General features: G+C 36.4%; 6 protein-coding genes and 1 long non-coding RNA gene across 12 annotated transcripts; 2 read left to right on the top strand and 5 right to left on the bottom strand.

Moving 5' to 3' along the window:
- Nucleotides 1-5,511: 5,511 nt before the first annotated feature.
- Nucleotides 5,512-7,011, bottom strand: LOC103949001. The gene is made up of 4 exons (XM_048568938.1): nucleotides 6,620-7,011; nucleotides 6,365-6,473; nucleotides 5,875-5,955; nucleotides 5,512-5,786 (listed from the first exon to the last, which is right to left on the bottom strand). The coding sequence occupies exons 1-4, from the start codon at nucleotides 7,000-7,002 to the stop codon at nucleotides 5,706-5,708; spliced, it is 654 nt and encodes a 217-aa protein (XP_048424895.1). The 5' UTR covers nucleotides 7,003-7,011; the 3' UTR covers nucleotides 5,512-5,705.
- A 676-nt stretch (nucleotides 7,012-7,687) lies between these two features.
- LOC125470209 lies at nucleotides 7,688-10,398 on the bottom strand. 2 transcript variants are annotated; one of them, XM_048568936.1, is made up of 4 exons: nucleotides 10,238-10,398; nucleotides 9,914-10,020; nucleotides 9,348-9,760; nucleotides 7,688-9,244 (listed from the first exon to the last, which is right to left on the bottom strand). In XM_048568936.1, exons 3-4 carry the CDS (start codon nucleotides 9,603-9,605, stop codon nucleotides 7,688-7,690), a joined length of 1,815 nt encoding a protein of 604 aa, XP_048424893.1. In that variant the 5' UTR covers nucleotides 9,606-9,760; nucleotides 9,914-10,020; nucleotides 10,238-10,398. The 2 variants fall into 2 exon arrangements, with proteins under 2 accessions (XP_048424893.1, XP_048424894.1); XM_048568937.1 differs by having other exon boundaries at nucleotides 9,914-10,017.
- A 98-nt stretch (nucleotides 10,399-10,496) lies between these two features.
- Nucleotides 10,497-11,814, bottom strand: LOC103949000. The gene is made up of 4 exons (XM_009360096.3): nucleotides 11,457-11,814; nucleotides 11,026-11,234; nucleotides 10,688-10,929; nucleotides 10,497-10,583 (listed from the first exon to the last, which is right to left on the bottom strand). Exons 1-3 carry the CDS (start codon nucleotides 11,617-11,619, stop codon nucleotides 10,921-10,923), a joined length of 381 nt encoding a protein of 126 aa, XP_009358371.2. The 5' UTR covers nucleotides 11,620-11,814; the 3' UTR covers nucleotides 10,497-10,583; nucleotides 10,688-10,920.
- A 974-nt stretch (nucleotides 11,815-12,788) lies between these two features.
- Nucleotides 12,789-23,327, bottom strand: LOC103948899 (V-type proton ATPase subunit a1-like). 2 transcript variants are annotated; one of them, XM_009359984.3, is made up of 18 exons: nucleotides 23,014-23,327; nucleotides 20,725-20,769; nucleotides 19,714-19,836; nucleotides 19,458-19,565; nucleotides 18,959-19,072; nucleotides 18,692-18,865; nucleotides 18,427-18,564; nucleotides 18,081-18,188; nucleotides 17,835-17,942; nucleotides 17,575-17,723; nucleotides 16,850-17,003; nucleotides 15,910-16,070; nucleotides 14,964-15,170; nucleotides 14,660-14,843; nucleotides 14,489-14,572; nucleotides 14,025-14,218; nucleotides 13,876-13,935; nucleotides 12,789-13,447 (listed from the first exon to the last, which is right to left on the bottom strand). In XM_009359984.3, exons 1-18 carry the CDS (start codon nucleotides 23,155-23,157, stop codon nucleotides 13,243-13,245), a joined length of 2,460 nt encoding a protein of 819 aa, XP_009358259.2. In that variant the 5' UTR covers nucleotides 23,158-23,327; the 3' UTR covers nucleotides 12,789-13,242. The 2 variants fall into 2 exon arrangements, with proteins under 2 accessions (XP_009358259.2, XP_048425192.1); XM_048569235.1 differs by lacking the exon at nucleotides 19,458-19,565.
- Nucleotides 23,328-26,493: 3,166 nt separating this feature from the next.
- On the bottom strand, nucleotides 26,494-33,145 carry LOC103948900 (arogenate dehydratase 2). Of its 3 annotated transcripts, none has more exons than XM_048569420.1 (12): nucleotides 32,768-33,145; nucleotides 32,600-32,667; nucleotides 31,685-31,777; nucleotides 30,685-30,885; nucleotides 30,524-30,604; nucleotides 30,228-30,323; nucleotides 30,076-30,153; nucleotides 29,881-29,970; nucleotides 29,716-29,783; nucleotides 29,424-29,505; nucleotides 29,228-29,310; nucleotides 26,494-28,300 (listed from the first exon to the last, which is right to left on the bottom strand). In XM_048569420.1, exons 1-11 carry the CDS (start codon nucleotides 33,051-33,053, stop codon nucleotides 29,251-29,253), a joined length of 1,203 nt encoding a protein of 400 aa, XP_048425377.1. In that variant the 5' UTR covers nucleotides 33,054-33,145; the 3' UTR covers nucleotides 26,494-28,300; nucleotides 29,228-29,250. The 3 variants fall into 3 exon arrangements, with proteins under 3 accessions (XP_048425377.1, XP_009358261.2, XP_009358262.2); XM_009359986.3 differs by lacking the exon at nucleotides 26,494-28,300 and adding an exon at nucleotides 28,396-28,654 and having other exon boundaries at nucleotides 32,768-33,144; XM_009359987.3 differs by lacking the exon at nucleotides 26,494-28,300 and adding an exon at nucleotides 28,726-29,044.
- A 2,333-nt stretch (nucleotides 33,146-35,478) lies between these two features.
- Nucleotides 35,479-37,807, top strand: LOC125470249. Of its 2 annotated transcripts, none has more exons than XR_007252529.1 (3): nucleotides 35,479-35,889; nucleotides 36,174-36,406; nucleotides 36,954-37,807. It is a non-coding gene; the product is annotated as an uncharacterized LOC125470249 (long non-coding RNA). The 2 variants fall into 2 exon arrangements; XR_007252528.1 differs by having other exon boundaries at nucleotides 35,521-35,889; nucleotides 36,174-36,250.
- A 9,092-nt stretch (nucleotides 37,808-46,899) lies between these two features.
- LOC103948898 (dof zinc finger protein DOF2.1) lies at nucleotides 46,900-48,998 on the top strand. Its single transcript, XM_009359983.3, is given in 3 exon segments — nucleotides 46,900-47,337; nucleotides 47,981-47,992; nucleotides 47,994-48,998. Coding segments are annotated over 3 exon segments (876 nt in total). The 5' UTR covers nucleotides 46,900-47,304; the 3' UTR covers nucleotides 48,825-48,998.
- The last annotated feature ends 3,159 nt before the right edge of the window (nucleotides 48,999-52,157 follow it).

Raw genomic sequence — 52,157 nt, 5'->3', positions numbered from 1 at the left:
TCCTTCGGCCAAAAGGTTGTGTTCTTTTTTAAGTTTCAGTGATAAGCATGGTTTTCCCTCTCAGCGCACCTTGTTATATAATAATTCTAATTAGTTACCAAAAAGGGGAACTGTAATTTGTGACCCAATTAAATTCTCCACGTGCTAAAGTGTTTTGCACTTTTACTATTGTATTGGGGTGTCAATGCGCTTATTATCCAAATATCAACAGGTAGTTCCCAGTCCTTTTTATTTTGGTTTTTGTATTCCGTAGTTGTTTGGATATTATATAAACTAAAACTCAACTGAGTTTTAGCACTGTTCATAAATAGTGAAAGGGTGGAACTGCCTCTGGGTCAATCTTTTGTTTTCTTTTGTCTAGCCTGCTTCGTACGCTGAAAAGACGTTTTTGCCCGTGTTGTCCGCGTGTCCACCATCCTTGTTCTCTCGACTTTGAGAGTCTTCTTCCCCACTAAAGCTTTTCTCTGTTGGTTTGCTTTCCTGATTTCTGCTCTACCCTTTTGGTCTTGCCCATTGTTTTTTCAAATCCTTGATTCTCTCCGATATTATGTTCTTTGTTTCGCGGGAAGAGTTCCTGATTTCGTGGATTTTCTTTGTGGTCTCTGCTTCGACAGCCGTTTTGCATCTATTTAAACCTGGGGTTTTTTTAGGAGACTCACAAAAGTGGTTTCCAAGGTTTCCAAAGTTGCGATCGGGGGGGCCAAGAATTCACAGTGTTAGTCTTTTTTTCCATCTGAGATTTCTGGGTTATGGCCCGATTTTTGGCCGATTTCTAGCCAGTTTTGGTCGCAGCCTGTCATCAGATCGTTGCAAAACAGATGTTATTCAACTAAGGTGTATTTTACAATGGTTGTCTTTCAATTTTTATTTTAGATTTTTGCTAATTTGGATAAAACCCTAACGATTTGGCTCTCTTTATACATTTATGTATATTTAAGTATTCATAAATAACATGCGCGCGCGCACATGCTTTCGTTGTGCTGTCAATTGTGGTGCTTTATTGGGCTTTCTTGGCAAAAAGAGTATTTTTGGTTGCTCAGTTAATAAATCTGAGATTTGTTAGCACTTGTGACGATGCTGTTATATTTTGGGTACGTTTTCTGTCCTTCTGCTTTTTCCAATTTGGGGATGCATTGATAATTGTTGGATTAAAATGGATTTGTATTTTTTGGGAAGAAATGAGAGGAGTCGTTGGAATTTTAGAAAGCTTTGTCTTTCTACCTTTTATGTGACAAAGGGAATACAGACAGGGAGAGGAAGAGAGAAAACATTAATTTAGATTGCAATTTTAAAAGTTTTTATGTTGTTAGTGCTGGAACCTATGTATTTTGTTGGGAAATTGATAATATGTAAAGTTATTAGAATTTTGAAAAGCTTTGCCTTTCTCAGTTTTATCTGCCAAAGGGAACACAACTCTTACGTATATGATTTCAAGTTTTTCCTAGCTATTGATAAGAGTCAGGTTTTATAACTCAAACCATTTCCAATAACTATTTGGTAATAGGATGAAGTTCATACATATAAAAGTGGTTTCCTAAACAATGACATCAAATTTTGAAGTAAAAAAATCTAATAACGTTACTATACTTTCAGTTTGATTCAATGACATCAATTTTGACGTAAGAAAAAGTTTTTTTGCTTTGATTTTACAAAACTCTCTGATGTCCTCATCTAATTCTTAAATTTTCAGTCTTTTTAATGAATAGTTTGGTATTTGGACAGCTTTGATCTTTCATTTCAAATATGTGATTTTGTCTAATTCTTTCTGATCCTCAATTTTTATTGTCGTTTACGGTTTAATGGACATTCTTGAATGACTTTGGTTAACACCAAACAAATGGTATGTGTCGTATTTTTCTCTTTCTATTCCTTTACTTTCATTCAGAGTTTTGTTTGAATGTCATCATTTTCACAAGCCTTATACACCTTTGATTCAAGCTTCATCATTCTTTAAATATCTGTATATATTATGCTCACACGTTTTGTAATCACGCAACAACACGCGGGCACTATTTCTAGTATACTGCTATAATCCCCAAATTGTTAACTAAACTTTTGGGTAAATTACATAAAAATACCTCAATTATTAGGTCATTAATAGTCTTATACCTCGTCTTTAAAAAGTTTCAATGTCATACCTTATCTTCGAATTTGGTGCAATGTCATATATTCCGTAAGTTGTCTGTCAATTTTTCTGTTAAATGCTGACGTGGCTTAAGACGTGATCCGCTTTCTATTAAAATATTAATAAAATAATAAATTACCCTTAAAAAAAAATCCCAATCATCTTTCCCGACCATCCCTTCTCCCTCTACCCATCTTCCCCTCCCTCCCTCCTCTGCACATCCATCATTCCCTCACCCAACCCCCCGACCCTCCCTCCTTTCCTTTCTTCCCCTCCCGTCTTCCCCAAACCCAAGTTCGTCTCCTCCCCCCCTCCCACCCGAGCCCCAACCTGCAACCTAGAAGAAAAAAAAAAAAAAAAAAAAAAAACCATCTTCATCTTTCCTGACCCCTTCCTTACAACCCTTTCTTCCCCCACCTGTCGTCCCCAAACCCACCGCACACCCATCCTCCACCTCCTCCTCCGCAGATGAGCTCGGGTGCGGAGGAGGAGGTGGAGGTGGAGGATGGGTCAAGGGTGAGTGTAGAGGAGGAGGCGGAGGATGGGTGCGCGGTGGGTTTAGGGAAGACGTGAAGGGAAGAAAGGGTGGGTTGCAAGGTGGGGGTGGGGTTCTGGGTTTGGAAGGAGGTTTTTTTTTTTTTTTTTTTGGAGGGGGGTTGGGGAATGACGGATAGGAAGATGATGAAGGGGATGGGGTTTCAAGGGGGGTGAAATTTTCGGTATGTCATCCCGAACCAAACCGAAATTTTCGGTACGGGATTCGGTATTGCATCTCCATTTTTTCGGTATTCCCATACCGAACCGAAATAAATATTATATATATATATATTATTTTTTAATTATAAGAGAATTATTTCAACCGTTCATTGTTTTAGATTTAATCTGTGCCATTCATTTGTTTTTAGGTTAGATCCCCCATTTCAATTTTCACTTCCGTTCCATCAAGAGCTTGAAGTGCAACCACTGTGCCACCAGCCTTCCTTCACCAGAATCACCACCCAGTTTGGCTTATAACTATTATTTTTACTTTTGAGTTTGTTACTTTATTTATTTTAAAACCTTGGCTTGTAACTATTATTTTTGCTTTTGGGTTTGGTACCTAATTTATTTTTATTGCATGCATGATGCATGTGTAGTGGGCAGATTGAAACTTTGTTATTATTGAAACTTTGTGCACAAATAGGCAATGGGTAGATTGAAGCTTAATTTATGAAACTATGTCAAATTTGTGCAGTGAGCAGTGGGCAATGGGCAAATTAGTAGAAATAATAAATTGGCAGTTTGGGCCCAAAAACATAATATGTCAAATTTTAGCCCAAAAGCATAATATGTCAAATTTTAGTCCAAAAGCCCAAAAGCATTTCGGGATTCCCGATTTGTCCCAAAATCCCGAAATTATTTCGGGATTCCCAAAAATTGGGATTCCCGAAAATTTGGTTTGGGATTGGTATTGAATTTGGGATTCCCGAAAATTTCGGTTTGGGAATCGGGACAAGGGTTTCGGTATGGGATCCCATACCGAACCACCCCTAAGGGTGATGGGATTTGGGTTTTGTTTTGTATTTTTGTTTTAAATTTTTTAATATTTAGTTAATACTTTATTAATTTTTTTAATAAAAAGTGGGTCATGTCTCATGCCACGTCAACATTTAACAGAGGAATTGACAGACAACTGACGAAAGGTATGACATTACAACAAATTCGAAGATAAGGTATGACATTGAAACTTTTTAAAGACGAGATATGAAACTGTTAATAACCCAATAATTAAGGTAGTTTTATGTAATTTATCCTAAACTTTTTGGTTCCCAGACAATATCTAATCTAACACCAATGTTTAATCACTTAAAAAAAATAAAAATAAATAAAATAAAAAAACTAGACGTCTAAAGAGGAAACAAAAATTATTCTGTGGTCGGCCCTACATTTAGCCTCGAGGTTGCGAAAATCCTTATGCGTCTCTCTTCCTTCTCTCCCTATCTTTTGGCCCACGCACACAACTAACACAATGGATATTGTCAGGGTATTTTATGGATTTGGAACTGTGAGACATGGCGCTTTTCGAGAACCTAGCCGGGAAGACGTGGAGCGGCATCACTATTTTGCCATGTTTATTTTGATTTCTTTCAATAATTACAAGAAATTCACTCAGAATTTGTTGATTTTAGATTCTCTCTTTAGGAGAGTTCTTTCATTTAGTTTTCATCTTGCTCATCACTCTATTAATTACCGTTAGATGTTGACCATCTTATTAATTATTGTTAGATTAGTTTAAATTTCGAAACTTGTGCAGTTGATAAATTAAATCAAACTCAACCAATAATAATCAATAGGGTGGTGAGCAAAAATATACCCAAAACAAAAGGTTAGCAAAGAGGAAGATGGTGGAGTCCATTTACAGAGGATAGAGAGATACAAAATGATAAGTCTGAGAGAGGAACGACATCGTCTAGGTTTAGTCATACCAAGGGCAAATCATCATCTTCTTAGTGAGTGCCGCCGGCTTTGCAACTAAAATTTTTTCAGATTCAATTCTCCACATAAGCCCACCTAATGCTTATGGCAAAATCGCAGCGGGTAGCCACCCCCTAATGCCTAGGATGACTTTTCGAGCACTGATCCCAATATGACTTGAGTGTTGTCGTTCTCACATGAACACGAGATTTAACAATTCTAATAATCATTATACTTTTTTCTGATGAGCTTGGCTTTCAACAAAGTACTTAAAATTTGCTTAATATTGCTTTGTTGTAATTTTATCGATCTGGTTTTGTGAAGACCCTTTTTGGTGCTGATCTTCCCTTAAACTTAATGGATTTTCTGTTTTGCAGTTTGACGTTTTTACCCTTGAAAATTAAGGTCCACTTGAGCAGTTACGAATGACAAAGGCGTGCTGGGTTAGTCCAGCTAGTAATATCTGGGGTTATATCGCTGTTTTCATATTACGGATTCTTGCAATTAGTTCACTAGTATGGTAATAGCAAAGATTTTTGTTAAGTAAAAGCCAAGGTTGTGCTGAAGAGATTTGTCTCTCACATGTTTGAACATACTAATGATATGGATATATCGGATAACGGGAGACATCGAAAAGGGACAAATGTTGTAAAATGAATTGGCAAATTCAACTCAAGGTGACCTCTCAATTTCTAAATTTTACTTTAAGGTTAAGAATCAATGTTCATTGTTACATCAAGTTGAATCAGTGTTTGAAGCTCAAATAAGGCAACGCATTATCCGTGGCATTAAAAAGTACTCTCTTTGTTACTTTCGTATACAGATAGATCGGCAACCTCTCTCGGAAGAGGTTCAAAATTGAACTCCATGTTTACGAGAGTAACATGATTGTGTACAACTAACATTATATCAATAAAATGAAGGCAATACCATAGCGGTATAAGGTAAGAAATGAAACAATTTCTAGATTTTGAATGTTTTCAGAACAAGAAAATGTGGAAAATGTCTGTATAGATAGTTAGCTAGTGACTACAACAAAAGAAGAGGATCAATGAAAAAGAATGGTGCGAAATGGTTAGTGTGACATGGAATGATTAGGCGGATGGAATCCTCTTACTCTCGAAGGTTATTGAGAAGTAGAGGGGACGTTGTTGGTATGTTTTGTACAATCAAATGGTCCGATTACTTGATTAGCTTTTCGCTTCACCTGAAATTCAAAAACAGTGTCAGCGCATCAGCTCATTGGTACATCTGTAAACAATGAATAGATGATCGTCTAGGAAGCAAAACCATACCGGAGACCATGGACCCAGTTGAGGTTGAGATTTGTTGGGGGGTGAATTTTGTACAGCGCCACTTTTCTTTGTCAAAATTTCCTGCAGAAACACTTGGTATAAGATAACTACTATCATGCTAAAGACTACAAAATGTGTATTGTATCAAAACCGATAACTAGAGAATAATCAAAATGTTCGGTCAGAATGAAATAGAGGCATCCAAAACCCACAGGCATTGGATCAACCGGAAGTTCAGAACTACTTGCTACGGTTTGTTTTCGTCTTCATAAATGTGGTTAGTAGTGTGTAATGTTATTGGTTTGAAGAAAAAGCAATAATTACATTATCACGTACATTTGAAGATCCAAACCAAATTAAGTAGTTGTAGTCCCAGGGGACAATAGGTATGTCAAAACAAAAGTTATAAAATGCTGACATGGATAATAAAAGCAGTTTACGTGTTATAAGTTATTGTGTGCAGATGAAAGACTAGTAGTACAAGTATTACCTCTCCGGCTGCTTCAAGTGCAGCTAACCATTCGTCAGAGAATGGAACAGCATCTGATGGAGGCTTTATTACAAGGCCCTCTGGCTTCCTATCACTCCCAGGCTTCTTACTGAAAAAAGAACGGGATAACTGAATTTCGCATGGAAATTTCAATTTATAAAAGATGTGCACCAAAGGGCTTAAAGGAACACAAGGACAACACACAGACATAAATATAAGCAGATAAACTGATCTATGTTTTTTTTTGGAACTTACAGCTTGTTTGTTGCCTCCTTATCTTCTGCGGGGTGCAAGGAATCTTCTAATTCATGCTGCAGTTCACTGTTAAAAGTATGATTATTGAAATCAATTTCAGATTCCTCTGCTAAATTGCCTCTCAGTGCATTAACTTCATTATCCTGCGGAATACTTCCACTTGATGATGTCCGATCAGAAATGACAGATGAGCATAATTCTCCTCCCCAGGCATTTAATGCCAAAGTTGACACTGAAGTTTCTCCAGTGGTGGTTGTTGCACACGAATCAGCCTCCAGAGAAGCAGCTTGGTTGCTTAGCTTATAGTCATGACTGAAACCCTCTGCAACTTCCATCTGTAAGTAGTCAGCCTTTTCTTCCAAATCAGGTGTGCAATCATGCATTGCTGATCCTACTTTGGAACTCTTTGTTTCGCTTCCACAAGCACTATAGTCATTAAAAACAACCTCATGTACAGTTTCCACAAAATCCTTACAGGAACTGTTGTTTGCAAGCAAGGTACCATTCAAACAAGACCCCGGGTTAACATCCTGGGACACTCGTATAACATCAATATTTGGATGATGAAGCTCAGGACATTCAGCTAGTTCTTCATATACATTATTAACAACTGCTGAGCATGCGTAGTTTGAGACTGAGGTATGTTCTCGCAAATCTTCAAGAGCTAGTTCTTAATTATGTCACTACCTTCATCAACTTGTTTATTTTCTTCATCCAAGATTTTATGCTTAGATAAACCATGGGGACTTTGCGACCCACTTCCACCTATATCGTTCACTTTTGAGCTGATATCTGCACAATTCCCAGTGTTATCTGTAAGGGGTTCTTCAAAAGATTCTCTACCTTCAAGTGAACTCACATGAACCTCTGAACTCTGATTCAGTATTCTATCTTCTGCATTAAAGCAACCTGCACTCATCACAATAATTTCCTCTCCACTGAAATTGATTTTATCACCCATCAAATTATTCGGCTTTACTGAAGTATCTTGAAATAGCACTTTCAGGTTTAGCTGGGACGTGAAATCTCCACTTTTCAAGAAACTGGCATCCATAGCAGTCACTGCACCTATGGCTTGAACTTCATCCACACTCTCCGGCTCCAACAACAATCTTGACAATTAAGCTGAGAGTCATTCCTAGAGTCAAGGTTGTAACTCTGAACCATTGCTTTGTCTTCCGACACTGAAGCAAAATTGTCCTGGGACTCCATTATTGCTGCCCCATTGGACCTGCAATCTGGCATAGCAGGTGGCATTATAGAAAGGGTTTTCGAAACTTCTGATTCATTTCTGCAGGCACCAGTTCCTTGTGTTTCTTTTAAATCAACACATTGAAGAGCAATTTTCTGCCAGGATTCTTCAGGGATAGTACTGAATCTATCCAATACACAATCATCTAAGCGCAATATATTTTCCTGGAAAACCTGTTCTCCGGTATAGCAGGAATTTGAAAGGTCTAGCTGTTCAAGCTTTTTGTTTCCACAATCAGTTATCACCAATTGACAATTATCTGAAGCAGAAGTCCTCCGGTCAGCATCATCCATTTCATCTGTTAATCTTCCACTTAGAGTCAGCATTTGTGCATCTTCCTCCTGTGGGTTCTCACTCATTTTGTCAAATGTACCACCATTATTTGAGCGGTCACCAAATCCAGAGTCACACAAAGCATCAGAGTCAGTTGCACTAGAATTTTGGACATTTGGACTGACATCTGCAACCTTCACACAACTGTAGGTCTGCATCTCTTCAGAAGTTTGACATTCCTTGGTGAAACTACCACTATTTTCCCATACCATTTGATCTCCTTCACAGGTCAAAGGTTTAGACAGATTAACTTGTTCCCCATGCAATTTATTGTCTTGATCACCGCTAGACTGATCAACATATGATACTGAAGTACCATTGACAGAACTTGCATCTTCAGACTTGGACTTGGAAAAAACACAGCAATTCTTCTGGAGAGAAACAATTGGTTTGTCTTCAAGAAGTTGATGGTCAGTTATGACTCTGCCAAAAACACCAGGAAATTTCACCGTGGAACTAAGGTGGGATGTAACCTGTGATTTATCAGTATCTTTAATTTTTGGAGGAAGTACAAAAGCAACATTCATGCTATTATCATCTTCATCCAATTGTTCACAGGATCCCCTCTGTGAAAGAAGTTTATCCTCATTCCTCTGAAATTCTACCTCTTCCATGTGAATAACCTTTTCAGTAATATATGGTTCTGCTTGTCCCATAGATTCTTCATGAACAGAAATTCTATCGAACTTTTGCTTATTATTTGTTATATCACAATTACTTGAGCTAGACCTAACCTTCAGATCTGCCTTCTGCATATCTGTTACTAGCGAGAATGATTCCACAATCTTCTTTGTGGCAGGGTTAACAATAGATAAAACAGAGCAATCCAAACTTGAGCAATGGACATCATTGTTTCCTGATATTGTGACATCATTATATCCCGTTATTGTGCCATCCATGGTCACATTTTGCTTTTCCCCAACTGAAGAGGGCAGCGGAAATTCATGAATTGGATCTACAGGGCCCGCTTGCCTCAAATTAGGAATAACGCATGATTGAGAGTTTGTCTTCAAAGGACTAGGCAAAGAAGAAGGTTTTGGCTGCAAACAAATAATCAAAATTGCAGCAAATAAAAATCAGACATATTGAAATTTGAAAGTATCATAATTCTTTTATGCAGCAATAGAGCAGTTAGAAAAATACCTGCTGAAAGAAACCCAGCGATGGTGATGGCATCCGCAAACCTGATGGCTTTGATGTTGGGGGTTGAGGATTTACCACACCAGAAAGAGGGAGAGGAACTACAGTTTTTCTGGATCTGTCATGACAACAATATGATGCATGCTTGGTCGAAGGAAGTGCTTGTTTTGAGTTCATCACAGGAACTGCAGGTTTTCTGGATCTGTCATTACGGCCACGTGATGCATGAGCGGTAGAAGGAAGGGCTTGCTTTGGAATCATATGTGGAACTGCAGTTTTTCTGGATCTGTCACCAAGGCCATATGCTGCATGACCATTTGAAGGAACTGCTTGTTTTGATATCCCTCAAAGCCCTTATTTGCTTCAAAAGTCGGTGGACAGGATATTTTGGTTGGAGAACCCTTCACCAAGCTGGCCTGCAAAATTATGGAAATTCACAACACAGGAAGCATATGAATCCTTATAAATAACAAACAGCACACAATACTAAGGAAATGTCAGCCAGTTATAGTCCCAAATATATCTAGTAGTTAATTTACAGACTACTACAATAAGTTACAAGTTCTCACCACATTCCTTCCGGCCTGTCGAACAGAACTTTTGGAAGTTAAAAAATTTCCATTAGGAGTGACCTTCGCATTATTTGGCCCACTTTTGGTGTTGTTCAACTTCACTGCTGTATGAGAAAGTAGTAGTTAACAGAATATAAACAAATAATTTACTTCTGATTCAAATGTGAAAATTTAATTTCTTTAACTTTTAAGAAAGTAGAAACATATTACACAACAAAGCCCTCTAGAAGTAGTCAAATATACAAATCTTCTTCAGATATCTCACCACAGCAAAATATTTTTGGTAATGAATTGTAGTAACAATGTCTATAAAAATGTTACCAGGATGAGCAATCTGATTCCGCTTTAAATCATTTGCACCAACTGTAACATTCTTGGAAGTCCTAGAAAGCAGACTGGAATCTGGTCTTGGAACCGGTATTTTAGAAACTTTTGGTTCTTTAATTGATGATTTCATGGTATTCACATTTGCAGGCCTTTTAACAGTTCACATTAGTCAAGGCAAACTTTCCCTAAATCTCATCTTAGTAACAAAAGATTCAACAAAACTCCTACAAAAAGAAAATTAATCAAAAGGATATGAAGAAGAGGCCACAGGTCGAGGGCAACCACTGCGTTTTGAGCCACTTCTATTAATATCCCGGGCTGAAAGCACCTTCCGCTTGGCCTAAAATTTTGAAACACTCAGGAAGTTAGTTTCATACAACTCCAATCAAACAACCTTCACTTAAAAGAAAACTTTGCCATCCTATAAGAGATTTGAGAACTAACCGCGGAACCTGGTGCTACTTTATCTTTAGCTGATGAGTCATGCTTTGGTAATGGACTGCCGGCAACAGTCCTATCCTTCTTACTTGAAGGACTTTCTGGCAAAACCTTGAATAAATTTTCTTCAATAACATGTAGATCTGCTGAATCAGTAATGCTATTTGTGTCTTCCTCAATAACTGACAACAACCCATTAGAATTTGCATTCCCGCTAATCATGGATAGTTCCTCGGAATTTAGTACACCTGACAGAATACCAAAATGGGAAAGAAAAAAATCCAATCTTTAATTTTCTTTTCTATCAAAAATTATTTCTCAAACTCATAAACCAAAATATAAACCTTCATCGGTAAAGAAGGCTCGATCCCAAGCAAGGCTTTTGCGCAAATTGTATCCACCCCCCTCTTCTTCCTCTTCATTTGCTGCGGCAGGAGGCTGAGTTTTTGCTCTTCTAATTTATTTGCACCCGTATTCTCTTTATTCGCATTCGCACTCTCTCTACAAAGCGTAGAACTCGGCTTTTTGGAATTCTCACTCACCACCACACCTTCTGCAATACAATTCAATGATTTTTCATTATATGTCATGCAATGTAGGTCCAATTATGTAAATATACATATAAACAAGCAAATATCGATCAATAAGCAGACAGATTTCGCACTACTGAGCGAATCAGAGGTCAAATTGAAAGGGGAAAAAAAACCTAGACAGCCAAAACAAAATACAAGAGACGAAGCATAGATTCAACGAAAGTATAAGAGAAAACCCTAACCGAGTGGCTTGGATCTGCGGGTTTGGAGAGGCGAGCAGAAGAAAAAGGCGTCGTCTTTGGAGATTTTGCTGGTGCTGCTGCTTGAAACGGCGTCACCGTGGGTCAATTGAAGCAGCGAGTCGTCTTCTCCTGCGATTTCGATGAGTGGGACGTCGGACTCCATCTCTCTCTCTCTCTCTCTCTCTCTCTGGATATCTAGAAAGATCGAATGATTGGAGGAAGTTGTTACGGATGGAAGAAACGGTCGAATCAAATGGGTGTGCAGAGTAGAGTAATGGAGTGTGCAGAGTGTGTGTTTGTTTGTGGATCTTCAATTTTTCAAAGGGTCGACGAGCGGCAAAAGTCTGAACGGGGAGGGGTGGGGACAAATAGACCGTGCGAGCACGTGACTACTGAGACGAAATGACGAAAGCGCCCTTGTGGTCAACTTTGAGTCGAAGACGATTAATCTAGGCATAAGTGTGATTTCACCGCCAACATGGAAGTACGGATCGTTATATCAATGATTCCATCTGATCATTTCTCTTATTCCAACGTGGTGACATGATCCGTTTTCTTAACGGATTTACGCAACCACAACCCGTTAAGCTAAAGAACACAGCATACAAATTAATCATTGAAATTACCCAATCTGTTTCACCAATTAAGAATTATGAATTTCGTAAAATTTTTAAATTTAGAGTATGAAGGAAATGAAGAAAGAGATGAGCTTTGCAATCACAAGTCGCGACTTGATGGAGGCATCGGTTCGCTTCAAATTCCTTTTCATTTTAAATGAGTTGGTTAAAACTAAAGGGTCATGAACATTTTTTTAATATAAACGATATTATTGCTTTAAACTTTACTAAACGAAAGAGAGACTGTACCCATAACACTGGATTGACAGTGAATGTCAACTATATAGTTGGGTGCCAACAAATACGCCTCGGTCCAGATACGAAACTCATTGGTTATAACTAGCATGCATGACTTCTCATGAAACTTACGAGTTTGGAAGGAACGTCTATTATACGCAATTTTACCCTTGTTTTGCAACAAGTGTTTCCACAACTTGAATCCATGACCTTTTGGTCACTACTAAGAATGGACAAATACGATAAGCTATCAATTTTCAGGTGAAATAAGATTTATTTGAGATTGGAATTATCCAAAGGGATGTGATATACACACACCCCATTTTACTTATCACACACCCTTCTAATTTTCGACCGTCGAATCGGATGAATTGAAGAAGATCAACGAACATAAATTATCAAGGGGTGTGTGAGAAGTAAAATAGGTGTGTGGATAGCACACCCCTTATCCAAATTATACATATCCTTACAAAACCGATTCCCTTGAATCTGTGATTTTTCATGAAAGTGTAACGGGTCCAGGACCAATTCCCAGCAAAATCCGCACTTACTGTGCATGTGTGTGTAAGCTAAAGAAACTAAAGTCCCGTAAAAGCTACACTGTAAGACGATTCCCCAGCTCCTCTTTACAATCGGTGAATCTAATTTCCCTCCTCGATTAGATATAAACGAAATACAAGACAAAGTAACTACATCTATGAAGGGAACTAACCGCGACTCTTATCTGGAACCTTTTGTACCAATATTACACCGAAGAATATGAGCCACGACTTTACATTTCTAGGTCAAAATCGCGCATCTTCCTCCTCTATGCCGCCTGAGAGGAAATATGGCTCTCTCAAATTCCATTTCAGGCTGGAGATAGAGCTCTGCCTTTCTTTGCGCTAAATACCTTTCCTTCCGAAGAACACGAAAACTGACATACAAGTGGACTAATCTTCATCTTCGGTTATGGAGGCAAAGGAAAAAGGTTTAAACTTGTAGCCATCTCCGTGGTAGAATTTGTTTTGATATTCTACCCAATGAAGACGCAGGGCATGGAGAAAAGCACTTAGTGTCTCCATCATGAGTAGTATGAATGCAGTTGCAAAGGCGAAAACTGATAACCCAATTAACCGGATAATGAAGCTGTCATAACTGTTATAAATTTTCAGAATTACGTTAATAATTGACCAATATGTGCAGCATCAAATGCAATACAGTCTGTGTCACACTGGGGAATGGCTAGCCAAATTAGAATTAAAATATGGTACAGTGCCAGATGGAAAAAAGGATCTTGAGTAAGCCTATAAGACGGTGAGACAAATAACATGCTCACTAAGAAACTGAGGAAAATGCAATAGTAAGATTACGGCTAGTATGTAGTTAAGGCCCGGGGAGAGGATTTTGGGGTGGGAATCAAACTCTGGAGCTCCATAATGTGTGACCCTTCAAATATCGCAGTAGATCTAGACTACAACCTGGATTAGGTTTCGTGTGTCCAAAGAGCAGGAAAAAAAAAGAGGAGAACTACCATTCATATGCACATGTATGCAACGATAAAGAATTAGAGGGTTGGAACTCACCCCCAAGCAAGAAGGAGAACTTTCTCATAGAAAACGGTTGACAATTCTGAGTGCGCCAAGCTGTAATAGCAGGAACAGATATGAAACGAAAGCTACCCCATAGATGAAAGAAAACCACAGAAAAAGAAGAAAAATAAATATAGGTATACCTCAAAGCCCATAGTCGTAGATATGAAGCCGTATTTGAAACAGCACCCAGAACAAACTCTATGGAGTGTATCATCTGGTGTACAAATACCTCACTGAAATTAAATTCTTCGTGACGTTGCCTAGCAGAATCAGGTTCCACCTCAAGGTCCATCTCTGAGGTGCCAAGCATCCCATACGCACGACCTTGAAACCTCTGGAAACAAATATATGAAAAACATTACGTATCATATCTTCTCAAGCTCCTTATATCTCGCCTCAAATACCTATGTGAGTCGAAGACAAGTATACCTCTCATAAGTAAACTGAGTCCCCCATAACCAGTTGATTATACTAATTACTAGTTAATCAAATTTTAAAAATATTTAAAAATGCAGAAACGTCAAAGAGAATTTTACTAGTAATTTTATCCCACTGCCATCTTAAAACTCAAGAACAAATGCCTAAGCAAGTTACTCCACAGTACCTCCGTATGAAGCTTCTTCAAAATAAAAGGTTTTGGAAAGAGCATCCATGGAACTGCAATTAAAGCCAAAAGCAACAAAATGATCTGCAAAACCAGAGGTTTGTTAACCACAATACGAACATAAGAAGTTGCACATACAAAGTAACAAAAAAAGAGGAGCAGAATCCATGCCTGAAGTGGTCTTTGGCCCCAGAATAATTGATTTTCACCAAGATCATCAGTTGGACTTAAAAACATGTAAATCATTACATGATAGAGGTCTGCCTGAGATCCCGTGCACCACTTGATGACAACAAGAAGTGAAAGATATCCAAAAAGACTGTTAAGAAAGATCATCTGTGGGACAAACTGGTACCTAACAGGATGGAGAATAAGTCAAACTTGTGTACACTTCATTTCGAAGTAAAAGTGTAAAACACATGGCAAAATGAAAAAAAATAAAATAAAATAAATCATTTGAAGAGCAGAGAAGCACCTTATATCAAGCGAGCTGCTGAAAAACCTTGCATTGAAGTAACTTAGTAGTATTCCCAAGTTCATTTGCACAACACCCAACAAAATTGACATTTTCATTTTGAGAGAATTCAGAAAAGGCAGTTCAGAACGACTTCCACGCCAACTGGGATCCACACCAAATGGGTATGGATCTCGGTACTTGATTAAGCCAATAGTGTGCACCTCACTGCTCACAAGAAGACAAATTGATGATAAGTATACAGTTTTCTGAGGAAAGTCATAAATTTATCTATCATAAAAGATGGGATAGTTTTCAAGTGTTACACATAAAAGTGAGAGAGAAAATGTCAAACAAATAGAACGCTAGAAATGCTTAACCAATAACAGTTATAATTAAGTATATCAAAAGTCAGTAATAGATTTGAACAGAAGTGCAGGGGTGTAAAAGGGAGAAAGGAGTGCAAGTGCCACAGTGACGCACATTAACCAGTTGGACATTCTGTAGGACACAGCAATAGTGCACCATGGCCCAGACAAAAACTCCAAAAGAACACCACCAAACTCCAACAATCAAAGTGGAGAGAACCCCCATGGATCAAACAAGGGATGACCCCTTTCAGCCTTAGAAATGACCCCTGGAGGAGGCAATGAAACCCCAAATCCATCCAAAACAATGGTGAAGCATAACTTTAGATTAATGAATTAATTTTTGTAAATACTTTGATAGTTTCAGATTACACGGAAAATATTGAAAATTCTATAAGCATTGATCTGTAATTAAGCCAATGCAAGCAGTGCAACAGCAGACAGGTATAAGCACATAGATTCCAGAAACCTCAATTCTCTAAAAGAATAGAACAGAGCGGTACACTGTGAAACATACAACCCAGTTGAAGGTGACCTTAATACAAGATACAACATATTAAGACAATTGTAGAGTAGAAGACTTAAAATAGAGAGACTACCTGCAAGCAGTATCTCTACATTTGTAAGCAGACCCGCCAAATATGTGAAAAGGAACAGAAAAGAACTCATTGTAAATCAACCCACAGTAGATTGAAAATAGGGACATCAAGAGTAGTACATATCGCCCACCAAATAACATCTCCATAAAGCTCCCAAGTTTCTGGTAGGAAATAATATGATAACTTTCGTTAATAAACGTTTGAAAGACAATTTTATATTTCTATTTCACATGTTAAATGCATGTTTTTTCCTTGCATTTGAGACACAAGAATATTTTCGTTAAGACGAAAATTGAAACATCAAAATCATGTGTTCAAAGATCACAGCATTATCATCAAGTCCTTGTCCTTTTAGGGTCATTCCTCTCAAACAATAGCTACTGGTACTAGAGATAGTTTCAGCAACTCACTTGATAAGAAATGAAAGCTTATCCTACTTGCTCCCATAGAAAATATATTATTACCACTGCTGCTGTTACTGCTTTTATTATTTTGCTGTATCATCGGTACCTCTATAAGAATGGCCAAGACGCGGGATATGCAAATCTAAGTCAAGATATCATATTGGTGGTAGGTTGCTAACTAAACCATAGCTGCAGTGTTGCCTTGGACCCCAATAAATGCAGGCTCTGTTATATTGATAGTGGCTATCGCTGTTTCTTTTGCTGAATAATACAGACACAGTAACATTGGCAGCCATGAAAAAGCTCAGGTCGATAGTGAAAGTGGTTAGGATTACAACATATCATTCAACTGCTTCCGGAGAGTGCAAAAGATGTACTTTTAAATTTTTAATAGAAGCTAATAGTCAACATTTGTGAACTGGAAAATGGTTCATGATTGAAGCATCGAGAAGAATAATATTTTATATTTTTCATTAACCATAGCAATAATGATTCATTACAATCAAATAAAATGTCTTTGGATAGTAAGGACACACCTGCGCTCTGAGTTTACTTTCACGAGCTATAAGAACTAATGCTCCAAGCAATAAGCATATTCCATGACCCCAGTCACCAAACATCACAGCAAAAAGAAATGGAAATGTAATAACAGTGTAAACTGCAGGGTTGGCTTCTTGATATCTTGCAACACTGCCAAATTTTTAGACAAATATCAGTTCTATTGCTAGACCACAATTCCAGTATTGCTGGTCAGTCAAACAACTATTGGGTTTTTGACAAACCATTCCGGAAAACAACTATTGGGTTGATTTATTTAAATTGATTCACTTACAATTTTCATAAGGGTATGAAAAATGCTAACAGAACTGCTACTAAAGAGGAGAATTGTTGCCTAATCATATTTTCTTTCACAATTTGCAGCAAAATCACCACCTCCCCCTCCCTCCCATCCCATACCTAAACAAAACCCTAGCAATCAAAGCTCCACCCTTTAGTACGTTGTACATCAGATATTTTCTACTTCTTAGTTCAAATGTCAACTGAAAATAACTATGATGTGTACTAAATCAATTGTACCAGCATATTGGCTTCCTTCCAAATGCGTCGACCATAAACACCTACCAGTTGTGAACCATGTAAAAACAGAATGTAATTCTTAATCCCGAATACCCATCACTTACAAGGAAAATGAAGCATCAATTTAAAGCCAATGTCCTTTCAAAAAACAGAAGAAAGTGGTGAGCAGCATATTTTAACTAACCCGTATGCATCAACAATTTCCTGAAATGCACTTGTGAAGCGGTTGGTTCTGAAATATGTAGGAGGTGAATCTATTGCATCCATCACATGAAATATTACTCCCACTTGCGAATTGCTATCAAATGTAGCACGTTGCAGTGCCTCCTGAATCTGTTGAACCATAAAACATATAGGTTACCTCAGTTTTTGCAAATATAGAACTTGATATATTATACCCGCTTTATAACAAAAAAGTTTGATGAAGAAGGCAACACAAGTTACCTTAGGTTTTGCAAATATAGGACACCAGCCCTCTCCAACAAGACATTTTTTTGTAACATCAAAGTTTAGCATGTTCAATATATCATATACAGCTTTCTCCCTTCTTACCTAGGAGAGAGGGTAGAAAACATGACAAAGTTGTCAGGATAAAACTAAATCACTCGCGCAGCCATTAGTCATACATTAGCAAAATATTTTTTGTCAGAAATAACAGTTAACCAGGGACAAGCCGCAGAAATTTCTTACCATGTTCATCCATTTTGCTAGGTGAAACCCTATAGATGCAAGGGCCTTATTTCTGTGACGAATCCCTGCATCCAAGGTCGTTTCCAATTCAGCAAGACGTGATGAAACCTGCAACACAAAACCTGAACTTTCAACAAAACAGAATAGAGCTTCTGTTGTTACAATTAGCACGGCCTGCAAGTATAGGCTTAAACACCACAAAAAATATTAGAGGGAGTCCTTGCTAATGATGCCATCAAACACACATCAGATACAAAAAAAAAACACGTTGAAACATATTAAAGCTTGAAACTTGTCTCCAATATAAAAATAAATGAACTTCCAACATTCTTAACAGAATATATACTTCTCTAGTTATTTGCCTCTGCTTAGTTATATCTTCAGGAACAGGATAGCAATTTGCACCAAAGGCCTCACAAATTTTCAAAATCTTTGTTTTTGCCTGCATCCCAGAGAAGAACACTACAAACACTGTTTTCTCAACCTGCACAACTTTGAGGAATTAGTAAAGAAGTGCATCAACATTCTCATTCTACAAATAATAAAAACTAAGAGAAACCACACGAAAAATAAATAAGTAATACTTTTTATAGAGGCAGGAAAAAAAAAACCATTTCAGTAGATAAAGGATCCATCATCAGTTCATCTGCTGGGGCATGGTTGAAAAGCATGTTGCCCCTTGTCGCACGAAACAACATCCTCTCAAACCTAAGAGCTTTGGATTTACAAATAATTCCACTAACAAATCTCAAACCAGACTGGTCTGATGGTCCAGGTCTAATATCCTGTAAAATACAAAATCAATTATAAATGAAACCACAGTAAAAGGTTTTGCACCAAAAGCACATCAAAGCTAGTAAGGGATAATAAACAAGTACCTGCTCAAGTAATGAAACTTCATCACCATAATGATCATTTGGGTAAATATTCTCATCTAGTTCCCTCTCCTCCGAAACCGCATGGCTATTACTTGAAACAAGAAAGCCAATTGCCTGAAAATGTCCACATAAATTTATATAAGAAGACGCCGAATAAAAGCATATGAAATTAGAATTAGGGAGTAAGGGTTCATGAATCATAATTTGATTCATTCTAAAATTGGGCTTCAACATATAGGAAGGCACAGAAAAAGCATTGAAACTAGAATAAGGGAGTAAGATTTTATAATTAATTCTTTTCTAAAAGTAATAAATTCAATATACAGGAGATTCATGAACGAAATGGTATTGGAGAAAACCTGACCACAGGCCAAGCTTCAAACAACACAACACATGCATGCACAAGAGGCACCTAATGAAATATACTAAAAGAAAGGGAAGCTGATAAAAGGCTGCTAATACATCACGAATACTGAAGGGAGAAGATAAAGCCAGTTACCTTTTGCAATACCATCTTGTACTCAAGGAGTTCATTGTATGAATGTTGAATTCTATCACTATTAGAGTTCAACTCAATAAGCTCATGCTCATGCTCAGCTAATTGTATCTGGAAATGATTCATGCAACGTACAATTCAGACTATCAAGTTTACTGAATCAAATGCTCCCTAAACAAGGGCACAATTGGTCGGTGCAATTTTGGAGTTTAATTTTCGGATTACGAACAAATGCAAGAGCGCTGATATAGAAACAAACCTCTAATTCCTCTAAGTCAATATCTGGTTGTAAAACAGGATGTACAGATGAAAGTAGACCAGCTTTACTAATTTGATCTCTGAAAAACCGCAGCTTTCTTGACATCTCCGCACATCGCTTTACCTGCGGAACTCCTCAAGAGGATATACAACAAAAATTAATGACAATTGATTACCGTGATCCACCACTATCAACAATAGAATTATAAGAATAAAACTACAATCACCAGCTTCTAAGAATTTAAATTCCAACTTCCAAATTTCGTCACTTTGAGAATATAAAGAGGTCAACTATACAGAGTAATTTGCACAGATTCTAGGCAGAGAATAGGATTAACATAGAATACTATTCTAGTGTAAGATCCATACCTTTCTATCTTCTGGTAAATAACAAGTAAAGGGGGCATGCACAATCGAGTCTTAATGTTGAATAATGAAGTTATGAAAACATGTCATACACAGTACACTGAGAAGTGGAAAGACCAGGCATTTAAATTTACAATCATACGGTAAAAATTTACCTATGCCCCTTCAACTTTGGAATCGATCCTGCTTTATTTCCTAAAAAGACGTGGACTCAATTACCCAGTATATTATGAGTTTTCTGCAATGTAGATCTTCCGTCCAACCCCCGTCCAAGATTCTGTCAGTGCCCTTGCATTAAACTTCCACATTTTTAAAGAATTTTGGACGAGGTTGCACAAAAGCCACATTGCAACAAATTCACAAAACAGAGGGCAAATGAACGAATCATTTTCTCAGGGAACAAATTGGAACAGAACACAAAGTTGAGGGGGGTATAGGTTTTATTTTCCCAGGATTTAAGAATATGCACATTGCACGCTAAAAACTGAAAGCATAAAGGCTCTAAAACATCAGAAATTTAAGGATTTAAACATTAAAATATTAAATTAGCAAAATCTTCCACCACAATTCAAGAAAGATTGATGCTGCAGTCCTAAACATTCAGGTTGCAATGCAATTGTAGTTCTAATCAAATCCGAGTATATACCTGATTAACAAATGTTCGTTGGAAAGGACTTTTATCAGCATTTAACTGCAAAAACATAAAAGAGAGGAAAAGAAATATGACAATCAGTAGATACCAAAATTAGAAAAAAGGACTATATTGCATATTCATTTGAAGAACTTATATGTTTGTGCAGAGACCAGAAAATAAATAACCAATAATCTCAATGCTATCATAACATTGCTTATATCCAATACACAATCTAGGTGTTTCACCAACAAATAGTAAAAACAGAGCAGAGCAAAGCAGAAACTGGGAACACACCATATAGTGCTAAAAACTACATTATATGCTCTCTTTGTTGCAGTCACAGGAAAGTATGAATAGCCAAACACTACTTCATAATCTAAACTTAAAACAGTTTGGCATCATTAATGATTGTGATTAGAATTTTCTTAAACATAACCAGTTAAGGAGATGGAGGAAAGTTTTAAGTACTATTCCATTTCACACTCCCATTTTCTCCTTCTACACTCCTTTCCTTTTTATGTCAGTTGATTCTTCATTGTTCTATTCAATCCTAAGGTTAGGAAAAGAGGGAGGACTGCACAAGGAGAAAACGGGAATGTTAAAATCATTTCTCTTCCTCATGGGCATTGGGTTCTTTAAAACTTGGAATTTATATCCTCTTTCTCCTATTACATTGCAAGCTGCTGTGGTTTTGAATTATTCAGGTTCAAGCCTTGAAAACAGAGGTCAAACTAGACAAATTTCACTAACTATTTCTAAGTCTTCAAATGGTCCGGTACATTCTTTGATTTCAAAGAGATATATCAAAAAAAATTCTCAAGCCACTTACCATTTAGACCACGTGTGGTTTGAAGCTTTATCAACAAAAGAATTCTCAAACCACTTATAATTTGGACATCATATGTTTTAAAGTTTTCAGTTTCAGGATTTTGCTTTTTCTTTTCCTGGCTACTGCTATTAAAATCAAAAAACATATGGAATGACTAAGATAAATTTTGACAATGTCCAACTGAAGTCTTAGAATAGTTAGGTGCTACAGAAAGCCCAGTAAATCTCTAAAGATAACGACAAATAAACTCCTAAACCACTTATTAGTTATGACTATGAGCATAATATACTTCTAAAATATTAACAACCAACCATGTACATCCTCAATTTTCCTATAACATTTGGAAATATAACGTGTATAGCTAATTGTTCAAATTATCCACAAAATTAATTGCATAATATATGGGGACCCAAATAACTCTAATTACATGATCGATAGAGAAAAACCTAGATACAAAAAGATTATAATTCAAATTAGTTCGACAAATACATGTGGATGTGCAGGGAATCATCTACATGACAGGATAAAACCTTTGGGAAAACTAGGCTTGTAAAAAAAATCAATTCCGAAAATCGGTAAAACTTGGCAACTAGGAAATGTGAATCCATAGCAATTGAGCCCATAGCAAAGGAGGTGTGGTATTCACAAAACCCATAGCAATTGAGCCAAAGCCACAATGGTTCTAATGTCTCACAGACCCAAAGTACTTTATTACTTTTGTCAATCACATGAAGTTAGCTAACCGGATCTAAATGATAATAGGATATAAACATAAAGGCCTTAGGTCAACTCAAATGGAATAAAGATCTAAAATTATAATCACTAAAATCTAATTGTAAGTAGAGTAAGCTGGTATAGAAACTTAATATTGACAAATGACAAGTACACAAACTTAAATTAAAAGGAAATTAATCCAAGTAAGAAAAACATGCGGCTGTATATCGTACACAATGATCTTCTATCCTTACGGAGAGGGTCTCTTAATCAACAACTTAGCACAAACTGAGCATTTCTCAACCCTACACAAGAAATCATCAGTTGGGATGCAGGGGTTATTATTCTTCTTAATATCAAGCACAATTGGCATCCATGGAAACCCCTCAGTGAAATTCATGCAGCACACCGATATCTAAAGTATTACCAGCATAAGAAAATGAAAACGAAAAGCGATCAAATACAATGTGTGTGTGTGTTCCGATTAAGATCAATCTAAATCCGCAATCTTTCCCCCCAAAAAATCAAACTTTAAGATGAATTCAACTAAATAAATCATGAATTCTAAAATTAAGTTCCTCAATTACTAACTCCCGCTCTCAACTCAACAACTTAGAACACCCGTTCGCACAAGCTGATGTAAAAATCATCATCAATCCTAAGCCAATCAATCAATCCCAACTTCCCGTTACTGAACAATGCCAAATCAAACCGAATTCACGAAAGACCGAGTCGGATCTGAGTTTCCGAAAACTTACGTCTCGGAATTGGAGGAGGCCGAGTTCACCGAGGTAAGAAATGGCGCGGTGGGCGGACTCGACGGGGATGATGAGCTGGACGAAGGTCATCTTCTCGGAGCGCATCAGATCCATGGCGGGTAAGTTGTCGATGAACTTCTCCATTTTCTCGGCTCGTTTCCCTTTGCCTCCGGATCCGAAACTCCTCGTTCAGATCTGAAACTGCCTCTATCTGAGAGAGTGTGTTCTGGAAGTGCGTTATTCGTAGACTTTCATTTCCGGGTTTTCGCTTTGTTTTTGGCAACTGCCAATGGAATCGGGAGAAATCGCACCACTTTCAGGCCCCGTTGTGGAGTTGAATATATTAGAGACAAAATAAACATAGTGAATAGTATATGATTAATTTTTTAGTGCAAAAATGTGATTTTTTTCTTTTTTTTGTTAAAGTAGATAGTATCAAAAAATTTCGTTAAAGGTCCCTATCTTCGTTAAAGTGAACATGTTAGTTTAAATATTTTAATTAATAGACAAATATTAAATTTTAGTATTAATTAAAAAATGTTACAGTTTTAATTTAGTTAAGAATGTAATTGTGTAAATTCGAGTATATTTTTATGGGATTTTATAATATCTTTTAGATAATTTCCTGATTGTAATGTTTTCTTCCTTCTTTACGACTATAATAAAGTATGAAAAATCACACTACATAATCCACCTGATTCTCTATTTTCTCTCTGCTTGCCTTCCCTCTCTTTGTATTAAATTCCTTGGTAAAATAGGCTACGTTCTGTGCGCTGCATTAAAAAGAGTTTGTCAATTTTCAATCCGAAGAGTATCAGGTTTCAATTATTCACACTATGATTAATTTTTTATTTTTATTAAAGTAATATACTTGATGTTGATTCAATTTCTTCTTTTATGTTAAACGTGATACAATACATTAAAGATGAAAATCCGACATTGGAGAAAGATCTTCTAAAACTAACATTCAAAAGCTTTCTTTTGTTTCCAGCAACTCATGTACTTTTAAAACACAGATTGATATTTTATCAACCTCCGATTACATAAAAGCATTCATCATAATGCATAAACTCCAGTATATTATTATATAGTTTTACTGTTATATATATATGTATATGTATATGTATATATTGCATATATTTTTCAATATATTTAGGATGTTCATGCACACGATATAATACGAACCATGCAGAATTATGGTCTACAATATCATCCATATTAACAAAAAACCAATCCATTATCCTGATGACAAGACAGAACTCAATGATTAGTTATAAGGACGATTTTTTACAAGACGAAAATGATTGAGAGTTAATATGAACATCACGACAAACGATACAATACTAAGCATGCAGAATTATTGGATAAATAAAATGCAGTGTAAATAACGAGTTTAATGCTTTGATTGATTGGTTCTGATTCAACATGAAAACCAAATATCAACACTACTGAGCCGTATCAAAACCAACAAAGCCATTAAACCATGCTCAACTAGTCATAATATCCAATAAAAAATAAGAAACTTAACAAAAAAAAACTTTTACACTAAAAAGTCAATCCTGGTACTATTCACTTTACCTTTTATTTTGTTCTTATTATTAAAACTCAAAGTTTTCAGGCTCTTTTCATTAGTTTTCCTTAAAAAATTAACCTAGATTGATATTAGTCCGTAACTGCAAAAGAACTCAACGTGATTCAGTTCAAACTTTGATCTTCTCTTCTCTTTGTTTCAACGTAGTCGTTGTTCTCAATAGGACGAGCACGTAATGAACAACATAAACTGAGAAGGGAGACAAAAACATGTCTTTATAGGAATACTAGCATTTGCCTACACATTTTGTCTGTAGAAGGAGAGAGGGAGAGAGAAAATGTGGGGGGTGGGAGGTTTTTATTTTTGGTTTTTTAATTATTTTTATTTTTTTTAATATTGAAGGTATTTTAATATCACATGTAGATGAGGTTTCAATAAAAACAGTAAAATTTGGACCTATGAAATTACATTATTGCCCATCATGTTTTTGTGTGCAATAGAAAACTAATTTGTCTTTTCATCCTCTTTTGATTGACAAAGAGAGCTTTATTAATTAGTAAAGATAATTGCTCATGAGAAGCAGTTTCTATCCCCTTTCAAGATGTTATAACTCCCTCTTATTTCAAATTGAATTATTTAGTTTTTGCAGTTGAGTTGTGACATGGATGCATCTTTATTGTTGACAGAGAACCTGCAATCTTGAATTCCGGTGGCAAACAAGGGGGGTGAATTATCGTTTTATTCATCGTAACCCTCTCTCTCTCTCTCTCTCTCTCTCGGACATTAGTATAAAATGGCTATAAAACCGTCCCTAAGATATTCCTCACTATTCTCAAAAGATTTGGAAAACTAACAAATTTTTTTTTTTTCCTAACACATTAAGGGCCTTTAGCCTGTACAAAATATAGAAATGGATTCCCTTGTGGCCTTTCAACCTCCATCCACACCTCTAACCACTCAATTTTCGCTGGAACTCACAGAGATGCTGCGGACTATTTCTTCTTGTTATGGCACCGGCCTCTAACCACACCTCTAACCACTAACAATTTCTTCTTGAAGCCCTCCTCAGAAATGACGATAAAGGTATTGCTCTCAACGTCATTACCTATACTTCTTTGATTCATGAAGTACGCAAATTAGGGGAGCGGAAAGAAGCTGCGAGATTGTTTGATGAAATGGTGAGCAAAGGTATCCTTCCAAATCTGCATACCTTCAATGTCTTGATTGATACATTCTACAAGGAGGGCTTGGTCGGGAAAGCTAAAAACATGGTAGAAATGATGACTCTAGGAGATATTGAACCTAATACGGTTACTGCCAATTCGCTCATGGATGGTTATTGCTTGCGAGGAGAAATGGATGAGGCAAAAGAAGTCTTTGATCTAATGCTTAGCAAGGGCTCCATGATTGATGCTCGTAGTTATAACGTACTGATAAATGGCTATTGCAAGCATAAAAGGGTAGATGAGGCCCAAATGCTTGTTCTGGAGATGTGTGATATGGGAGTTGTTCCGGATACAGTTGCTTACGACACTCTTATGGATGCTTTTGCAAGATGGGGAGAATAAAAGATGCACAGAAATGGTGGAGAGGGGTTTCTCTGTAGATGCATCGACTACGGAAATGGTTGTTGATTAATTGTGTAACAATTAAGTGGATCATGCTTTGGTAGCATTTATAAAACGACCATGGTGAAGTTGATTTGCATATGTGACAATGAAGTTTGAAGTTGCTGCCCCTTTGATACCATGAAAGTATGAATGTTTATATATAATCTTCATGAGTGCTTTCTCGTATTGCCGGAGGGTTTATTGTCCGGTTTTGTGGTAATTGTGACAGGTAGTTGGTGGTGCTGGTGGTGCTGGTGCAGGGACAGCTTCTGGGAGGTGAAATGAGGGTTGCCGCCGGTAATGATGGTAGTTATGAACGTTACAGTAGACAAACACAGCTTGATGTAACTGGGTAATATGGATTTGAAGGTTACCTTATTGTTTATGTGGTTTCATCAACCTACTCTTTCTCTCTCATGCCTTTTCTTTCTGAACTTTTCCCTACATGACTTCCAATTCTTCTACTCTTCTCTGTAATATGGTTTTGTGCTTGGATTAAGGCGGCCATTAACTCGAAACCCTTAAACTCAACAGATGATCACTCTTGATGTAGCTGGTATTTTGTATCCGGCGATTCAACACTTTTACCTTGCTTCTCGTGGGATCAAAGGGACTGCAAAAGTGGAACCTCAAGAGTTTCTTTCACCGCTGATTTCAAGTGGTCCATTTTTTGCTTTTCTTTCCTTCAACTAATTGTCGCACTTCAGCTTGGGCCGTCTCCATGATTTTTGGGGTTTTCACCAACTCAGTCATTGCCTATTCTATGGCAGTAGCTTGATCTGATTGGTTGTGAAATTGAACCCCGTCTGATGGACTCTGCTGTCTTAGAAGTACGTTGACAAAATCTTCCTCCTCAGACATCCTCGTCCTCCTCCGCTCTGTCGTTGCCTGTTGTACTAGTGGTACTGGTACTAGTACTAGTGATCATCTCGTTCTTTTTGGATCTTTTGACCTTTTGATTGTCGAGGATACTTTCGAAAATTGTACTGAGCTTTCTTGTATGTCTTTCATAGCAAGGATCGTCCCAGTAACGAACTCAAGAAATCTGAATGAAGGAAACAAATCGGCAATGTAAAATCTACCAGCAAGTTTGATGCTTTCGCCTAGTAGCGAAAGGAACTCCTTTTGGTCTTTGCATTTCTTCCCAAATGCTGCCTTTTGACACTACAGGCACTTGTGAAGCTGCTGCACCTGTCACTTAAATTGAAGGCAACTCCCTTGTGAGTTATTGATTCAATGGACTCAACAAAATTCCGCGCATCTTCTTCTCTTACGGACTGAACGACTGCACACGCTTCTCACTCAGTAGCTCGAAAAAACAAATCTTTCTCAGCTTCCACCAGAAATGTCCATAAGAGCAAAGAAAATACTCCCTTGACCTAAAGGACATAACCTCTGTTGCCAAAACCAGAGCCCTTTGAGTAAATGTAAGCTCATGCATTTTGAACACCTCCCGGAGGCGTTGACGGATGAAATGACCACAGCATCTAACTGACCCAGTTTAAGGTACATAACAGGGTCCATGCTTCTTGGCTACACGACTCAGTGTGCGGTGTGGCAGCGCACCCACCATATGATGTATCTTCCGGTAATTGGCAGCATCAATGGCCCCAGGTGAACTGACTTCTGGCGCCTCAGGCTTTGGATCACTTCCAGAAAATGACCAGGATGCAAGGGGAGAAATGAAAAATGGAAACTATGGCGCACCAGCCATAAGGCTTGTTTGGGAGTAATTTTAAAACAACTGAAAATGCTTTTAGAGAAGAGGTTTCTATGTTCCCACAACAGCCACATAACTTGCACTTGTATTAAGGACTAGTTCCAAAACATTTTCACTAAAAACGTTTTGTCATTTTAAACGTACTTCATAACAAGCCCTGTGACTTTGGGGCATTTTACTTGCAATTCAAGGCACGTTAATAATAACTTGTGGTTGGCAAGTTCCTTCTTCTATTTGATTAAAATGCAACCATTTTATATAAAAACAAATTAAAGGGAATTTTTACAAACAGAATGGTAGAATACAGGGGAATACATCTCGCAATAACATCCATTGGTGTATGAAATATTTATCGATTTATATCTTCCATTGTCCCAGCCACATGGATTTTGATCGGTATTCAACTCGCCGTACATTTCAATAAAACTGTTGACGTCAGAAGTAGAAATTACAGCCGTCATACGGACGGCATTCACCATAACAAAAACTGAGAAGAAAATGATGCTGGGGTGGGAGATAACTGAATTTTCAAGAACCGGGAAATTTAATGAAATGAAAACCTAGGTAGTTCTTAAGGTAGTTCCCACAATTAAAAGAAAAGAAAAAAAATGTAAGAGAATACAAGATATTTCCCAACTTCTGTACTTGCATGGACGCATAACAGCGAGTAAAACGAACTTTAGAAATTTTGTGCTGTTATTTGGTAAATTTTCATCAAATTTGACAATAATGGAAGATAAAACTGCGCAACGAAAATCAACCTTTTCGAAAATATAAACCCTGTACAGCAACACCAGCGATCAATAAAGAAAAAAATAGTATCAGAATGAAAGTACATCAGACGGTCGCTATTAAGAAGAAAAAATACACTTGCTGCTTTCTTTTACACAGTCTCTGTTGTAAATATTTATGTAGAGTAATTACATCAAGCTACATCCAGGTTTAGGAAAATTATAAGGAACTTCTATCCGTTTCCAAAAATTACACGAACTTTTTATGCAAACGTAGATTTAATAGTTACAATAACATACTTAAAAACATTGATGCATACGATCAATTATTTGAACTTGGACATCTATGGAATATAAAAACAAAGAAGAAAGATGGCAGTGACAAAATTTCAACTAACATGTATTGTAATTTGTACCACTTGCACCGAGAAGAAAAACACTGAAATTGGAGGAAGTTTCTTATAATTGCCGGTAACACTTTGAAATGATAAGTATCAAAACGAAATGTGAAGACTATACAGTCTTGATTTTGTTTTTATTGTGTGACTTTGTGGTGCTACTAAAGCTTGTTGGGATTCAAACTTTGTGTATAATAAGTATGATAGATTCACAAGTTTCTTACCACAATGTAGGTCGGTCAGTCAGTCATGTCATGCTTGTATCCATTGGGTAACTCCCTAGCACCCGCAAGAATGTGGCAAACTCCTGCAAGGAAATGTATATTGTTTTAAGATTTATTTCCTTCGTAGTTTAAAGAAATTGTTCAACTAAAGCTAAAACCGCCCTAAACATAAGATAAGCAAAACAAAAACAAAAACCTTCAGATGCCGAAGGGCATTTTGTGCACTCTGATCAGCCATTGATGCTTCAAAATCCACATAAAAAAGATAGTCAAAGTATCTGTAAGAAAATATGGGGCATGATCAGGAAAAATGTAAAAGGTGAAACTAGACAACTCTTAAATAGATCAAAACAGTTATGTATTGGTGCCAAAATCAAATTGGGTAGGGAATTGAGGCCTGTCAATAATATTCATGCCATAGACTCTGTGTGAGTGTGTATTTCATTAACATGGACGTATAATTCAGTTGATATGGTTACTGTATTTACTTTGATAATCCACCATTACTATCATCAGATGCTCGCAGGGGCTGCATACGCAAAGGACGGCTTTCAATCTGGTTAACGAAACAAATTCAGTAATTGTTAGGTGCACCACACTTGCAAAACAAACTATAGGAAGGGCACAGGGAAAGGAAAAGCCCCAGGACCCACCTTCGTAAGATTGATTTGACGCAAAGCAAAAACAGCAAGTGCCTTGAAAAGGACCCCAGGACCTTCCTCTAGTGAGAAGACTATACTTGTCTAAAATCCAATAACCATGTTATTAACAAAACAAAAAAAATCAATTTACAAAAAGGAGGTAAACAATACAACAGCCAAAACTTGTTAATCTTGAAAGGGCTTAACCTTGAATGGCTTATCTGTGCCAGGAATAATTGGTTCTCTTGCAAGCATTAGGAACCGAGTAACATTGTCAGAATCATCCTGTACATTTCAAATAAGTAACCACGAGAGTGCGGCATAAGTCATGAAAACACCAAATGCTCTCCGAGACAAACCTGAATATCCTGCGCAAGTATTTGCATACCGTATATGACTGCAGCAGCTGAGCTGGCAACAGCTCCTGTATCTTTCAATTTGTGGAAAGCAACATGCTACAATTTATAAAATGCATGGTCAGCTAGATTAATAAAAAAGTCAAGATAGTTACAATTTATATATGTAAGTCCACATTCTTCAGGGAGTTGTGACCAAAAGCAAATACTACATGCATATCCTGACTCGTGAGGTATACTTGGCATCAGGACTTACTGAGAAGAAAATCAGTTGTCCAACTATCTGATCAAGGGCTTACCTTTGCTGCACCAGCAGTATCATCCACTGCTTCTCTGACCAATCCCAACTTTGTTAACGTGTTCTCACACTGAGCAAGAGCCTGAAATATGACTAGTTACAGGGGAGAACCATGATAAAATACAGTATGAACAGAGAATCTAGGAGAAATGCTTTATACACCTGTGGATGGCTAAGAACCCTTTTCAGGTCTTCAATTTCAACACCATGGTTGGCCAGTAAGCAATGCCGAACGGCAAGTTTCACTTCCCCTACTATATGCAACCTGTGCCTGAGTAAAAGATCGTAGTTTCTGTGGATGCTTCCACCTAATGAATTCTCAATTGGTAAGACTGCTCTGTCCACAAGCCAGCGTTCAACAGCCTGCATTGAGTGGAATTGAAAAAGAATTAAGAAGCAAAAGATTCGACATTCCAGACTGAAAATACATAGACAGATATTTTTAGATATCGGTAGTTGTCCGGTCGTACCCAAACAGTAATATTCCAGAGGGAAATGCACCTAAGATCAAATATTTCGAGCCGGCTTCCGTGGAAAATTCAGACTTTTTAACAGTGTTTCTATCAGAGACGAAACTACTAACCATACTCCTTGTGCCATCAAAATATGCACAAGTAAAAAACAACACAAGAAAGGGAAGAAATATAGAGCATAGAAATAATGTTGTCAAAGCTCCTTCCCTACTTTAACAATTGACGTAAAATCTTAATCATTTTGAATACACAATGGTCCCATATTTCAAATAATTTAAGGCTTCTAGCCAACATTTATGGCAGAATTGGAAATTATGGTAATTTAAAGAAAAGGAGAAGCAAATTTTCACTGTTCTTTAAAATCACGTTATCAATTACTTCTCCCAAAATCATGCCCCTAAAGAAAACCATTTTGCCTGCAGCCCAACTTGGCAAGGTCCTATGGCTTCAGGTTCATGAAATATGTGCATTACAAGAACCACATCCATAAAATTTTACAAATGTAGTTTCTCTTAATAATAAATAATTGAGAGCCTGGTGATCATTTTATTTCCATAATCCAAGTCTGTCTTATTCATCAACAAATATTGTAAATATAAATAGAATGTAATGCTGCTGAAATTAATTGCACAATTTAATCCAACAATAAGAAAAAAGATGGTGATGATGAAAAATGAGTAGGTATTGACCTCAAAAGCAGCATCGAATTGTTCACAAGGCACTGCTTCACAATTTGGATACGCTTTCTCCGCAGCTGATTCACTGTATGCTCCACGAACCCCCTGAAATTTAAACATTCAACTATGTCAAAACAATTGTCAGAATTTCATTCTAAAACCACTTCCAAACTCATATTACTAAGGCCAAAAATTAGCATTATTCAAGTTAATTACACATACATACACACATAAAGACGATCCACTGAGAACCTAAACTGAAGACTCTCAAGTTCAGGCCAATAAATTAATGACGACCTTAGTGGTCTATATCAACCGTTCAGATAGCAAAAGCCTTAAGTAAGGATATATTTCTCAGCAATTACATCAAATCTAGATAGTTAATAACTTAAGAAACACAATAGGTGAGACTTCAGCTGTCCATATTTGTTCCAATGAACGAGAAGCAAGTTTTAAGTCAAATTGGATACCGCTACTAATCTAACTTTACCTATCTATATAACAAAAAAAAAAAATGTTACTAAACAACAATGTCATACACATTTAGGTAAGACAGCTCCTCATCTGAAAAAATAAAAATAAAAACATTATCGATATAAGAAGAATGTTCAACCAAAGCTTGTTTTCTAATAAAACCAACAACATAAAAGTTACTGATATAAGTATAAAGTCAGCTACTTTTACAACAGGTGCACTTTGTAATTTTAATCAAAATAAAATACAATCATGATCTTTCACTCATCCATAAATATCAAAATCCGTTCGTGTTCATCCATCTTTAATTGTTTTTCTTTTTATAACAAACCCAATTTCAGAATTTGAATATCAGTTGTTCTAAATAACTAACTTAACTAACTTTCAGGTAGGAAAAAAAAGTTTGCTGCTTTCAGTGTGAATTGAATACTTGTTGCAGCTACATAGTACTACCTGATACGCAACGCGAAGGCGGGAGCCATCAGAGACCGGATTGGAGAGGTCGGTCGAAGACAAAGGTCCTGAACCAAGCAACAAACGAAATATAAAAATGACACCCGATTTCCACAAAATTACAGAGCAAGGACAACAATGGCAGGTCGCAAGGGGCAGAAGTGGTACTCGGCAGAGTGTGGAGGTCTTTCGACACTACGTCATAGGGGAAGTCCTCCAAGGCGCTCCTTAATTCCCTAGCACCTCCAACCGGATTTCTGTGATCGCCGCAGTCGATTTTGCTGGTGTTGTCGTCTGACCGATCAGAGGCCAGGGCCAGGACAATACGACGGCGTCCGGAGCGAGATTCGAAGCTTAAAGTCGTTTTGGGGAAGTGATCGGCGTGAGAGGGTTTCGATACGACGTGCCGTGGGAGTGGGGTTGTGGCGGATCGTGCAACCAAAGATGCCGCCATGGCGCGCCGGTTGGGAAGGTTCAGACGGCGCCTGAGATACTTGCTGAGATATTTTAAAGACCGTTGGATGCTTTTGCTTAAAATATATATATTTCCGATAGCCCGTTCCTTGTTCATTCTTGATTCAGAAAAACAATAACGAATGAGAAAACTATTGGGCTTGAACTGTTATGGGCTTCGGCTTCCTAAAGCCCAAACAAATCAAACGGCCTTCGTGCCCATACCAAATTTGGGTCCAATATTCGCCTTCATTGACCGTATTCTTTGAATTGAACCACACTGATAATGGTTTTCTCGTAATATTACGGTTTAATAATTCCTTTTGTAAATGATAATTATTATTGGTACTCCAAAAATCTTAATTAGTACTCTAAATTTTCTGTAATTAGAAAAAGAAATACACTTATAAGGAGTGTAAAATGAGATTTTTAGAGTGCTAATAATAATTCTCATGTAAATAAGATATCTTAGATTTGAATATTATAGATGACAAGTCTAATATAAATCTAACCACTTTGGATCTAACTTAAACAAATGAATAGGATTTCCTCCAAGTTCCAACCCAATACTATTAGGATGCGTTTGTTGTATCGGACTAGCTTCAGGGACCAAGTTGGATTGGCTTAGACTATACTTAGTGAAAATTTTAGTACAACGTCAAACTAAAAAACTAGATAATTAACAAATTATAATATTATATTATTTAACACATTTCTTATAATATATCATTATTAATTCAACATCTTCTTTTTTTTTCTTTTTCTTTTTTTTCTAAAAATCTCTACCCCTTTCTGGAAATTTCTTTCCTCTTCCCCCTCTTTAGCTCCATCACATCTCTCCTTTACTTTCTCCTTTTCCTACATAACCCAGATCCTTCCCATCTTTCCTTTGAACTCTATAATCTAGATAACCAATCAATCATCATATCTATCAATTATCTGACTAACTCCATTAATTTTTCCAATTTCTTGATTTTCCTTTTCCGATGAGTTGGTCAAAGTGTCGATCGAGAAAGAAAAAAGTTTTGAGCATTATTTGAAATAGAGAAAAGGGTTTTTTAGAGATGGGTAGAAGAAGAACGCAAAGCCCAGGGGTTTTTTGGAAATTTTCTATTCATCCACAAAGTTAGCCATCTGGGATTTTTTTAGGAAAAAGGAAGAACAAGCACCGCAAACTGCTGGCCACGGTGATGACGCCGCAGAAGAAGAAAGAAGCCCAAGGATTGAATGTTGTTGTTTAGCAAGCAAAAGCTGGGGTCTGGATCTCGGCCTCGATTTTCTTTTAGTCCCGCTTAATTCCAAGCAAAAGTACGGGACTAGATAATGGGTTTTAGCGAAGTGGGGAGGGCCTCGTAGTTGAGGCGAGTCCCATTTATTGTAGTCCAAGACCTTATCAAACGTAAGATAATAATCTCGGTTAAGGCAATTCAAGTCAGTCCCTCCTAAGGAGGTGACAAACGCACCCTTACTATTTTGCTTTTAACTATATGCTGGAATTGAACTGTATATCCTATTTTGTGTTTGTGATAGGTAGTTTCTTTTGTTAAATTTATCTTAGATTTTAATGTTGTACATATCGATGGTCGTTTATCTTCAATGGGCTCCCTAAATGAATTCTTAACTAGAATTTAGGAAGCATTTAAAAAAAAAATAAAAAAAATCAACTTCAATCATGCTCCATATCCATATCCTAAGATAAGAGTTCACTTGCAAGGAGCTCCTAGTCGCTCTTTAAAACAAACTAGCAATCGGCACACATACTCCACGTACGCAACTAAATTTTTTTTTTTTTTTTTCGCTACGACTTATCATTAATGAGCATGAATGACAATTAAAAAAGAAAAAGACAAATAAAAAAAGGCAAAAGAAAAAGGTAGGAGAACGTGGGGAACGTAGAAACATGAAGAGGAGGAGAACATTGGGGTTTATTTTTGAAATTTTAAATATGATACGCTATATTTACATACGGTTGTGATGTTGGTAAAATTTGTGTTATCGTAATTACCAAATTGTCCACGTTTTTATTTTTGGTCCAGTTCTGGTGAGAGGATTTGTTACATCCTATCTCAAAATTTATTATATTTTATTTTTAATAATAATGAAATTATTAAAATATTCCTAAGATGCCACGTAAGCCTTCAGACCTTAATTTTCTTTCACTTTTCCAGTCTTTTTTACTATTTTCGAATAGTACTTATTTTTTTGGAACACGTGACCGCAGACAAAACTCTATTCGAACTTATAACGAACAAGTTATATTTAAAATTGTGTAAAAATACCTGAGCTAAATTCAAATTCGAAATTCTTGTGCAGTGTGCCACTGCTTTGGTCAGATTTTCGGATTAGCCTTGTGGGTTGTGTACGTTGGAAACCAAGAAAGTTGGTTTAAGTGTGCAGCAAGTGGGTAATTTAATATTGTTTTATTAGGTTCTGAAAACCCACTCTTGTGCCGTCATTCATTGAACTCAACTCTCCCTAATAAAACAATATTGAATTGTCCACTATCTCACGAGACATCATTTCTTTTTCATTTTTTTTCTCTCTCCCACTATCTCATGTCTCTCTCCCTCTCTCTCTCTACCCACAGTCCACTCAACCCTCCCTCACTATTTCTGAAATACATCTCTTCATCTCTCGACATTTTCCTTCTCTTTCTAAGCCGAGAGCTCAACCTTTAATCCCTTCTCAATTCCTTCGCGAATCGAACCCCAAAACCATATATTGAACATATTTGTGACTCAAGGAACATGAATATGTGTTTGCATGCATCATAGGGTCATCGTGGAGTGATCCACCATTGAAACCGAGAGCTTCATAACTCTCAAACTTGAACCCAGGTGAAACTATGCCTCCTTTTCACTATTTCTGGGGTATTGTTGTTGTTCCTTCATCTGTGAAGTTGATTTCATGAGAAAACTCAAGGGTTTTACCCTCTGTCATTTTCTGTACTTCGAGCCCAACCCCGACGACGAACTCCGGCGCAATGCCGTCGAGTTCAAAGTCGGTGGGTGTCCCTATTACATCAAATTTCTTCCTCTTTGTCTCTATGATAAATTGGGTGAAATGTTGAAGTGGCATTCGAGCCCTAACCTCTGGATGCACATCTATATCTCTTTTCCAGTTTTCGACGAGTGTGAATGGACCAACTCTGGCTAGTTCGTACTGTGGGTGCGCGGACCCGTTTGAAATCGAACCCAGGTAATTAATAACCTTGTTGCATTGGGTTTTTGGTTAAAGATCATTGAGTTTGACCTGCATGCGTGCTGTCGGTGAATTTTTCCAAAATCCGGCGAGAAACTCCACGCTTGCAGGCCATTTTCCGGCCAAATGCGATCACGGACGGGAACCCCATTGGTATATTCCGATTCCTTGTTCTCTGAGCTTCGATTTGACATATTGTAAGGCCAGATTTAATGAAGTTTTTGATTGGTCAAAGCTGGGATTTATCCCGGCAATCTCTTTTCCAAATTCCGGCGGTTGCAGAGGCAACCTGTTGGAGAAGAAAAAACAAATGGGGAAGCCCAGATCCGCGACCCGGATCAAGATCCGAACCTGGGTTCCGGCCCAGCCCGGTTATAAAATGCATACGGAATATTTCAGAATGCTCTAAGAATTCATTGCCTGAAATATCTTTTGTGCTGACTTTTATGAAATTTTCTCGGAAACTCTTCTTAGTTAATTTTGATGTCCCAAGTTCATTTATCTGTTTAAGAAAATGCTGAAGTTTTAACATAGGGAGCATCTCAATTGGTTTTTTAGGGTTGACCATTGACTCTTTACAAAATTTACTCGAGACCCCTCTTAGAGTATTTCAACGCTCTGATTTTAAATCTGCACGCCGTTTTCTTAAATTTGATCGTTTAAGCTGAGTTTTACTAATGAGTTTCAATATTATGTTTAGGTATGACCACTATCGGGTACTACAACTTTCTTAGCTTGAAAGGATGTGACATCGCAGGTACCTATGAGTGGGTCTTTTCGTTTTTACATATATATATATATACATGTATGTATATATGTTATTTTCCCAATAACTGTTTTTGTATATTATGATGTGATATCTTATGTTTAGCCTTACAAATAGGTTTTTCGTACACTTTATGTTTTTAATATTATTTATGAGCATAAACTTATGGGATGATATCCTTGCGTGTTATCTGCTCATTATTACATGTTTGCACGGTGTCTCTTAGTTATTTGTACTGTCATGGGCTAAGGATCAACTTCACATGTAGTTTACATGCACCGTTTACATTTGCTTTGTATTCAGTATGTGCTTATGTGCTAGCCTGTCTTTTTGTGTGATGTTTTGGACTTGTATGTGATGCGATTAGCGTAGCTCACGTGATGTAGTACTAGAATGTAAAACATACATCCATCCTCTTTCATTATTTGAATATATTTGCAGTGGACTTGTGTGCCAATATAAATTAATGAGTATTGATTTCTTATAATAACGAATTAAGATTTGATGTTGAGATACCTTGTGGTTGTGCCTACTTCCTTTAGCTCACTTGTGTTGCAGGGTACCTATTACATACTATTATTATAATATTTTTGGGAAACCATATATTTGATTTACAGCAAAGGTTACACCTCTCGAAAATGTTTTACAAAACTTTATTTTCTAGCCCACCCACCCTTTTTTTTCTCCCCTTAAGAATTTTAGTGCTAGAAGTTTCGTGACGACAATGATTGTTGGTAAAAGCTGTTACGTAGGAGACTTCTCCTTTCGGTATAAATGCCCATACTCTTCTTTTACTGCAATTTATCTATGCTGACATCGCTTATGTGATATAAGTTCAATCCCGCTCACATGCAAACTCTAAATTAGTCACTTTTAGGTTTCAAGTTATTCATATTTTCCACATCACTACATTTTATGGTTTCGTCACCTTCCAGGTGTCTACTAGCACATCGCGATTCGGATGTCTAGTCGGGGTGTGTAAGGGTTAGAGTTGTATTTTGCTGGAACTTTTGTTGACAAATGGGGTTTTATCAATATGGAGTTTAGATAATTAACTCTTATTGGCTAAATATTGATTCATAGTCATTATGACTCTCTAAAGTAAGAAGTAGGAAACATGACTGAAGCACAACTATTTTAGATAGCTTCTAAAATAATATTTTGATTTTAAATAGTTCATCGTTGATCGCTTAATAATTAGTTGCCTCCAATGTCTTAAATCACGGATTTTCATTTTACCTACAAAAAAAATATAGAAATTGATAGCATCACGAAGAATGATACAATTCATCCTCCCTTCTAGTTCTTTTGTGCCTTTTGACTGTTTATCTAGCAGTATATATATTAATTTGTGGAAAGTGCACATTATGTGCCAAGTTTCAACAAAACTGGTGTGATGATTTTATTTCCCTTAACCCAATATTCGTGAAGTCTATTCTATATCAGATCGTCTAGTTATCCATGCGTTATCCATGCTCTCACGTTTATTTTTTGAACGTATAAGAAAATTTATTTATTTATTTAATTTAGCAAAAAGAGGGAATATATATATGAAATAATGTTATTCACACATTCATTTTTACTTCTCACACACCTTTGTTAAATTTTTGTCATTGATATTTTTTAATTTTTAATTTATCTGATTCGACAACTGAAAAATTAAGAAAAATATATGAGAAGTAAAAATAAGTGTGTGGATAGCACTACCTTATATATGTTGTCCACTTGACTTGAATTTATATTATTTTTCATTGACATGCTTATCTGTGCTGTAGTCTTCACCTTCTTTATGAAGTCCTCTAAAGAACCGCATTTAATCACGTGAAAATTTCTTTAAAACTTGATGGGACAATTTTAATACTTAAAAAATGAAAGGGAAAATGATAAGAAAGAAATTGACAGACTGAAAAAAATTTGGAATTTTCAGCTGTAAACTTTCAGCATTTATGATAAATCACGTCAATTACTCTAGTTAGTTTAAATTTCAGGAAAATTAAATGGAAAGTTCGATCTGAATTAACATTAACGAGTAACAACGAACTTAGCCACGCACGTATTATTCAAATTTTATTTACCGTATAAGTAAAATTATACGTTACACGCATCACATTTATGATTTATGCAATTTAGGGTTGCCGTTTTTTTGTGAGGGACGGGGATGAATTTGGCTATAGTAACATGCATGATGTCCATGCATGCATCAAGATTGAGCTAAGATAATGAAATGCATGTATTGAATTATAGGAAATGATTCTCTCCGGATCCTTTCTACCAAGTCCACCAAGGCACACAATCTGGACCTTTGAAATTTGATCCAACGACTAAAGTTATTATAACTTTTAAAGTAGGTCCTGTTTGTAGCCATTGGATTAAATGTATTCAATTGCAATTTTGAAGGATTTTAATTCTTTTAATGAATCTAGGAATATTCAATCAGGATTTTAAGTGATTCTCTAAAATTTAAGGTGTATTCAATGAGAATTTTAAGATAGGTTATTAAAATTATTAGAATTCCGAGTGTATCCAATTAGGATTTTCAAGAAGTTTATAACATTCTAGGTGTATTAAATTAGAAATTGATTTTAGGGGGGGTGTATTCAATTGAGAATTTGAGAGATTTTAATGAATTTATAAATCCATGAACTTTTATGGAGTTTAATTGATTTGTAGAGATTCCATGTAAAATTTTGATTCAATTCCCTCGAAATCTCATGGGAAAAGGTGAGAATTGTGGATGCTTAAAATACACTACAAAATATCTCTAATTCCCTTTAATTCCTCAACTTTTTGAAATTTTTTACAATCAAATTCTAATTGAATACACCTAGAATGTTGTAAACTTCTTTGAAATCCTAATTGAATACACCTAAATTTCTAAGGATTTTAATAAGCTATCTTAAAATCCTGATTGAATACCACTAGATTCATTAAAAGAATTAAAATCCCTCAAAATCCCAATGGAATACACTCCCCTTAAATAATTTGAGAAAGTTGAGGAATTAGAGGGAGTTTGAGAGATCTCGTAGTGTATTTTAAGTATCCACAAATCTCATCTCTCCCCATGAGATTTCGAGGGAATTGAATCAAAATTTTACATGAAATCTCTACAAAACAATTAAACTCTATAAAAATTCTTAGATTTATAAATCCATAACGATCTTTCAAACTCTTAATTAAATACACTCCCTGGATTATATGTCTTGATGGACTTGATAAAAATGTTCCCTTGAATTATACGTTAGCAAAAACCTCGTAAGCTAAATCAAATTTGAACTCCTGCACGTAACATATTCCAAAACCGACCCGTTCCTTCGAGTCCGATAAAACCCAACCCTTTACCGAATCCTCTCTGATCTCAGATTCTCAGCTCCATTCAGGCCATGATGACGTCTACCCTTTCCGTTCTCGTGACCCGCGTGACTTCCCACCGTTATTCCCACGTGCCAAATAACCAACAAAAACCTCTTCTCTACCATCAGGTCCATCACAAAACCGAAAGGATAAATACACTTGTTATTTTCGACGTCTCATAATCGGAATTATTCATTTTACTTCTCGTTATTAAGTATCACATTCCAATAAAATAATCAACTTCTATATTAATTAGTCACTCATATGTATTCAATAAAACATATGGCCGTGAAAATCTTAATAGTTATTTAAATTAGTTGATTTGTTTTATCACTAACATTTTATTAACAGTATCTGAAACTAATTATGTTATGCTATTTGGATAGTGAAGCGCATGACAATGTAACTAAGCGTAAGACAGCATTAGTCCAAAATCGAATAACTAATAAGAATTAATAAAAGAAATAGAAGAAAAAAAATATGAATAACAGATAAATGGTGAAAAATTATTTTTGAATGGTGCTATTCACACATCTTTTTTTTCTTTCCCCACACTCTAACGAATAAATTCAACCTGACATTCAAAAATTGAAAACAGTTTATTAGCATAAAAAAGGAGTAGGATTCGTTCCCCTCTTTTTTTCTCTCCCCTTCTCTCTCTTTCTATTTAAACGGTCACGGTTAAACCATATTAACATTTTATATTAATTTTTTATAGAAAGAGAAAGATAAAATTTCAAAATTTAAAAATTTGAGAAAAGTGGATGTAATGAGATGAAAAGATGGAAGAAGAGAATCCTAGTTTAGAATTGAGTGGAATCACACATTCTTTCCTTGATAAGGGAGGAAAAGTGTGGGGCCTACGGGCAATGCCCACTAAGGCGGCCCAGTAGGGCATGACAGATGAGGCGTAAGGACTGCTGTGTGTCACAGTGCGGTGCGGTGTACTTTCCTCGTAAACCGAAATATTCGTCTCGTAGCCGCATTATTGGTGCCACGTGTCAGAATCAAAGGGGGGGATAGAATCCGGTGGAACCCACCTACGCCGACCATATCACTTACAGCTGTCCCTACTTGTTTCTTTGCTTCCCCGCATCTGGAATTTTCCAGCAACGAGCTTCTGCTTTGTTCACACTTCCAACTTCCATGGCATTACTTCCAAGTTTACCAAAGAAGATTCCGTTACTTCCAAACATTTTTCAATTATTTATATAAACTATATTCCAAAGTATTATAGTTTATATTACAGAAAGGAATTTGAATTTTGGTAGAACATTTGCTTTAGTGAGTATAATCACGCTCACGTTTATAAAATTTACGAAGAAATTGGGTTTCGGGTTGAGATGTGACGTGTGTACCATAAATTGCATGCACTAATTTCGAATGGGTAATGTTTGGAGAAGGATAAGTCAAGCAAATCATAATTTCATTGAATATCATTTGCGTTAAGAACAATGTGGTGCTAAATCAAGAAATCAATGTTTTGTTATGTCACAAACCAAAGGCGGCGGTTCTCGAAAATGTCAAGCAAAATGTTTAAATTGCTCAATAGAAATTGAGTGCGCTAGACTAATTGATAATGCACGTAAATTCATAACTTTAAGAGGACGGTAACAATCTCAAAGTTTCAAAACCATTTAAAATAGTGTTAAAATCACCGTGGCTAAACCAAAATACATAATCGTGAAAAGCTGAACTTAATTAACAAATCCAATATCAATTAGTATCACAAATCATCACTAAATTTTTTTTCCATAGCCAATCGAATAAAAAGTCTCACCATTTGAAAACGTAGCCCCAAAACGTGTTCATTGCCAATTGTTCTTCAACCAACAAAGTCTTTAAGTGACAAATGAGAATGCATGCTAGATTCTTTCCTTCACGCGAGAGGCAATCTCCACCACCTCCTCTTCCTCCTATATTTTTACGATCTATCATTTTTGTCCCTGCAGGCACAGTTTCCTATCCCACTTTACTTCTTTCTTTCGAAAATTTTGCTCCCTTCAGCATTTTGTTTGACCGTTCCATTTGACCAGTCAACTAACTTGACTGATATTCATTTCAAAATTTAGCCCCACATTCCTTCCCCGGCCCCATCGCAATGTTTGCATTTGCACCCAAAGAGTGCTAATGCTTGCTTGTGAATCGTAATTTTCAAACTACCTGGTGACTTGGTAATTGGGGATAAATTTTAAGTGTGTAGGGTACATTCTAGGTTTAATTTTTTATTCTAGTGAATTGCATAATAATGGTCAGAAGGAGGCTGAGTTTTCTTATGAGTCTTCCAGGCCCCTAAAAGAGTGAATTACCATGAAAAGCCACCAACCAGTCCTTTTTTGTTTTTAAAAAAATTATATTATTCAAACTAGTTTATAAAACTTTCAAATCAGTGATTTATATTTTATTAGTACGTACTGGTTTATAGTACGAGATGTTTAGTTGTCATATTTCAGATTGTTGAATTTTTTATGAAACACATTCAACACTCATTCATTTGTCGTATGTCATATACTGAAGTTTTGTTGAATTTTTTTATTTAACTACATCATCAATCAATATCAAATGCAACATATTTGCAAATTGTAACTGAAGCGGTTAAACGTATTTATTCATTCGCAATTACGTTGAAAGTCCGATGTTTAAATTCCTTTCTCATCGAATTTATTATCCTATTCAACCTTAAATTACCTTAATTAATTATAAAAATGGTGATCAATGTTCTTTCTTGGAATGGATGGTTGGAGCCGATTGAAGCCAGAAATTTGTTTCATAGGATCCAAAGGTTAAATCATGGTGGTCGCAATCATTGTTTGTTTATTATATTGTTTCTGACAGATTTTAACATGCACAATATACTTGAAATCTTGTTTGAACATTGTGTTTCCCGCTAGCTACTCCAAGAATATTTTTCCATAAATGGAAAATATTTCTACACATGTAAAGATGGCTAGATACGAACCGTTCGATCATCACCTGATTGGATGATCGATCTTACCATCATAAGTGGGTTGCATGTGGATAACAAAATCGGGATAATGATGAGCTTAATTTAAATTTATTAATACATCAAGCCAATTAGTGAGCTAATAATTTACATTTAAGGAATGATGATCTAGCTAGACTTTAATTCTAGAGCAAGAAAGTTGATGTTAGACCGTGGAAAACGACAAAAAATTGTTTCGTTTACATACGTAGCATCCAAACATGCTTTAGTCATATGTGATTTTGATGTCAATAAAGCTTACTATTCAAGAATATTACAAAACAAAGAAGAATTTGTTTGGTGTTTCGTGATAGTGAGAAGAGCGACTTTATTTGGATCAGGTAAACCGTCCAGTTGGCGCTTTGATCTAATAACATAATGTCACGTTAATCTCACTTCATATGACATGATGATATTAAATCAAGATAACACTGTAACAGTGATACGGTGTATCGAGTTCAGCTAGGTCATTAAGAATGAGGCATTAGTTTCAAGAAAACAGACAAGTCTCACACACTTGACTGGGAAAAGGAAAGAAAATTAAACTGTATACTTTCATGATGAGTGTGTAATTGTTAGCACACAAACACATGTAATTAAAGGCGATATGCTGCAGAAATCAAGAACTTTCCTCAATAGAAGCAGATTTTAATTACATTTGTTTAAATTTTTGGGCAGAGCAAAAAGACAATATATGGTTTTTGAGCTAGTATTTGATCTGATCTGGGCTCGATATTGCACTTTTGCAGGCTAAAATTGTTTAACCTGACAAAGATGCATGGATTAAGAAAAGTGTTTTCTTGTTAGAGAGTTTTATATGCATCATTGATTATGTTGATTTTATTCTATGATACGGTTTCATATATTTATGAACTATTGAATGTGATTAATTAACGTGTTGTTATAAAACAATGAATTAGTAGCATTACGTATAATTCTAATTAGGTCACATAGACAAAAATGTCAGCTTGCTAAACAACATTAGGACAGAAAAACCAAGATAGGGTTCTATAACAATGCGTATATTTGAACAATGCCATATTCGAAAATGTGTAATTAATATACTAGGAGAGAGCTCAAACTTGCGTGTATCGCTGACACATTGCTTTGTCCAATGAGCTTATATTTGAAATTCATCGAATCAATTTTGTTTTTTTTAATTACAAGTTATTTTTATACTCTAAATTAAATTAACAGGAGTAATGTTACACTTATCACATATTTGTACAATAATTTGTATTATTATTGAGAATGAATCCCACATTGATGGGAGGAGGGACCTTGCATGGGCTTATAAAGTAAGTTAGGCTACTTCTTCTATTGCCAATTAGTTTTATGGTGGAACCTCAACTTTCTTCATGGTATCAAAGCAGGTTGTCCCACGTGTGAAGTCAAACGGCCACACGCGCTCCACGTCACCCCGTTGTGTCGTCCACATGTTAGGCTTGAAAATTTACCACACATGAGGGGGCGTGCTGAGAATGAATCCCACATTGATGGGAGGAGGGACCTTGCATGGGCTTATAAGTAAGTTGGGTTACCCTCCATATTGCCAATTGTTTTACGGTGGAGTATGGAGTAGGTGGGCACAGCACAAAATTAAAAATTTGAGGAATTGGACCTTAGGAGGGACGGCAAAGAATTGAGGAAGGGTGAAGGAGGCTAGGGTTTTACCAGGAAGAGGAAACCTAAAACTAGTGATACCATGCAAGGTCCATCCTTTCATTAATGTGAGACTTATTTTCAACAACCATCTCTCTAATAGATCTACCAACCATATGCGTCTCATCTGTATTAGAAAGAGAATACAAATATATGGTAAGAGTATCATTTTGACATTAAGAAGAAAAGTCTTCAAACGCAAGATGTAATAAAATAAAAAGAAATACCATATTTACTTGGACAATCCACCACTCGTCAATTTCATTTTCTTGAATTCTTCTTCATTAAGTTTTAGTTCAATGCACATAATTCTACTGAATTAATGACATTAGAGCTGTATTGTGTATATTACCACAATCAAACTAATCTATGGTTGTCAAACTAGGTTGCACACGCAGTAAGCAAAGTACAACTAATTGCGTTACAATTAGACATAAATACACAGACAGATGCCAAACCAGCCGTAAAACAAGTACCAGTGGGTACAAAATAATGCTTGTTAATTATAGTGCTATTGCTTTAGGGTTGATTACGACTTGTCACAAAATTGGACCACAACTACCACGAGACCAACCAGAAAAATGCAAAAATCTAGCTACCTATTCTTTTCCTTTTTTATTTAGTTTAAAAAAAAAAAAAAAAAAAAAAGACACGCTCTTTAGGTAGCTATGAGCAATTAATTTTAGGCACCTCACCGATTAATTTTAACTATCATGATAAAATTTTCTCTAAATTTTTTTTAACCATTTAAAAACACTTCTCAAACAAATCTTTAGTAATAAGACAAAAGAAAATGAAACGAAGATCCTTACTCTGTGTGTCATAATCACTAGTGTTCTCTCCTGCCGGCCGGTCCCAACCTCATCATGCGGTCCATATCAAAAGAACCTTCAACGAAGACAACCACAGTTAAAAAAAAACAGGCACCAACAACCATTCACTATTACAAGATCAAATTACCAAAAAAGATAAGACGTTCGAATTTAATAATAATGTCGTACGAATTTAAGTAAAATTATATTTATTCCATATCTATGTTATCATTTGTGCCATTTCTTGAATAAAAATAAAACTTATCAACCCATGTGAGTTTGACTTGCAAAAGAATTTTTCTATCGTATAACATTCTAATTCAATAATATCACACTATATCATACCTGAGTAATTTTTCACATAGGAAAGTATCAAAATACCAATAATCATATACCATATAAGTTATTCGTATTAAAAAATAAGGAATAAAAAAACTGCATCATTGTTCTGTGGGGACCACCCTTCACCACTACAATCCAGAATCACCTACCCAAAATCTCCGTTTTTATTGGTTTTTAACAAATTTGTTTTAAGAGTAATGTTATTTATATCATGTTTTTATACCATATTTTTATATCATATTAGATGTTATTTAATGTGAACAGCCACATCATTTGAATTAATTCAGATTTTTAAATTTAGTTCATTATTTAATAAATTAATAATTAAGAAAAACTAGTTAATTAAATAATGATTGTGGTATAAGAGTTTTTTTCCTTCATTTCCTTGATTTTTGTAAAATTTTCAATGTGGATAGCCACATCAGATATCATCTAAGATGATATAAAAATATAGTATGAATAGTATGTTTTTTGGAACACGAGGATTGTGCAGCAGCACACTGCAGGAAAACGAGTGACGAGTTCGAGAAGGAGGCGAGGTATTGGGGGGTGAGCGGTGGATATACGATATGACCGGGGATGCGGTTTAGCAATAAGAAAATTGTAAATAGAAGTAGTGGTGGTGGGGCCCTGCAAAAATAGTTGCATCCACGCGAGATCGGGGCCCACAGGAGAATGGGATGGAAGTAGCAGCTGAAGCTAGTGGGGGCTGGCGCAGCTGAGAGACTGTGAGGTGCGTTAGTGTGGCCTCACTATATATGAAACCGTTGCAGAGCACAGAAGGTGGGACTCGAATTTTCTCAACGCACCCACCGCATACACGAAACACATACACTTTCTCTGCGACCTCATCGATTATCTCCCCTCTTGTACGGATCAAAACTCTATCTGTCTCTCTTTCTCTCTCCAGATTGGGTTTGCTTTGTTATATATTGGATTGAAGAGTTGGGGTGTGACTTAAGCTTCTCTATTACCTCACCTGCATGTGAATTCTCTCTCTCTCTCTCTCTCTTTCTCTCTACCCTTCAATCAATCTCTCTCTCTCTACTCTTCAATCACCATCTCTTTCTTTCTCTCTCTAAAAGCCAGTTTTCTTCTTGCAAATTGTGGACTGCTTGATTGATTGCATGAACTAATGGATCCTTCAAGTGGACAACAACAACAACAGGTAGGATATTTCATGAGGATTCTCAGAAGCTGCTTTCTGTTTGTTGTGTTTTTTGTATATAGTTTCCAATAATATTATAGGATGGTAGTCTTTACCTTCTTTAAAATTTCACTTAAAATTGATTTTCTCTTTTAAATAAATTTAATTTACCTTGATTGTTATGAGTTGGTAGCTGATTCTGTTGGGTTTTGGGTACAATTTTCAAACAAGAAGCGCTTTGAGTTGGATTAGTTCTTAAATTTTCCAGAAAAGAATTTTTTATCTTTATTTGAGTTGTGTCTTATGTTATTTATGAATTTTCATCTTGATCGGAATCATGATATTTTGTTTGCTTCTTTTTGGTGAAATAGTAAACTGAAAAAGCAAGCAAACATGAAATAATGTTGCTGCTAATAATTACATTCACTTGTATGACCTTCTATGAGTTCATCCTCTCTCAATTTGGACTCACAGTCTAAAACCGTCACAAGCCGTCATCATCATCATACACATTTGCCTGCACAGTACATGTGAATGCAAGATATGTAACTTCAAAGCAAAGCTTAGAATATATCTATGTAGCTAGTACACTATTTCTTGACACGTAATTGTCCTTTAAATTCCCAATTTTCTAACTTTTTGAATTTACCCCTCGATAATTCAGGAAATGTCAGCTACATTCAATGGACATGCTGGTCGGCTCAAAATCTCAACAGCAGCAGCAAGACAGGAAGCCGAGGCCTCAGCCAGAACAAGCTCTAAAATGTCCGAGATGTGACTCCACAAACACAAAATTCTGCTACTACAACAACTACAGCCTCTCACAGCCTAGGTACTTCTGCAAGTCCTGCAGAAGGTACTGGACCAAAGGTGGTACCCTCAGGAATGTTCCTGTGGGTGGAGGGTGCAGGAAGAACAAGAGATCGTCTTCGGCGGCGAAGCGAGCTCAGGAGCAACCGCTCACACCCAATTCCAACCCACTCCCTGCTCTAGGTTATGACTCAAATGACCTCACCCTTGCATTTGCTAGGCTCCAAAGGCAGCAGTCATGTGGTGGCCAGTTAGGGTTTGATGATCATAACATTCTTGGAAACCCTAATTCAGCTCCTGGGTTTCTTGATGGACTCAGGACTGGGTTTCTTGAGTCGCACAATGGTAATTTCCAGAACTTGTATAACTATGGGTTTGGGAATGGTAATGGGAATTTGGGTGAGGTGGAAGATTGTGGTGGAGGAATGGGAATCCACCACCCATTTGAAGAAGCCACCACCACCACCTCAGCCACCACCGCAGTGACGGTTACAACAATGAAGCAAGAACTGTTCAATGCACAAAGTGAGAGCAGCAACAGAGTTTTGTGGGGGTTTCCATGGCAGATGAACGGTGGAGATCATCATGCAAACATGGTGGGGAATGGGAATCACGAGTATGATTCAGGAAGAGAGAGCTGGAACGGGATTGCTTCATCTTGGCAGCATGGACTTCTGCACACAACTCCACTAGTGTAACAAAACCCTCGAGCAGCTAGGTTTTTTAATTAGTGTGTTGGTGATCAGCAAGAAACAAAAATTAAGAGAAAGGCATAGGTTTCAATTTAATTTGTTCACTTAATTATCAGAGACTTAAATGTCAGTTTTAGTGCTTTTAAGCTTGTACTAAGTTATATATCTTTTGTTTCTCCATCTACCTTTTATTGGTTGATAAACCAATGAAATCTTATGTTTGTGAAATCTTTTGTTTCACCATTCCATCACCTGGTGAACATTTCTTAGACCAATCGATATTTTTTAACACAAACAAAACATCTTTAAGCAAGATACACAATTGAAAATATTTTTTTTCCGAGACTATAATTTGTGCGAGACAAAATTCCTCTTTATTTGTCGAGAAAATAAATATTAAAGAGATTTTTTTAAAGCAGAATTTTTGTTTATCCTCTGTAACATTACAATTTAACACTAATTTTTATATTAATATTATAAAAATTATGCAAAAAAATATAAATTAACGGAAAATTTATAGAAAATCTTATTTTTCAAAGATTACCTCATTTGTCTTGCCAAGAAACTTGCGAGGTTGCCAAAGAATCATTCATTCATTTCCGTATTCGAGAAAAGGAGAGAGAGAGAGAGAGGGACAGTGATGTTTCATGGATTGTGCAATCTGAACTGTCTGAGTGATGTAAAAGCCAAAGTTGTTGCAGCAGGAGCAGGCTTTGGATTTGGAGTGAGTGGAGTTTTCAACATATTCTGCTATCATTACCTCTTATTTTCAGGTAGATATTCTTGGAATATTTTAATCTCGGGATTATTATTAAATTACCTAGGAATAAATTGATTATTATAATTATAATTGAAACTTGGTAGGGTTTGTCTTCTTCTCAAGCGATACAAATTTCAGTGAAACACTATTTTTTTTTCATAGGCTTTTTAGTTAAAATAATTTATGAGATTTGCATAATACATCATTTTGATCTCTAAAATTGAAAATCAATAGAAATGGTCTCTGAGATTGTTTACCATCCATTATTTTGATCATTCTGTTAAAAATTCTGTTAAGCGTCCTAGAGCTCTTTGCCGAAAGTCTGAGCAATTTTCAAATATTCGTAACTCAATCATTTCTTAACCAAATTAAACCCGCAATATATCAAAAATGAAGATAGGAAAGTGTAGAAAAAAATTATACCTATTTGGAAGCCTAATAGTTGCCGGAGATGGTTGGAAAATAGTGACTGGTCTGCAGGAAAACTAAAAAACTCGACGGAAACAAGGTAAACTTTAAACGTTCATAACTTCTTCAATACTCAACGAAATTGAGTGATTCAAAAAAGAAAATCATACTTCTCAGTGAGACAAAGAGAATGGTACTTTTTTATGGCTAATTCTCTGTGGTTTGGCCAAAAAAAAAAAGCTCAAAAGTGGCTAAATCGAGACCAAGACAGCCACTTTCGATCCGTTTTTTGGCCAAACCACGGCGATTTAGCCATCGAGAAAGGTACCATTCTCTTCATCTCGTCAAGAAGTATGATTTTTGTTTTGAATCACTCGATTTTGTTGAGTATTGAAGAAGTTAAGAACGTTTAAAGTTTACCCATTTTCCGACCATCTCTGGCAACCATTGGGCTTCCAAATAGATATAATTGTTCTACACTTTCCTATCTTCATTTTGATATATTATGGATTGAATTTGATTAAGAAACGATTGAGTTACGAAGTTTTGAAAATTGTCCAAATTTTCGACCAAGAGCTCTGGGACACTTAATGAAGTTTTTAACGAAATGACCAAAATAATGGATGGTAGACAATCCTAGGGACCATTTCTATTGATTTTCAATCTCAGATACCAAAGTGATGTGTCATGCAAATCTTAAAGACCATTTTGGCTAAAAAGCATTTCTTATATTTTATTTGTATTATAGCAAACCAAATCCAAGTTAGGATTTGGGCGTGAAAGAATTAGTCAGCACAGCAGCGTCTATGTGAAAATTTCAAAGAGCAGTTGTGTAATTTGTGTCTGGTTTTTATTTTAGAATATAGTTTTATGATAATGTTAAGGGGGCTTTATTAAAAATGAGATTTTTTATGTATTCTCTATCATTTTACGATTTAACGTCAATTCTTATGTTAACAGTATAAAACATTATGCAAAAAACATAAGGTAAGAGAGAGTCCTACTTTTGAAATAGTTGCTTAACATTTCTCTAGTTTTATAAATAATTTATTTATTTATTTGAGAAAATTGACAAACATTTGAATGATTGCGCGTATGCTATCCCTTTTTGTGTCTCCTTTCTAATTATTTGACACGTGTTCCGTCCATTAACTCAGAAAGTAACATTGTTAATAAATAATAAAACAATAATAAAGACTAAAAATAAAAGGCTGGGGAAACATGGTTGCCACTTAAATCCCTCATACGACTTTGATGGTCACCGCACCTTACCGTTCACCATTCCTTCGTCTCTTCACAAATGTCCAACCATCACATGAGCCACATCCAACCCCCATTCAGTTGTCCACCTTTCCTTCAACCACCATCACAACCACCTCCTCATCATCCGTTTCCTTCGCTTCTTGATCATCCATCAAACTTGAGTTTGCTAATTGTGGTTTATTGGTTTCAATTTTGATAGTTTCTCAATTTGATTTATCTCTTTTTAATTCATAAGATACATGAATAACTCATCTTCCTATTATTATTTGGGACAAGGGTGTGGGGAATATTGTTATGTGAGTGAGAAGCCGTGGTGCAGTCTACATGAAAGAATTGGTGTGGTAAATTGTGGTTGTAGAAGGAATCATTGGGATGGGAGAGGGTGTTGAAATGTCCCACATCGATCGTATCTATGAGAAATAGAAGAGTTAAAATACCCTAATCTCACTCCAACTAATACCGAGGCCTTTTGTGATAAAACCCCACACTTGATGGAGTGGACAAGTGATAATTACCAAGTTAAGGACAATATTGGTGTTGTTGGAGTAGGTTGTTGACCCATATCTTTGATAATTCTACATGGTATCAGAGCCAGAGAGCGGGCTCGTATCGTACTGCCATGTGATGGGTGAGTCCCTTAGCCCCGCGTGTTGGGTGAGTCCCCTTGGCTCCATGTGGTTGTCGATGTGTACATCTCCCACATATGACCCACTAATTGGGTCCCACATGAGGGGGCGTGTTGAAATGTCCCACATCGACCGTATTTATGAGAAAAGAAAAGTTTAAATACCCTAATCCCACTCCAACTAATACCAAGGCCTTTTGTGATAAAACCTCACACTTGACGGACTGGGCATGTGGTAATTACCAAGTTGTGGACAATATCGGTATTGTTAGACTAGGCCGTT

The sequence above is a fragment of a genome, unplaced genomic scaffold, assembly GCF_019419815.1.
Source record: "Pyrus x bretschneideri cultivar Hongxiangsu unplaced genomic scaffold, Pyrus_bretschneideri_v1 Contig5, whole genome shotgun sequence".
Taxonomy (NCBI): domain Eukaryota; kingdom Viridiplantae; phylum Streptophyta; class Magnoliopsida; order Rosales; family Rosaceae; genus Pyrus; species Pyrus x bretschneideri.
This window is presented reverse-complemented; position numbering and strand designations above follow the sequence as displayed.

What these genes read in the sequence shown, in the direction of transcription:
- LOC125470209 (XM_048568936.1), bottom strand. Translation starts at nt 9,605, where the DNA reads ATGATTCCAAAGCAAGCCCTTCCTTCTACCGCTCATGCATCACGTGGC. An exon ending in CGCTGGGTTTCTTTCAGCAG is followed by an intron (nt 9,245 to 9,347) that starts GTATTTTTCTAA and finishes ATTTGTTTGCAG; the next exon opens with CCAAAACCTTCTTCTTTGCC.
- LOC103949000 (XM_009360096.3), bottom strand. Translation starts at nt 11,619, where the DNA reads ATGGAGTCCGACGTCCCACTCATCGAAATCGCAGGAGAAGACGACTCG. An exon ending in CCGCAGATCCAAGCCACTCG is followed by an intron (nt 11,235 to 11,456) that starts GTTAGGGTTTTC and finishes ATTGTATTGCAG; the next exon opens with AAGGTGTGGTGGTGAGTGAG.
- LOC103948899 (XM_009359984.3), bottom strand. Translation starts at nt 23,157, where the DNA reads ATGGAGAAGTTCATCGACAACTTACCCGCCATGGATCTGATGCGCTCC. An exon ending in AGAGGCAAATAACTAGAGAA is followed by an intron (nt 18,189 to 18,426) that starts GTATATATTCTG and finishes TTTGTGTTGCAG; the next exon opens with GTTTCATCACGTCTTGCTGA. An exon ending in GGGGCCAAAGACCACTTCAG is followed by an intron (nt 14,573 to 14,659) that starts GCATGGATTCTG and finishes CTGGTTTTGCAG; the next exon opens with ATCATTTTGTTGCTTTTGGC.
- LOC103949001 (XM_048568938.1), bottom strand. Translation starts at nt 7,002, where the DNA reads ATGCATGATTGCACACCTGATTTGGAAGAAAAGGCTGACTACTTACAG. An exon ending in AAGGAGGCAACAAACAAGCT is followed by an intron (nt 6,474 to 6,619) that starts GTAAGTTCCAAA and finishes TTCTTTTTTCAG; the next exon opens with TAAGAAGCCTGGGAGTGATA. An exon ending in CACTTGAAGCAGCCGGAGAG is followed by an intron (nt 5,956 to 6,364) that starts GTAATACTTGTA and finishes GTGTTTCTGCAG; the next exon opens with GAAATTTTGACAAAGAAAAG.
- LOC103948900 (XM_048569420.1), bottom strand. Translation starts at nt 33,053, where the DNA reads ATGGCGGCATCTTTGGTTGCACGATCCGCCACAACCCCACTCCCACGG. An exon ending in GGGTTCTTAGCCATCCACAG is followed by an intron (nt 30,605 to 30,684) that starts GTGTATAAAGCA and finishes GTCATATTTCAG; the next exon opens with GCTCTTGCTCAGTGTGAGAA. An exon ending in GCACAGATAAGCCATTCAAG is followed by an intron (nt 29,971 to 30,075) that starts GTTAAGCCCTTT and finishes ATTGGATTTTAG; the next exon opens with ACAAGTATAGTCTTCTCACT.